Here is a 60,948-nt window from a genome sequence, read left to right on the forward strand (position 1 = left end):
ATCCAAGTTGATGCGTCAGACCTGGAGAATTCCCAGGTATGCTGTGAACAGGTCATTGCTGGTGAAAATTCATGAGATAAATTTGCATGCAACTGAGGTGGTTTTCATGCAAATCCCTTATTCATATTGTCTGTGGCCCTCTAGAACAAGAGATTCCCCATCTGTAAAATATAGGTAGGGTTTGGGGTTTTTATAGTTTAAACTGAAAAAAACACCAGAATGTGGGTACCCTGAAATTTAGTATGGATTAATGGGTGAGGATAGGGTGGAAGGATATGTCAACTATCTCTCTTCCACTCTGCTCACCTCCACCTCCCCTCCATACACACACAGGAATAATAGCCTGGTCCCCAGATTTTTCCACAAGAGAAATCACTTATAGTAACAGCTAAGAAAATGAACAACTGAATCCAAGGAAAAGCAAGAGAAGGAGATCCCATCCTGATTTCCACCCAAGGAATCAGGATAGGCTGGGTGTCCACGGGAAAGAAGATCTCTAAAGGGAGGATTTTTGCAGTTAAAAGGAAATCCTCTCTCTAGGATTCCACGGGGCAGCCGCTGGAAGAGTAAGCACATTTAAAATCATCATGGGCTCTACCCAGAGGTCTGTAATAAGGACACCTCCCTACACAGAAAACCCTGCAACTATAGTCAGATGTACACTCATCAATTTGGAGAATGGACTTTAACTTTAAGAATCAGTAAACTGTTTTAACACCCAGTCCTGGTTCTGTCTGCGTTCTTACAGCCTCTCACCCCATGAGAGGCACTTAGGGCTGGATTTTAAGACGTACGCGTGGGCGTTCATTTGTGCGCGCAACCACACGCATGTTATAAAATCCGGGGTCGGCGTGCGCAAGGAGGTGCACACTAGTGCACCTTGCGCGCACCGAGCCCTAGGGGAGCCCCGATGGCTTTCCCCGTTCCCTCCGAGGACGCTCCAAAATCGGAGCGGCCTCGGAGGGAACTTTCCTTCCGCCCCCCCCCCCCCCCCCCCCACCTTCCCTTACCTAAGCCGCCCCCCAGCCCTACCTAAACCCCCCCAACTATTGTTTTACAAGTTGCGGCTGCTTCCAGGCAGGCGTAGATTGCGTGCACTGGCCAAGTGCCGGCCCGCGATCCCCCAGCCTAGTGCCCCTATGGAGGCCTCTGGCTATGCCCCCATCCCGGACCACCCCTGCCCCGCCCCCTTTTTTCAAGCCCTGGGACATACGCGCGTCCCGGGGCTTTGCACGTGTCGCCGGGCTTATGCAAAATAGGCTTGGCGCGCACAACCCCCCTATGCGCGTAAATGCAGCTGGATTTACGCGCTTAGGGCTTTTAAAATCTGCCCCATAAAGTACAGCACGCGCACCGGTGACCTTCTTTCACTGTCTGGGCCATAAGCAAGAGCTTCCCCCCATAAAAAGGATTCCCCCCAGGGATTAAGAGTCAGTGTGGGAGTGAATGGTTTGCCGGCGCAGCCCCAGAAGATATAAAAAAGATTGCACGCCCTTGGGACTTAAAACACCCCACTAAGGGTTACAGTAGAATCGAACAAATGGATGAACCTGGAAAATTTTCAGATTTTCACTGAATTTATTAGAAATTTTCTAGAGGAAAGGCAGCATAGGAAGATACCATAGAGACATTGTAGGGGCCTTCGTTTTCAGTTTTTATTTTATTTTTCCTGGGAATTTCAGTGTTGGAAAAATGACCTGGTTATAACACACAGGAGGAAAGTAATTTTTCCACTGATTTTTCTTTTGTTATTGAATTGAAATTCCCAGGAAAAATAAAATAATAAACACTGAGGGGCCAATGCAATAAAGTGCGCCCAGCCTAGCGCACAGGTCTATATGCGGTTGAACGAGCGTTTTGAACGCACTAGACTAGCACTTGATGCAATAAAGAGATTAACCCATCCAAAACCCACGCCGGCACAAATGCATGGCTCACAGCACCCATCACATGTAAATTCCATGTAGATGAGGCTATTAACTATTACCCCCTGGTGCAGAAAATTGCTGGATGCCCAACGCACACTTTTTAACACGGCAAATTTAACTCCAGCCCTGGAGGTGGCGTTAAATCAATCTGTGAGTCATAGGCTCATGAGAAATTAATTCCTCCTACTTAGTATCATTGTAACACTTAAATTTATTGCTTGCAGTGTTGAAAAATAAATGCATATTGGCTTGATTTAAAAAAAAAAAAAAAAAAAATTCTGGACGCATAATTTAGACACCTATAGCAAGAGGCGCTTAGCTATGGGCGTCTTCAGCAACTTTGGCAAAATTGAACAGAAGAAGCGGGATAAAAATAGATGTTCGTATTGAGCACCTGTTGCAATGGTGGGTGCCTTCTTTGGGCGCCCAGAGGATATGGCTGTGTGCTTGTTAGGAAAATATGGTGCTCAATACAAACGCCCATTTTCAAGCTGCATCTAATTGCATCTGCCCCTGAGTATCTCTGAGGGAGTGTTGTGTTTGGCTGGCCGTGGGTTTGTCCCATGACCGGCTACTTTTACCTGCAGCCCTGGACCAAGAGGGGCTTCCTAGGGCATCAACCAGCAGGCCCAATGCAGCACCCGAGGGATGTCGCTCAGCTGAGTGTTCCCCAGGCGCGCACGCGGCTGAGCTGGATTTAAAGGGCCCGCAGTGGGAAATGTTCTGTCGTGCCTCCAGATGACATCATAGGCCTGCCACTATTTAAGGCCTGCTCTGCCCCCTCTTCAGACACCTCGGCATTAGGTCGAAATCCTTTGAATAGCTGGTTGCCATGCTGTTCTTGGTTCCTGCTCCTGCTTACGTTCCTGTGTCCTGTCTTCGATTCCTGATTCCTGTTCCTGTGTTTTCGGTGGTCTTGTGTCCTCATTTGGTGATTCCTTGTTCGTCTTCTCTCCTTGCTGTCCTGCTTTGCCTTCCTCCCTCTGGACTGACTCCTCGGCTTTGGACCTCGGCTTGGACTCCAGTTTTGTCTTCGTTTGGATTCCTGGCTGACCTCGGACTTCCTTTTAACTTTGTTGGATGACTGCCCGCCCTGACCTCGACTTGTCTTCGTCTCTGCTGTCTTCTGCCTGTCTCGACCTCTGCCCGAACTGACTTGTCTTCTTCTCACTGGTCTTCTACTTCTGCGACAGATCCTTCAGCACCCAGAAGCCCCAGCACCCAAGGGCTCAACCTGAGGGGAATGTGGGCTGGTACTGGTGAAGCTACTCTTGGGCCTCTGCTCCAGCTAGCTCCTCCTACCGATGGCTCCTCCTACCGATGGCTCCTCCCTGCAGGTAGTGCCAACCGCAGCTCGGTCCAAGGGTCCACACTTACAACAGAGAGTGATGTAGGGATTGTAGAGCTGAGCAGTTGGTGTGGACGGGCAGACTAGGTAGGCTTTATGGTCTTTTTTGCCATCATGTTTTTATGTATATATTTTTTATTTATTTCAATATTTATAATTCACACTAATAACAAAATTTGTTCACAAGATGATGGGCATAAAACATTTATTATATCAAAAAAAAGTAGGACTCATTCAAAGGAATATCATACTTAAGTTGGATATGTGTCATATAATAGTGCTAGTAATGTGCTATATTATGATAGTAGCATTTCTTTCACTCAGAGTACAATCATCCACCTTAGAAAATGTGTCCAACAGACCACTTACTTTATCTTTTGAAAAATCTTTGAACTTAATGTCTCAAAACTTCTTATAAAATTCACCTTAAACCTTTAAAAACAAAATCTGAATCTCAATTCACTGACCTGGTTATTCCAACACTGATAAAATCAAAGAGATTTTCAAAGGGCTGTAGTATCAAGATGAAAAGTCCATTCCAATTGCTAAGATAAAGTTTCTTTAGGAAAAATGCCACAGTATATTTAATGAAAATCCAGATGTCAATGTTTTGGCAAACACCAATGTGGCCTGCTTTAGAAGAGTGTTATTAATCCTAGCTTCTTGCATACTTATTCACCACTTTTTGGGAGTCAATTAGCCTTCCACATAGCAAGATTATTTTGCCCACCAATTAATACCCTGCAAATGAAAAACAAGCAGCTCTGAGAATTTATCAAACTCTCTCACCTTAAACCTGCTCTGCCTCTAACTCCATCCCCATTGACAATTTCTTGCTTTATGTTTACAGTTAGTGTCATTTTTTCTTATATACATTCGTCACATAAATTAGAATGCAATTATTCATTCCCAAACCTACCAATAAAATGCTTGATGCAAGAAAACCAAACATTGCGGTGAAGGAGAAAGTGACAAAAACAGCATTACTAATAGAATTGTCAGCACTAATTGATTATTCCGCATGGCGAGAGAAGATCATCAAGTACCAAGAGATGCAATCAGAGACCAAGAAAACATGGCCTAAAGATAAAGAAACAGTCCTAATTGTTTGAGCACCACTCACCAGATGAAAGAACGTTCAAGCTCAGCTCGATATGTTGCCTGTATGTATTATGCATACAAGCTCCAGAAAGAAGCTCTTTCACGCAGTGCTCAAGGGTTAAGAAGAACATTAGCAGTCAATGTGAAAGACTGAGACCGTACCTACCACACTGTATCCTGGCTAAAGCGTGAGGTTCATTCTCGTCATTACATGTGTAATACATACCCAATATAAATGCTGTACCTCCGGTTCTGTAAATATATACTCTGTATCCACAGCACCCCCCCCCCCCCCAACACACAAATACACACTCTCTCTCTCACATACACACACACACACACACACACACACACACACATTTCCCTCTAACCATGGGGACAGAGCAGGATATTTTCTCCTGCATCTCACCATCCAAAAACATTTTGATGTTACCAAAAATACTGACTTCCTCAACTACAGACACATTGTGAAAGACAAAATCCTGCAAAAAAACCCACAAAAAAACCCACCCAGAATATGTGCAGCAAATCTGTTATCCATGTACCAAACTTCGGTATATAAAAGCTTACAAATAAAATAAAAAAAAAATAAAATAGCAACATTAACTCATAGGATTCCAAGAGCAACAACCCTACCTATGAAAAGGCAGTACTAAATATTACACCCATAGACAGTGAAAGGGTATTAGGTCCCCCAGGCGAACCTTCAGTCTTACCGCACCCCCTCCCCTGGCCTCGACCCCAGCTTCCTCCCTCCCAGCTCACCCCACACGTAATTAAAAATTATACATTTATAATGGATTTTACATGAAAAAGGACAAGTAAAAATATCACTTACAACAATATGCATCTAACCCCCCGCCCCTCCGGAGTGTATTCGTAGTGACCCTCCCGCTGCGGTGGCAGAGGCAGCGTTGGAACAGCAATGGGGTTTCAGGTGGTATCAGAGGAGTCACAAACTGTAATTGCCCAGAGGGGGGAAGGATAGAAAAGGAATTCTCCTTCTTAACCGGGTCTCCCAATATTAGGAACAGGGGTCCGAAACCCACCCAGCAAGTCTCCCAGGAGAAGAGAGAGAAAGCAGAACCCAAAAAGAAAAAAACCTGAATGTAAGCAGATAAAAATTTTACAGATTCTGAGCTATGACTCAGATGTATTATCACAAGTTTAAACAGTGAGAAACAAGTAATGAAAACATTATAAATGTGCTGTAAGTTTTCCACTGTTATCACAACCTGGTTTTCTTTCCATTCCTAAAACAATCAGATGAGTATGGTTTAACTATTAACTGCTATACTTTCTATATCAAGAAATTTAGTAATTAATGATACTATGAAGAAAGTGAATCTTTGTGTCCCAATTCTAATTGCAGTAGTAGATAACAAGTGTTTTGTATAGTTTCCTTTCTGTGTTGTTTGACTCTGTATGTCTAGTTAGCCCTTTTTTTTCTTTCTCTATCTTTTTCCAGTGAACTCTGCAGTCCCTGTGAATTTTGAGGCTTTTGTACTGTGTGTTCTTCACTTATATCTCTGGCACAATTACTTATGACAGTTGCTGCAGTGATTCTGTTCTCTCTTTCTTTGTGGTGTTAAAAAAAAAAATTTCAGTCTAGCTAGACTTTGTGGCAAGGGTACACTTACCTGACTTTACTTAGGCTGGATCTTCATACCCGCTGAGGTAGATCTTCAAAACATATGCACGCGCGTACTTTTGTTCGCGCCATCGGCGCGAACAGAAGAACACCAGATTTTATAAGATACGCGCGTATCTTATAAAATCCAGGGTCAGCGCGTGCAAGGCTGCGCAAAATCGGCAGCCTGCGCGCGCCGAGCCACGTAGCCTGCCTCCGTTCCCTCCGAGGCCGCTCCGAAATCGGAGAGGCCTCGGAGGGAACTTTCCTTCCGCGTCCCCCCACCTTCCCCTCCCTTCCCCTCCCTTTCCCTATCTACCCCACCCCCCAGCCCTACCTAAATCCCCCCCCCTACCTTTGTTGGGCAAGTTACGCCTGCTTCAAGCACCTCCCCGGCATCCCCCGGCACAGGCCGCAGTGCCAGGGGACTTGGGACCGTCCTCCCGGCCCGCCCCCGAACAATCGCCACACCCCCGGACCCACCCCGGCCCGCCCCTGCCTCCGGACACGCCCCTTGGGCACGCCCCCTCCCTCCCCTTTTACGAAGCCCTGGGACTTACGCGCACCGGCGGCCTATGCAAAATAGGCACGCCAGCGCGCGAGTGCCCTGCGCGCGTAAATCCTCCTGGATTTACGCGCGCAGAGGTTTTAAAATCTACCCCTCTGTCTCTGATAGGGGACGTGGCTTGCTGCAACGCTGCTCATGGGCGTGGCTTGAGTGCCAGAGGGTCCCTGATGTCGCTCCCAGACTGTGATCCTTGTGCTGCATTGGGTACATTATGTCTGGAGCAGTCAGAAACCTATCTGTATTCTTTAAATAACAAAATAACATGTTCCTCCACTACACTAACCGTGTTTATCTTCCGGAGTGTACTAAGAGTGCTCCCTCAGTGTTTATTCAACACAACTAACAGGAATTGAGCTAGCTGATTGTGGAAAACAAACAATAATTAAATATCCTTATTCTAGCTAGCACAGAGGAATTAAATTCAGATGCTCGCTTGTGTAGGGTGAGGATTATTTTCACACTTTCTTTTACTCACCTCTCACACTATTACCACAGTACACTGAGTAAAAGTTCAGGTGCTTATGAATATGTAGTCACAATGAGTGGCATTTATATAAATAATCTGAGAAGGTGCCACCAAGTATTTTCATATTGGGGATGTTATAAGTATTAAAGCACTATTATCTGTACTTCTGTGTACTCGGCCTGTATTCTCACCCTGGTGCAGAGTGATGACTCACAGTGTCAGACTGTTTCCACCTAAGATAAAAAACAAAATAGTTCCTCTCACTTTAGCATCAGTTCTGCTGTTTGTCACCCCTTTCCTTTCTTTTAACTTTCTCACAGGTCGATCCAGTAAAGTGTGCTCCGTCGGAGCGCACTGTCACCCTGCTCTGGGCGCGTGTTTTCCCTTACCCCTTATTCAGTAAGGGGAGGAAAACACGCGGCCCACCCGCGGCACCTAATAGCGCCCTCAACATGCAAATGCATGTTGATGGCCCTATTAGGTATTCCCGAGCGATCCAGTAAGTAAAATGTGCAGCCAAGCCGCACATTTTACTCTAAGAAATTAGCGCCGCCCAAAGGTCGGCGCTAATTTCTTCCGGCGCCAGGGAAGTGCACAGAAAAGCAGTAAAAACTGCTTTTCTGTGCACCCTCCGACTTAATATCATAGCGATATTAAGTCGGAGGTCCCCAAAAGTAAAAAAAAAAAAAAAAAAAATTTTTTGAATTCGGCCCGCGGCTGTCGGGCCGAAAACCGGACGCTCAATTTTGCCGGCGTCCGGTTTCCGAGCCCGTGGCTGTCAGCGGGCTCGAGAACCGACGCCGGCAAAATTGAGCGTCGGCTGTCAAACCCGCTGACAGCCGCCGCTCCAGGCCAAAAGGAGGCGCTAGGGACGCGCTAGTGTCCCTAGCGCCTCCTTTTCCTCGTTTGCACCGCGTCAGCTCATTTGCATACTGGATCGCTCGCACCGGCCAAGGGCCGGTGCGTGCGCCGGGAGAGCGGGCGTTCGTCCGCTCTCCCACGGACTTTACTGGATCGAGCTGTCAGTGGGTTCGGTTATAAGTTTTGCTATAAGCAACTTACAGTTTCATATATCCAGTCTGTCTCTCACTGCAGCACCCCACTACAGTAAACTAGACTTTCTCCTGGGCCTTAAAGAGGGGGGTAGTTACGACTATGGCTGCTAATCAGCTGCCTCACCACCAGAGATCCCCCATGAGCATGCTCTCCTGGCTGGCCCAGTCCGCCCTCCTTGTCTACTCTATGTTCTGGACTTCCTTTATAACCCTGCCTAGCATATCCCTCGGGGCTTCGGCATCGAGCTTGTTTGGGCTCCCAGCTCTAGCCTCCTTCCTGCCTTGCCTTCGGGCTTCTGCCTTGCTATATTGCCTTCGGGCATCCTGCCTCTATATTGCCGTCCCTGCCTTGCTGTCTTTGGACATTGTCTCTTGCCTCTTTGATTTGCTGCCTTCGGGCTTTTTGTGTTTTATGTTCAGTGTTAGTATTGTCCTGGTTTGTCTGTCTAGTCGGATTTTAAAACATACGCATGCGGCGTACATTTGTGCGCGCTACCCGGCGCGCACAAATGTACGCCCGATTTTATAAAATGCGCATGCAGCTGCACGCATGTTATAAAATCAGGGGTCGGCGCGCACAAAGGGTTGCACACTAGTGCACCTTGCGAGTGCCGAGCCCTCGGGGAGACCAGCTGCTTTCCCCGTTCCCTCCAAGGCCACTCCGATTTTTTCACCCCCCCCCACCTTCCCCTCCCTTCCCCTACCTGTCCCGCCCCCCAGCCCGAAAAAAACAAAACCCCGTACCTTTATCTCACAAGTTACGCCTGCCAGAGGCAGGCGTAACTTGAGTGCGCTGGCTGGGTGCCGGTGCGCGATCCCCCTGTGCTGGAGTCCTCGGCCACGGCTCCCCGACCGCCATGCCCCCGGACTGCCCCACAATGCCCCTGGACTGCTCTGCCATGCCCCCCGAACCATCTACCCCACACCTGTGCTGCCCCGTCCCGCCCCTTCTTTCAAGCCCCAGGACTTACACGCGTCCCGGGGCTTTACGTGCGCCGCCGGGCCTTTTGAAAATAGGCCCGGCGTGCGTAACCCCTGTACGTGTGTAAATCCTCCTGGATTTATGCATGTAGGTCTTTGAAAATCTGCCCCTATATGTATCAGTCCACTAATCCCTTCTCATAATTTCCCTCCAACACTGGTTCACAAAATGGTGTCACCAGCTCATTTGCATAGACACAGATACTTTTTTCAGGTTTCCAGTGACAAAAAGGAGTTTGATTTTTTTTTCTCTTTCACTTAAAAAATGTGTTTGGGAATCCACATTTTTCTCTTCCAAATAATTAGGGAAAGGATTTTGAAAAGATTCACAGCATTTTCTAGTATTTCAGATTCCCTCTTTACTGTAAAACCTACTTCCTGTAACACCATAATATATTTTAAAATTCCCACTCAGACTTTCATTAAAATGAAATATGTAGAGGGCCCTCTTTTTCAATTTCTGCTCTCCTCTTTTTCCATAGCATAGAATCTGAAACCTCATAGAACCCCTCCAAAAACACAGGATGTAATTAGTTAGGCATTTCTGACCTGGCCAATATGGATCTTCAGGTCCACCTTTGGCACTCTGGGGTATTTTTGACACATTCTGAGACCCCGGACTACCTTTTGCTGCCAGGAGAAGCACCTCCAACTTGGCCACAATGCTTATTTTATCACAATTTTAACTTTAAAAAGAGCTCTGGGACCTCCCAAAATAGATTTTGGCAGAATTCAATCAAGGCTATAAATCCAAGGTGGGAGCTCAGGCAGTCTTTCTCCACCTAGAATCTGCTTTTAAAAGTTCTTCTGACCTCTGTAAAACCAGGAAGTACCTCCTCCAGGTCACTTCTGGGTTGATGACTCATGTCAATTCTCCTGCAGGCAGGAGCTCTTACAGCTGCCTGCACATCTTCCTCATGCAGCAACAAACCCAGTGAGAGAACTGGGAAAATAAACATTCCACATCCCAGCAATGTTTTCTCAGAGCCTAGTTTTCAGGTCAGTAAAAAAAAAAAATCTTTACCCCCCTTATTTCTATATTTTAACCTCTGGTTTCATGCATATTAAATTTACATGTACTGCTGAATGCTAACCCTGCTAAAAGGCAAAAAAGATGCTTGGAACCCAAACGGTATTAGGCCTATTGTAACACATGTTGGGTGTGGGCTTGGCACCCACAAAGCCATGAGTAAACAGAATTACAATTACAGTATAGTAGATCTCCCATACCAAAACAACACTAACTGTCTGCACTCAAAATAGTAAGAAATCTACCTATGAAAAGGCAATGCTGTAAATATTATACCAGGCCAGGGCCAAATTTAGGAATAGGTATTGTAGGCCCCGCGCTTTTACTTCATCTTCAGATGGTACACAGGGGGTGAGTAGGGAGGGCGAAGGGAATTTTAGCAGGAAGGATTTCCCCCATTCCTCTCCAACCTCCTGCAGGGAAGAGAGGTAGGATAACACCCCTCCTCCCACTGCCTATGGGCATGTCATCTTAATCCATCCCTACATCAGACTTTAACACCAATACACCTCCTATTAGGAAAACAGAAGAAGCCAGGCTACCACAGAAACTACATGCTAGCAAAATTCCTTACCTCAGACACACATGCAGAACACAGACAAACCCTCACCAAATACAGAATAAAGAGACCTTAAAGTAAAAATACAAATCTGCAGACAAAAACTGAACTAGAATCTAAAACAAGCTAGACTCTGTATGCAGTGCAACAATGAAAAAACAGAAACATTGCTATTCCTTAAAATATAAAACAAAAAAATCAAGAAAAATAAATCAATAAAAGTAAAATCAATATTTTGAAAAAGAACATTTTAAAATAGCTGACAGGCTTTCCCTCACATATACATACATATACACACACATATACACACAATCTAAATTTCAGAATAATTTCAACTACAACCTTGAGCTACTTTAAAATATTGTTAAATAGAACCAGATATAAAAGAGTCTAATTATACTTCTCAAAAATCCAGGTCGTTACTCCTTTTCTAAAATCACAGAACATAAAGAAAGACATGGTTTAATGGAACAAAATCAGCATGGCTTTACCCAAGGCAATTCTTGCCTCACAAATCTGCTTCACTTTTTTGAAGGAGTTAATAAACATGTGGATAAAGGTGAACCGGTAGATGTAGTGTACTTGGATTTTCCTCATGAGAGGCTTCTAGGAAAAGTAAAAAGTCATGGTATAGGTGGTGATGTCCTTTCATAGATTACAAACTGGCTAAAAGACAAGAAACAGAGAGTAGGATTAAATGGACAATTTTCTCAGTGGAAGGGAGTGGGCAGTGAAGTGCCTCAGGGATCTGTATTGGGACACTTACTTTTCAATATATTCATAAATGATCTGGAAAGAAATACGACGAGTGAGGTAATCAAATTTGCAGATGATACAAAATTGTTCAGAGTAGTTAAATCATAAGCAGATTGTGATAAATTGCAGGAAGACCTTGTGAGACTGGAAAATTGGGCATCGAAATGCCAGATGAAATATAATGTGGATAAGTGCAAGGTGATGCATATAGGGAAAAATACCTCTGTATCTCTCCATGGTGAGACCCCCACCTTGAATACTGTGTACAATTCTGGTCGTCGCATCTCAAAAAAGATATAATTGTGATGGAGAAGGTACAGAGAAGGGCGACCAAAATGATAAGGGGAATGGAACAGCTCCCCTATGAGGAAAGATTAAAGAGGTTAGGACTTTTCAGCTTGGAGAAGAGACGGTTGAGGGGGGATATGATAGAGGTGTTTAAAATCATGAGAGGTCTAGAATGGGTAGATGTGAATTGGTTATTTAGTTTTTCAGATAATAGAAAGACTAGGGGGCACTCCATGAAGTTAGCATGTGGCACATTTAAAACTAATTGGAGAAAGTTCTTCTTCACTCAACGCACAATTAAACTCTGGAATTTGTTGCCAGAGGACGTGGTTAGTTCAGTTAGTATAACTGTGTTTAAAAAAGGTTTGGATAAGTTCTTGGAGGAGAAGTCCATTACCTGCTATTAATTAAGTTGACTTAGAAAATAGCTACTGCTTTTACTAGCAACGGTAACATGAAATAAACTTAGTGTTTGGGTACTTGCCAGGTTCTTATGGCCTGGATTGGCCACTGTTGGAAACAGGATGCTGGGCTTGATGGACCCTTGGTCTGACCCAGTATGGCATGTTCTTATGTTCTTAACTAGAACACAGGAGCTGAAGAACCAAGATGAGGACCAATGGAACAGGAACTTAGGAACTTGAGAATGAAGACAAGGAACACTGAGGCAACTTGCACTACGGAGTGTAGGGAGATCTGTTGCTGAGGCGAGGACTGAAGGGAAGCAAGGTCCTTTTATAGGCCAGAGCCTGTAAAGTCATCAGTAGGCACCACAGGGGGATTTCCAGCCACTGGCGCTTTAAATCTGGAGCCATCAGGCACGCGTGTGCCTAGGGGAGGCCTGGAAGAGTGTCGGCGGTGTCCTGCTGCGCGTCGCATTGAGAATATTGGGGCTCAGTGGAACATGGTGGCTTGCCTTATGGTTGCTTAGGGATTCCTTGGCACATCAGGGGCCGGTGGCAGCAGCTTGGGCCTGGTGGTAAATTCGGCAGTTCGCGGGGGTGCACACGGACTTCCAAACCAAACAGTTATAAAGAGCAGGAGAAAGTAAAGACCCATAAGGCATCCCACAAATCAAGAAAATATGGGTTGCACCCATATTCACCCAGTTGTACAAATTGCTTTCTATTATATAAAAAAGAGATGAAAACCATTTTAAAACTTAGTCCCAGATCTCCATAGATTCCAACTACTGAATCAGAATAACATGATTTACAGTATCAAAAGCAGTAAGAGAACTATACCTACCGTAAATAGCTATCAAACCAATGTCTAAAATCATCTGAAAAAGACCACCAAAATTGTCTCAGTACTATGATACATTCTGAAGCCAGACTGACATCTGTATAAATAGCCAGTCATCTAAAAAATCTTAGAGCCGAAGACAAACTAACTACCCTAAATATGGTACATTTGAAATAGGATGGTAATTTGTGACCTCCGAGGCTGCTAAAGACTTTTTTTTTTAACTACTGCCACTTTCAATAAATTAGCAAACTGACATTCCTTCAATGAGATATTTAAAAAATAAGAACATATGAATTGCCGTACTGGGTGAGATCAAGGGCCCATCGAGCCCAGTATTTTGTTTCCAACAGTGGCCAATCCAAGTCACAAGTATCTGGCAAGTATGCAAACATTAAATAAATCTCAAGCTACTATTACTTATTAATAGCAGTTCATGGATTTTTCCTCTAGGAACTTATCCAAACCTTTTTTAAACCCAGTTACACCAACTGCTGTAACCCCATCCTCTGGCAATGAATTCCAGAGCTTAATTATGCACTGAGTGAAAAATAATTTTCTTTGATTTGTTTTAAATGAATTACTTGCTAACTTCATGGAGTCCTTCTATTATCTGAGAGAGTAAATAACTGATTTACATTAACTTTTTCAAGACCTTTCATGATGTTGTAGATCTCTGTCATATCCCCCCTCAGTCGCCTTTTCAAAGTGAACAACCCTAACTTTCCTCATAGGGGAGCTGTTCCATGCTCCTTATCATTTTGGTCGCCTTTCTCTGCACTTTATCCAGTGCAACTATATCTTTTTTGAGATGTGGCGACCAGAATTGCACACAGTATTCAAGATGCAGTCTCACCAAGGAGCGATACAAAGGCATTAATGCATCAATCATTTTATTTGCCATTCCCTTCTTAATAATTCCTAACATTCTGTTTACTTTTTTGATCACCACAGCTCACTGAGCTGACAATTTCAATGTATTATCCACTATGACACCTAGATCTCTTTCCTGGGTAGTAACTCTAAGATAGAACCTAACATTGTGTAACTACAGCAAGGGTTATTTTTCCCTATATGCATTACTTTGCACTTGTCCATGTTAAATTTCATCTGCCATTTGGATGCCCAATCTTCCAGTCTTGCAAGGTCCTCCTGCAATTTATCAGAATCCGCTTGAGATTTAACTACTCTGCATAATTTTGTGTCATCTGTAAATTTGATCACCTCACTCATTGTACCCCTTTTCAGATCATTTATAAATATGTTAAAAAAGCATTGGTGCAAGTACAGATCCCTGAGGCACTCCACTGTTTACCTTTTTCCACTGTGAAAACAGACCTACTCTCTGTTTCCTGTCTTTTAATTAGCTGGCAATCCAAAAAAGGACATTGCTTCCTAGCCAATGAATTTTTAGTTTTCTTAGAAGTCTCTCATGCGGGACTTTGTTGAATGCCTTCTGAAAATCCAAATACAACACATCTACCGGTTCACCTTTGTCCACATGTTTATTCACCCCTTCAAAAAAATATAGAAGATTTGTGAGGCAAGACTTCCCTTGGGTAAATCCATGCTGGCTGAGTCCCATTAATCCACGTCTATGTAAATGTTTTGTGATTTTATTCTTTATAACAGTTTCCATGAGTTTTCCTTGCACTGAAGTCAAGCTCACTGGTCTATAGTATCTCGGATCACCCCTGGAGCCCTTTTTAAATATCAGAGTTACATTGGCAATCTTCCAGTCTTCAGGTACAACAGATTATTTTAATGATAGGTTACAAATTAATTGAAATGGGTCTGAAATTTCATTTTTTAGTTCTTTCAGAACCCTGGGGTATATGCCATCCACTCCAGGTCATTTACTACTCTTCAGTTTGTCAATCTGGCCCACCACCTCTTCCAGGTTCACCATTATTTGGTTCAGTTTATCTGAATCATCACTCTTGAAAACCTTCTCCGGAATGGGTATCTCCCCAACATCCTCTTCAGTAAACACTGAAGCAAAGAAATTGTTTAATCTTTCCACAATTGCCTTATCTTCCCTATGTGCCCCTTTAACAACTCAATCATCTAACAGTCCAACCAATTCACTCCCAGGTTTCTTGCTTCGGATATATTATAAAAAGTTTTTATTGTGAGTTTTTGCCTCCACGGCCAATTTCGTTTCAAATTCTCTTTTAGCCTGTCTTATCAAAGTCTTACATTTAACTTGCCAGTGCTTATGCTTAATCCTGTTTTCTTTTGATGGATCCTTCTTCCAGTTTTTGAATTAAGATCTTTTCGCTAAAACAGCCTCTTTTACCTCACTTTTTAGCCATGCTGGCAATCGTTTGACCTTCCTTTCACCTTTCTTAATGCAAGGAATACATATGAAATGTGTTTCTAGTGTTGTGAATAAGCTGTTTAGTGGACCCTTGGGCCGGCCTGTGGGAGACTGGAGAGAGATGGACTATAGTCTCTGCTTGAGGGCAGGCCGGAAGGCAGATACCAGGCAGGCGATGGACGGTGAGCTTCACCCAGGAAGCTGGTACTCCCCCGGGAGGAGCCCGTAGGAGCCCAGCCGCTTGGGACTTAGGGGATTCACCCTGGAAGCCGGTGCTTCCCCGGGAGGAGCCCGTAGGAGCCCGGCCACTGGGACTTAGGAGATCACGGAGGCTGGAGCTGAAGCAGACGGGCAGGGATCCGGAATCAGGCAGGAACTGAAGCAGGACAGGTACTGGATCCAAGCTGGAACTGAAGCAGGACAGGTTACTGGATCCGAAGCAGGACAGGAACTGGATCCAAGCTGGAACTGAAGCAGGACAGGTTACTGGAACCAAGCAGGAACTGAAGCAAGACAGGTACTGGATCCAAACAGGAGAGAAGACAGGACTTGGACACAGAAGCGTAAGCGTAGCAATTCTTAGGCAGGAACGGAGTGCTAACTAGAGATGTGCAGACAAAAAGTTTATGTTCATAAGTCCATAAGTCGAAAAGGGGGTCAATTTCGGTCAATATGGACATATGGAGAATTCCATAAGTTGAGTCTATGTCCATACGTGCACCGGTTCCCTAAATAAAAATTTAAACTCCTCACCCTCCTTAATCCCCCCCAAGACTTACCAAAATTCCCTGGTGGTCCAGCGGGGAGTCAGGAAGCCATTCCTCTATTCCTTTGCGAGGAGCACGTGACGTCCGCGTCACGTCAGAGTGACGCGGCCGTCACGTGGTCCACCGCGGTTCCGCTCCCGGACCCCTCGTTGGACACAAACGGGTCAGGAGGCCCCCCCAAGCTGGCCAAAAGTTCCGTTTGTGTCCAACACCGGGTCCGGGAGCGGAACCGCGGTGGACCACGTGACGGCCGCGTCACTCTGACGTGACGCGGACGTCACGTGCTCCTCACAAAGGAATCCAACGAGGGGTCCGGGAGCGGAACCGCGGTGGACCACGTGACGGCCGCGTCACGTGGTCCACCGCGGTTCCGCTCCCGGACCCGGTGTTGGACACAAACGGAACTTTTGGCCAGCTTGGGGGGGTCAGGAGTCCCCCCCCAAGCTGGCCAAAAGTTCCGTTTGTGTCCAACGAGGGGTCCGGGAGCGGAACCGCGGTGGACCCCGTGACGGCCGCGTCACTCCGACGTGACGCGGACGTCACGTGCTCCTCGCAAAGGAATAGAGGAATGGCTTCCTGACTCCCCGCTGGACCACCAGGGAGTTTTGGTAAGTCTTGTGGGGGATTAAGGAGGGTGAGGGGTTTAAATTTTTATTTAGGATCAACGATCGCGATTTCCAACGTATTCAACATAGCTATGTTGAATAAGTTGGAAATCCGATCGTTTTCGCCTCATCACTTTTTTAAGTTAAAAAAAAAAAAAAAGTAGCGTTTTACATATAAGTTCAAAACGAATGCACACCCCTAGTGCTAACGCAATAGCACGCTCCGGGGCTCGGAGCAACTGGGAACCGCAAGGAACCCCGTTGCAAGGCAAAGTTCTGGGCTCCGCGGCGGCCTTACATAGGCCGCTGCGTCTGACGTCAGGGGTAAGGCGGAGCCTTCAGTGGTGGGAAAAGGCCTTCATAAGCGCGGCTCCTGCGTGCGCGCACGCCTAAGGAGATGGAACGGGACCAAGGAGACAGAACGGGACCAAGGAGGTGAGGGCCGGGTCGCGACCGTCACGACCGGGACCATAACATCTAGGATGGTATTTTTTAATAATGTCCATGCCTGTTGCATACTTTTTACCTAGTCAACCCATTCTCCAAAATCCTCCTTAATGATTCTCACAAATCAGGAAGAACCTGGGTCAGAAGCACAGGGGATTGGATGAGAAGATAATATCAAGAACCAGTTTTGTGTCTACATGATGAAAAGAGGGCCATTCAGCTGAGACGGATTGTGGGAGCCTCTCAAACCCTTCTAAATGTATTGATTCACTAAAGACTTTTGAAGAAACCTGCACTGAATTCAGTTGTTGTGGATTTGGGTTGAGATATACTTCGTATTTTTCACAATTTCAAAACAAAATTTCAGATTCTTCAAATATTCTCCAAATCTGTTAAAAAAAGATTTCCCCAGCAGATCTATGAAAAATTTGAAAAAGCTTTTAATTTAAGACAAATTAAATTTGAGTTTAACTTTGATTTGTTCACACATCCCTACTTAGTCACCTTTTTACAAGTTAGACTTCCATGATATTAGTTACGCCTAAAGAGAGACACAGTTTGGCATGAGTCTCTCCACCCACAGCTCACATACACATTGATTTACTCATCTATTATACTATATTATTATTATTAATAATTATTATTAATAATATTATTAATAATAATATTAATAATAAGAAGAAAAAAGACTGTTACGGAAGGTGATGGTGTCATTTGACAAAATGGTATTTGTATAGCAGTCTATACAATTTCATCCATAATTCACAAAATAATATATGAAAAACAAACAAACTGGCTCAGTGCATTCATAAAACCCCACTCACCAAATAGAAATTTACGATCAGCTAACAAAGGCCTACTAAAAATCCCACCAATCTGTCACAAACTTACCACAATTCGGAAGAGAGCTATATCCCTAGGAAGCCCCAAGCTCTGGAACGCTTTTTCAACGAAACTAAGAACACAACAGAATCTAAAAACATTCAAAAAACAGCTAGAAAACATGGATGTTTACAAAAGCTTACCAAATCCCCCAATAACACTAGACTAATGACTTTACAAAAAGAGACCAGCCTAATACCTGAAAGACTCATTGAGAGAGTATACACTCATATGTTAAAAAGCCATGTGAACAATTGCAAGTCTGTAGGAATATAGAAATATACGACTACAGAAATTGATCCTTTGTAAACCATTGTGATGACGAAACTGAATGACGTTATATAAAACTCAATAAATAAATAAATAAATACATGCCTTCTAATTGCTGAGCCCCTGCCTTCGGGTCTGTGCTGCTTGCCCTAGCCCTTAACTCCTTCTTGCTTGACATCCCTCCCTACTGAGGTAAAGTATTTTGTTGGCATGTAGTTTCTATCTAAAGATCTGTAGCAGTCTGATTTGTTTTGTTTACCCTAATAGAGGTGTATTGGTGTTCTAGGGCCTGGTGTAATATGTGCAGTGTTGCATTTTCATAGATAAGGTTCTTAGAGTTGTTTTGGTATGGGAGGTTTACTATATTGTAATGGTAATTCTGTTTATTCATGGCTTTTCTGAGGGCCAAGCCCACACCCAACACGCATGGAAAAAAGTCTAATTCCATAGGAAGTTCCAAGTGTCTTTTTTTGTAGAGTTTTTTGGTTGGCACCACAGCAGTGCATGTGAATATAATATGCATGTTGTAAGTGATATTTTTGCCTCAGAAGACTGTACTTTGAGTGGGTTTTTTTTTCATGTAAAATCTGTTATAAATGCATAACTTAATTGTGTATGTCTGTAGAGGAAGTGGGAGTATGGAGGGACGGCGTGTGTGCAAGGCTGTAAGGTTTGCTTAGGGTACCCAACACCCTTCCCTTGACCATGGGTTCTGTGGTGGGTGGGATGGGTGTCAGTTTTAAAAAAAATATAGATTGCTGGAGGGAACTGGACATTTTTTGATGGGCCCGGGACAGAGACTGAATGGATCAGGGCAGACAGGGGTGGGGGGTCAGCACGGTAATGGTTCGCACGGGGCAGCAAAAATGCTAGCACTGCTGTTGGCTGTGGCTTTCTGGGATCTTCAGTCCTGTTTCTTTTCCTGCTGCCTTGTTTCATGGCTTAGTAGCTCAGGGCGTAAAAAGTGTTGCTCTGTGCAAGGAGAGTTAAAGCCTACATCCTGGAGGCTTGTAATGTGCTCACAGACTCCGTTCAGCTCTGCTGGAGAGATTCTAATGTAAGAGTAACCTGCAAGCAGCAAATACATCAGAAGGTTCCCAAATGGGGAGTCTAGGAAGAGGTAACTGAGGAGAAGTTTATGAACTGTCAACTTCCTAATTAACTGGCGCAATCCTCTGGGAGTTTCTATGGGTAACCCACTGGGCTATGGGTGTTACTGTTCTCTGCATTACCTTGTCATTTGATTCTAGTGTATTACCTACTGCCCTCATGGGAAGAGCCAACAGTCCACCTACACTACTGAAAACCAAACACTACCCCGACTAAATTCAGCTCCTGTATCAAATGACAGGCTTCTAGTGCCAGGGAAGTCACCATATCCCAGAGAGTACTGGAAGATCTTCAGAGCAATCATTAGTTTACATAATTCACTTGGCAGTTAAACAAATCATTAAGATCCCCTTGCATGTTCTAAGTTTTATTATACATCACAGGAGCTATTCAGTGTTTCAAAGCATCTCCTACTTAGTCATACCAACGTTTACAAATTTAAGAAGTGTAAATGCTACTGTGCTGATGGTCATTAGAGCCCCAGGCAGGTGTCACATCAATACATGAAAAGCACAAATCCAGCATGGGCAGCTGTGTTCATCAGAACCCTGTGCAAGTGTCACACTGATACACAAAGGTACGAAGACTGAAGCACAGTTAGGGCAAAACAGCTTGCAAGTCATTGGGCAGGCAAAAATGATAAAATGTGCGTCTTGTCTAGCTTATTGCACCAGCAATTTCTGGAAGGGAAAAAAAATTACACAGAAATATTATGCAAGCAAAAATAGGTTAAAAAAAAGAGCATAACTTTGCTCTTAGGGCCTAATTATTTAAGGCTTTTCTCCTATTCTGAGTCCTATTAGTCTCTAATGGCTAAAATAATGTGGTCCCTGTATTAGTACACTTGCATACTTAGAAATAACAGTCAATAAACAAGCTGTAGGTGAGGCCTTTTTAAGTGGACTAACTCTGTCCTGACCTGATAAAGGGAGCAGAACTCTTGAAATCTGGACACAAGTTTATTAAGTTAATCCAATATGTTGGCCTTCATTTTGACACCCTTAATGGCAAAACATATGAACTGGACAGATGTCCCCCCTCACAGCTTCTTGGCCTCTGTTTGCTTACACGAAGAGAAGTCCTGTTGGCTGAAATGTCTGCAGTGCACAGGACAAGATAATAAGTCTGAGAGCGCCTCATTCCCCTCTCCCCTGTAATTCCACATGCTAGCGTAATGTGGAGTGGGTTGTGCCAATATGTTGCTGCTTGGGGGGGAGGGGAGTAGGATGCCCCAGCAAATGGTGCAGTAGGTGCTACTGGGAAACAGAGGAACTTGCCAGATGGGACCGCTACAGCCTCATGGAGGATCAGGGTGGGGGAGTCCCTCTTGCAGAGTGGGGAAGATGAGGCAGCAGAGGCTTATCCAGACCTGCTAGCTGGCCTATGGCGGTACATTAGACCACCTCCTGGGAAGCTGCATGGGTGAACTAGATAGCCCCAACTGAAGCAGATGGCCCAGCTGACTCCAAGGCCGGCACAAGAAAGTTAGGCCTAGCTGGGCAGGGGGAATGATGTATCTTAACATTAGGTTGCCTTAGGTATGACTCAGGCTCTTGTAGGGTAAACATTGTAATAAAGCTGAAGCTCGGGTGTCAGTTCAATAATATGTTTGTATTGTCTTTCTGGGGCTTGGGTGGAGGGGATGCAGAGCATCCAGAATGTCAGTGTTATGTGTCTGGTTTTTTTTCTCCCAGACGTTGCAGGTGCAGGAAGCTGAGGATCAGTACAGGATGATACTGCTGAGTCTAGCTGCTGTATGTTGGACTTTATCTTTTCTTAAGATGTTGAAGGGATGCCTTCATTGCCATGCAGTGTTTTTTTTTATTGTGCTTTTAATGATCTATTTTGTGACGAAACACAGTGGCAATCTGTAGCTTAGTTAGCGGGCAGGATATGTCACGAGCCTGAAGGCAATTGAATTGTACAAAGGGTAAATAGCAGCAGCAGATAAATCATTCCCCTATCTAGAATTATAGAGCTTTAAGCAAGTTAAGAGTTGTCTTTTATGGGACTGGGGTTGGATTTAGAATAGAAATTGTATTGACGTCTACAATTTAGATTAAGCACTAGAGAGCTCTCAGCATTGATTGCTTCTGTTTCCCACTGGAGAAACCTTGTAATATGAGAGACAGGACGAGTCCAGTAATGGCAGCTAAGCTGCAGCCTACCCTGGGGCAAGTCAATACCGCCAGGACATCTTCATCTGCTCCTACTTTTCTTAATTCCCCCCCACCCACCCCTCCTGCAAGCTGGGATTTATAGTGCTGCATCACCTGGGATCCTGTTACAAAAATGCACATATGACACTAAGTTTAGAACATGTGCAGTAAGCATGCTAGATATTTCCTGCATGCTTTAGAGAATGTGAGATGCATAGTATATATGCATGTGACACATAGGCATTTTTCTAAGGGGTGATTCAGAAGCACAACCTATTGAAAACAGGCCCGCTTTCACGAAACCATTTGGTCTTCTTCTAGATGAGATACTCATTGTGTCTTGTAAGAGATACCAAACAGATGCAACGGAGCTTATTATTTAATTTAGCATCCCTTAGCCACTGCCTTGTCACATTGCTTTGCACGTTCAGATCACATAACACTATCTCCCCAAGGTCTCTCTTCCAGTCCATGCACATAAGTCTTTCTCTCTCCACCACATATAACTCCTTTGGATTGCAATATTCCAAATACATGACTCTATACTTCTTGGCATTGAATCTCAATTGCCAAACCTTTGACCACTTCTCCAGTTTTTCTAAGTCACGTCTCATTCTTTCCTGAGAGGAATGGAAAGAAGAGAGAGAGAGAGAGAGGGGAAGTGGGTTTGGGTGAGAAAAACAAGAAGTGCCATCTTGGCCATATAAAATTTAAGGTGGTGGCAGGACATCCGGGTGGCAGTCAGACAAGCAAGATGACATTTGGGACTGGATTTATGAGGAAACTTCTGGTGTAGAGAGATAGATCTGGGAGTCATCAACATAAAAGTGGTACCAAAAGCTGTGTGAAGAGATCAGAGCACTTAAGACGAAGCATAGAGAGAAAAGAAATGGGGGCCTAGGACAGAACCTTGAGACATAGCAGCCAATAGCAGAATAGTGGTGGAGGAAGAACCACCAGAAAACTAGGAAAAAGCAGAATCCCAAAATCCAATATAGTACACAATGTCAAGGAGCAGGCAGTGATAAGTGCTTTCAAAAGCAGCAGATAGGACAAGAAAGGTGAGGATCAAGTAAAAGTCTTTGGCCTTGGCCACAAGGAGGTCACTGGAGACTTTGGTAAGAGCAGTTTCTGTTGCGATCCCCCCTGTTGCTGCGCTACAGGAGGTATCTTACCTTCCTCCAGAGGCCGCTTTGAAGCCAGGGCCTCGCCTGTGTTCCATCCGGGACTTGCTCCAGGGCCTGAGAGGCCTAGCTGTTCCTGTGGCTTCGTGCCTGTGTTTGGACTTCCTGCTTCCAGCCACGCCCGTTTCTCTAGGGGCTGGCCCGCAGCTCTCTTCCCCAGTTATAGGGCCAGCAAGGGGCGGTCCTGTCTAACTCCTCCCAGGGAGTTGCCTACAACCTCCAGTATATAAGGACTTGCTTGTTAGTTCCTGTTTGCCTTCGGATTGGGTTACACAGTTGTCTGTGGCCTCTCCCGGTCCTCTGTGGTCTGCCGTGTCTAGATGGTACCTTGTCTCGATGTCTGTTTCTGACCGTGCCTAGATGTCTGTTCCTGTTTCTGCCAGCCGTAGGGCTTCGGATGTCAGTATCCCAGCATCGGAGTTCCTGTTCGCCTGGAGTTTCCCTGCACCCTCCTTTCCTCAGCGTGGTCCGCGACCAGCCTTCCTGGGCTGTGTAGGGCGCGTCTGGGACGGGGTGGTCCATGACCAGTCTAGCTGTGCTGGCTGAGTAGGGCGCCCTGTTGGACAGTGCCATGTTTCCGTCCTGCCTTGTCTACGATGTCTTGCTTCAGCCCTTGCCCTGATGTCTTCGTGTCTCTGCCTTGACCTACGTCCTCGTCTGGTTCCTGAGCCTTCTGTCCTGTTGGGCCCTGGAGTGGCCAACAGGAGGGATTCGTCCCACGGGCTCTTGAGCTTCTGCCAGCCGAAGGGGCTTCGGATGTTAGTATCCCAGCATCGGAGTTCCTGCTCGCCTGGATCTTTCCTATGTCTCGCTTCAGCCCTTGCCCTGATGTCTCCAACGTCTTGCTTTAGCCTGTCTTGGATGTCTGCTTCAGCCCCCGTCTGATGTCTTCTGTAAAGGACTCTGTCTGCCCTCGCCTCTGTCCGGCCTGCTGCCCATTGCCGTTCCCAGCGGCAGGTCCGAAAGGGCCGGGAACAGTCGGAGGACCGTTCATTAGTCAACTTCCCCATGTTGGCTACCATGGGCATGCAGGTCCGGCTGAGGGTCGGACTCCCTGCTTCTGTTCTTGCCTGCCTGGCTCACCATGCCTGCTCAGCTCACCTCCCACGGTGTGGCCTTGGGCTCCTCCTTGAGTCCTGCCGTGGCCCAAGGGCTCACCACCCGCTTACGACGACCGCGCCCGCGCGCGCTTGTAACAGTTTCTGTGGAAGGTAGAGAACAAAAGCCAGACTGCAGCAGATTCAGAATGGCTTGAGATGAAAGAAAGTCAAAATAGCAGAGATGAATGGCACGGTCAAGCAGTTTGGATGCAAAAGGGAGGAGGGAGAAGGGATGAGAGTTAGTAGTGCAAGTGAAGATTTTTTGAGAAGCAGCGGGCATAAGGCATATTTGAAGGAAAACAGGACAATCATAGTGGCAAGCAGGCAACTGAAGATGTGAAAGATGGAAAGGATGAATGCAGGGAAGATAGAACTGAGGGGCCAGATGGGAATGGGGGTCAAAGGAACAAACAGTGAGTTTGCAGGAGGAAGGACGATGGGTATTTGCCTCCTCCATGATTTAAATAAAGAAAGAAAGCATGGCAGGGGACAAAGAAAGGGAAGGTGAATGAAGTGGGAGTGGAGGCAGTGCCCTTGAGGAGAAGGTGAAATTTAAACTTACCGGTTAATTTTCTTTCCTTGAATCCTGACAGACTAGTCCAGACATGTGGGACTACACTCGCTCACTGCTAGGTGGCAGCAGAGAACTTCTTCCTTCTTTTTCTGCCATCAGCCTATATATTTTGGGATAGGAAGTCAATATTCTATTGCTTTAGTTTCCTTTTCCTCTACTACTATACTTTGTTCCTCCTTTATTTATTACATTTATCTATGAGAGTTAATATCATAAGAATAGAGAAAAAGAAAATAAGCTGATATACTTATCCAGATCACAAACAGGTTCTTCTGTTCTTCCTTCTCTGGTATCACCCTTGCTTCTTTAACTATGAAGAAAGGGTAGACATGTTATATATATATACAGTGATTTAATAAAATCTACACAGATTAAATGGCAATAAACCTCATGCAAAAAATGTTTTACTGTATGAAGGAAACTGTAAAATACAGTATTAAATTCTTAATTATTAAAATATCGGGAATCGGTATCAGAGTTGATTAGTGCTGTAATCTCCTGGGCTCTTGCCCACAAAGGGCTACAACCCGTCTCATATACGCACTTGTTGTTACTTCATTTACTTCATCCCGTTTGGTATATTTTTTTGTTTTTTACTTTATTAGTGAAATCAATTCTAAATATTACCCTTTTAAAAAATACCCTTAAGAGAACTCTATATTTCAATGCGACTTATTTCATTTTTTCTTTTTTGACTAATATCTCTGACGTCGCCCTCTGCGTTGCTTCTTATTATTGACTGCCCGACATTGGCAATGTTTCGGCGTGCAGTTCACGCCTGCTTCAGGGGACTTGTCATTACTCCTAAAAATACAAAGCACTTTAGTTACCTAACCTCATCAATATCTTAGAATAAATTTGAATTTGTAACATATATATACAGTGTACACACACACACACATATATAATATATATGTTATATTTTTTATTTTTGTTTTTTAGATTTACCATTGAGCAAGTCAGTGGTAAGAGAGAGAAACCTTTTTCCATTATTCCAGAATTCAAGTCTTTTCCCTTTCTATTTTCCACAGCAAGAAAAAAAGGGGGAAAATATTAAAGAAATGGAATTCTCCTCTAGGCAGGTTCTGGACTTGTCTGTCAGCACTCAAGGAAAGGAAATTAACTGGTAAGTTTAAATTTCAGTTTCCTCTTCAGTTTGCAGACCAGTCCAGACAAATGGGACATGCCCAAGCAGTCCCTATCTAGTGTGGGACAAGACTTCAATGGTCCCTAAAACTTTGCTACCAAAGGTTGCCTCCTCTTTTGTTTGCAGATCCAGCCTATAATACTTTACATATGAAAGTAAGGAGGACCATGTAGCCACTCTGCAAATATCCTCTGGAGAAACTAGCTTGTACTCTACCCAAGATGCAGCCTAGAACCTCGTTGAATGGGCTCTTTGGACAGCACTTATCTGCCTTCCCCAGTGTAAGCTAATGTAATTGCTTCTTTGATTCATCTTGCAATGGATGCTTTGGACAACACCTTGCCCTTTCGTTGGTCTCTGACCAGGACAAACGTTCTGTCTGACTTCCTAAAATCATTTGTAGTCTTAAGATATTGTTGTAATAGAGCTCTCCTGACATCTAGTAGTTGCAGGTTTTCTTCATTCCAACACACTCTGATCTCCTGGATGCTGGAAGAAATATTCATGGTTCATATGGAACTCTGACACTACCTTAGGCAGAAAGGCAGGGACAGTGTGGATTATGACACTATACTCATAGAATATCAGGTAGGGATCCCTACATGATGGTGCCTGAAGCTCCGAAACCCTTCAGGCTGAGCAAATTGCTACCCAAAACATAAAAAGCATTCATAGCAATTTTGTAACAAAACTACAAAGACAACAATAAAAGTAGCCAAGTCAAAACACTAACGCCTGCATACATTAAAATCTGCAAGCACCAGCTTCTGATAACTGAGAATGGTAGTCTGGGGAAGAAGGAAGGAAAAGTGGTGTGGAAGTTAATTTCCAAGCTTCAATGCCTGTCCATACAAATAGGTCTTTAATTGTTTCAGAAATGACCGAGTACAAATGGTGGAATGCAGGGTTTTGGGCAACAAGTTCCAAAGGGTAGGGCCAGCCACTGAAAAGACTCACTCACAGGTGTCCATGAGGATACCTCAAGAAGGCTGCATTGTGTTGATCTCAATGTACGAGAGGGGGTGTATTATACACAAGATCGCACTAATCCCAGGTGCAGAACTGTTATTTAGTCATTTGTGTATCAACATGGCTGTTTTATATTTGATTCTCCATTGGACAGGAAGCCAGTGGAGAGACACAGGGATAGGGGTTATATGTTCTTTTATGCTCATGCAGGTAAGTATGTGTGCTGCCGTATTCTGCGCGCTCTGCAGTGCTTGAACCCCAAGATTAATAGCATTGCAATAATTCAAGGTGGTAAGGGCCAAATGCCTGTACTATCGTCCAGAAATCTTCCATGTATAGTAATGGCCTCAGCCAGCGCACCATGCACAGCTTAAAGAAAATTCCTTTATCATGGACTTTACTTGTATCTGCAAGGATAAATCTGATTCAAGCCAAACACAGACTTTTTTGATCTGCAGAGAGATCTATATATTACAACCATCAAAGTTAAAACAAGATGCAGCATTCTGTGGTAGGAATTGACTAAGTATAATTACTTCAGTTTTATCTATATTGAAGACACATTTATTATAGCAGAGGCATTGTTTAATTGCAGATGATCAGATGGATACAAGAGCCATTGTTTAATTGCAGACAGTTAGATGGATACCAGAGCCAGGGTGTCCAACACAGATAGCGGTTCTGGTTAAAAAAACCTGGATGCCATCCACATAAATTCTATAATCTACAGAAGCTTATAGTTCTGACAGAAGCTTACAGATTGGTGCTAAATAGATGTTAAATAATACTGCTGACAGGCACACCAGCAGTCAACAGGTGCCAGGATGAAACAACGATATTAATCCTGACTTGCTCTGAATGATCAAACAGCTAGGAAGTAAACCATTTAAGTACCACTTTGGATAATTCAATGTCCTTCAACCTAACTATCAGGATATTGTGATTAACAGTGTTGAATGTGCTGATATATCTAGGAAGACTATCACATATTAAAACTATTAAAACCTTGTTTGAACATATCAAGAGTTGACAGCATAAGGGTCTCCGCTCTGAAAACTTTCCAAACCCAAATTGATATTGGTCAAGGACTGCAAGGTCATCCAAGTAGTATAGTTGTTTTAGACCCACATCCTTCCCTCATGGTTTTCCCTCATGGTTTCCCCTCAGTTACATTGTAAACCGGTACGATAAGACCTAGTCTTGAGCATCGGTATAGTAAAAGAAATTAAATAAATAAATAAATAAATAAATAAATAAATAAATAAATCCTTGATGATCTGTGCCAAAAAAGGGCAGAGAATAAATGGAATGAAAATTCACCAGGTCTGAAGGGACAAAGATTTTTTTTTGGATTGGTCAAACTAAGGCATGCTTTTCCCTTGGAGAGGGAAATGTTCACGATTTTGATAAGTGAGTCACTGATGTCATTATGCAATACTTTGAGTACAGCTGTGGCGTACGGTTTTAGTGGACAAGAAGAGGTATTCATTTTGGAGATGACCTGGATAATTTCATCCTTAGTCACCAAAATTCATCCACTTAGGCTTGGTATTTGCATCTCCAGAGAATGGTATACACATCTTATTTAACTTCTTAGTAAAAAAAAAAAAAAGTCTATCAATAATCATGAGTTAAAAACACAAATTAATAAATACAACTTTACTTTAGTTTAGCCATCTAACCAACATGAAAACATTAACCATCCATATGACTTCCCCAACAGTAAGGCCATATGATATTGACCTAATAAATAGCTGTGCAGTAACTTAGGGCCTCATTTTCCAAGCACTTTACCGCGTGCGATAAATTCGCAAATCGCGTTAACAGCTGTTAACGCGATTTAGTCATTTGGTATTCAGGGGGCGGAGCATATGTAAAGCGGGAACCTGTGTATCGTGTGCGGCGAAACAGCCGCAGTGTTAGCGCGGCTAATAACTACAACTCCAACCTCGCGTTATAGGCCTGAAAAGGATTACCGCCATCCACAATAGTCCCAGACAGCATGTTTCAGGCTCCTGGGGGGGGGGAGGGAGAGAGAGAGAGAGAGAGAGAGAGAGAGAGAGAGAGAGAGAGAGAGAGAGAGAGAGAGAGAGAGAGAGAGAGAGAGAGAGAGAGAGAGAGAACCTTACTATAGTGCCTATGCCCTACATAGGTATTTTAACCCCTATGGGAGGGCCACCTACTAACTCGGGGTGGGGATTGGGTATGAGCGTCGGGGGTTGGGGGCCACTTTCGCATTCCACATGAGACCTACGGACTGAACAGTGGTCTCTAGTGCAGATTTGCTGGCCGTCGGAGTGAGGACGCTCACTCCAAGCGGAGATTTGGCCAACATTCTCTCCACCTAGCATGTTGTTGCCCAGGTAGAGTGTCCATCAAGCTAGGTAGAGAGAACGTTGCCCAAACCACTTCTTGGAGTGAGCGTCCTCACTCCGACAGCCAGCAAATCTGCACTAGAGACCACTGTTCTGTCCGTAGGTCTCATGTGGAATGCGAAAGTGGCCCCCAACCCCCGACGCTCATACCTAATCCCCACCCCGAGTTAGTAGGTGGCCCTCCCATAGGGGTTAAAATACCTATGTAGGGCATAGGCACTATAGTAAGGTTCTCTCTCTCTCTCTCTCTCTCTCTCTCTCTCTCTCTCTCTCTCTCTCTCTCTCTCTCTCTCTCTCTCTCTCTCTCTCTCTCTCTCCCCGAAAGAATCATCGTGTGGTGCTAATGTTTTCGCGAATGGCAAAAACATCGCCGCACACTATGTTTCCCCACTGCACGAAAGAAGCCTCATTTGCATTGGTAACGCCCCCTAATGCGATATTGGAAAATAAGGCCCTTAGTTGAATGCTTGATCGAACAGTGAGGTTCAAAAGGAATGGCATTCTATAAACTGGAACCAGTATAAACCAATGCAGTTTTGTGAGGTATTTCTAACTTTATTTAGGAAGGTGGAGGGACACGAAGTAAGGCTTATTGTGAGGAATGCAAAGTTCTAGATGGCTTGTGAAAAATCTGGAAATCTTGAAGATAGAACAGTCTAAGCTGGTTTAAACACTTCTAGACAAACTGATGAATCTTAAATCTTTTAGAATGCATGTTATATGGTCTCTGGGGTGAGCACCTGGAAAATCCTACATGCAGTACTTTGCAAAAGTTGAATGTGGTGTAACAGTCTTAGGAGTAAACCATGATATAAAAAATTGTAGTAGTCTAATCTTCTAGTTTTCCATTGATAAGCAGGCTGAATTAGCCATTATATGTGGGCAATGTCATCTGGCACTGAACGGACTTGTCTCTCCAAGCTGTAGAGCTTTTAAATCTGCTGAGCATGGTCAGGAGTTCCCACATAGTTGTTATCTTGTGAGCCTCCCCAATCATTTTTTGTTTGAGCTAATTCATAGATGCATACTTCGACTTTCCTCTTAATTTTTCTTCAAAGTCAAAGCTTTTTGTCAAAACCTGTTTTTTGCCTTGCCTCGCTGCTTCACAGGAAATAGATCAGAAGAAAAAAAATCTTCAATGGTGAGTGGTTTTAAGAACTGCCCGTATGGCAAGATAATGTCCATCATCGATAGCCATGGCTTGTGTTATCGAAGCCTCAGACCGGATCATGATCAGGAAAACTGCAAAGCCTGTGCTCACAGTGCACCAGGGCCTTGCTCATGGAAGAAGTGCATAAATCTCTCTGGGGTCACAGTAGATTTACATTCCAAAGTGCAGCGTCCACCCACCCCAGGTCAAAGGACACAACAGACAATTAGCCAAATTGTGGGCTTTGTGAGGAGTTGCTTTACCTCTCTGTCTAAGAGGCAGATGGAATGTCCAGCCTCTCTTTTCAACTCTCGCTTTGGTAATTACACAAGCTGGAGTCCCAAGCTCCCATATAGGTGTACACTCATTATCAGAACTCAAAATTAGGGATTCTTCACCCACACACAAAATTGCAGAGGAGTCTACTAGATCGGAGACTATGGATCATGCCACTCCTCTGAAGCCTCAAGTTGGAGAGATCCCCAATTCAACTTCTTCATCACTAGAGTCCTGGACCCTAGTGAGCCCATATCATTGGTCTCAATCAAGGAAGCTACAGGAATACTGTCAGATCCTCTTCCAGATCCCCTCCCTTCTGGAAGATCTCAACTATTCAAAATTTGTTAAGAAATTATGAGCAGCACTAGGTGTTCATAGCCCTAAGGATAAAAACCCATTTATTGGGGGGAAAGCAGAGAGGCTCTGAGGAAGAATGGTGAGTGAAGCTGACTGCCAAACTTACATCTAGAGCTGTAACAATGGACTGAGTTTGGTAGAATGCTTCCTTCCTCCCTCCCTCTCCCCATGTCAGGTGACGTCATATACCTGCGCCTGCCTATATAACCAAGGGCATGGAGGCGCTTACCCGGGGAGAAGCAGAGAGGCTCTGAGGAGTAGTGAGTGAAGCCAATTGCTAAAGTTACACATAGAGTGGCAGCAATGGATTGAATTTGGCAGTGTGCTCCCTTTCTCCCCCCCCCCCCCCCGTGATGGGTGATGTCATCTACCCACACCTGCCTATATAACCAAGGGCCATGTGTTGTGCAGCCACCAATGCACTGCCGATACTGCATGCCAAAGGGGCACGCCCCTAGGCATTGATGGGGAAGAAGAGAAATTCCAAGCTCTGGCCATCTTCACCAGCTCTTGTTGCAGCAACTTGTGGCCTCATGGATGAACATGTTCATCAACGGGGTGAGCTGCCTATTAGAGGCTTTGAGAGTTCCTTATCTGGGATCTCACTGAGTCCTGGCGCTAACCAATTGCCATCCCAACCTGCCTCTCTATAACCTGGGGAAAACCCGATAGTGTCTAACAATCTCAATGAGGCAGTGTTGATTTCCATACATTCTGGACAAGTCACTGGATTATTCCATGTAGAAAGACATATGGAACTATCTTCCCCAAATGTGGAGGAATCCATGGGTAATCCAGTGGAGTCCTCTTTACTCTCCATTATTTCTCCTATTAATAGAACAATGGATCAGACAGAAAAGCCTACTGAGGTCATCCTATGGGATGTATGGAGGCTGGTTGCAAAGCTTGACAAAAATCTAGCTCTTTCTGTTTCTCAAACACATACATTTTCAACAGAGGTGAGAATAAAGATGGAAGAACTTGATAATAGGATTCATATTCTGGAAGAAGCTGACAGCTGTTAAGACAGCCACTTCTCAATTTTCAAGTTACCAGTACCTCTTTTATGAAAGGTAATCTTACTATTGATAATCATCTTGAAAATTTAGAAAATACTCAGATCTTATAATTTGGGTTTTTTTTTTAAATTTTCCTGTTTCAAGATTGTTGTTTGCAAAGGAATTATTCTAAAAGTATACATGTGATGTGTTATCTTCTACCGAGGATAAACTCCCAATATTGTCGAAGATATATTATTTGTCCCAAAGGAAAATTTATTCTACCAGGGAAGGCGAGTTAGTTATCCTAGAGTCCTGGGGTATTTACTTTCTTAGAAGCTTCAATTGATAATATTTCTGTTAGATCCACCTAGCTAGTCATAAGAATATAAGAAATTGCCATACTGGGTCAAGCCCAGCATCCTGTTTCCAACAATGGCCAATCCAGGCTACAAGTACCTGGCAAGTACCCAAAAACTAAGAATATCTCATGCTACTGATGCTAGTAATAGCAGTGGCTATTTTCTAAGTCAACTTGATTAATAGCAGGTAATGGACTTCTCCTCCAATAACTTATCCAAACCATTTTTAAACCCAGCTACACTTTTTCTTTGGAGCTGGATAAAGATCTGATTCTATATAAGCATTTTCAGTGTAAATATTTTTCTTTCTGTGGACAAAAGATTAATTTTCTTTCAAATATTGTGGAGAGAGAGAGAGAGAGAGAGAGAGAGAGAGAGAGAGACTATTCATGATGCCCTCACACTAGATAGCTATTTATATCTCTATGGGAGGCCCACCTAGTAACTCGAGGTGAGGTTTAGATATTAGTGTAAGCGTTAGGGGCCACTTTGACATTCAAAGTGAGACGTACGAACGGAACAATGCTCTCTTGTGAAGATTTGATGACCTTCTGAGTGAGAAAACTCACCCAAAGATGAGATTTGTGCAATGTTCTCTCAACCTAGCTTGATGGACTCTCTACCTGCGTAACATCAAGCCAGGTTGAGAGAACATTGCACAAATCTCATCTTTGAGTGAGTTTCCTCACTTCGAAGGTCATCAAATCTTCACAAGAGAGCACTGTTTTGTTAATTGTTTCTACGTCTCACTTTCAATATCAAAGTGGCCCCTAACCCCTACACTAATACCTAAACCTCACCTCGAGTTACTAGGTGGGATAGAGATATAAATAGCTATCTAGTGTGAGGGCATCATGGCTAGGCTGTCCCTGTCCCCCTTCAGAAGCTAAAACTATACCTTATCTTTGATAAGGTGGAACCAAGATGCCACTCTACACTGCTCCGCTGCTTCCTCAAGATTTCTCCTTCATATTTTTTTCTCTTTGTATTATGGCTCACAAAAGGAAGGGGAAAATTAGGGTTTTCTCATGGATCAGAGATTCATCGACGAGTTTTCTCTCCCTACCTCAGAATTGAGGGCTCCTTGCCCTGCTGGTGAAGCAGAGAGAGGAGCTCCTCTTTGGCGTCTCCCTCAAGTACTGCTGATGGAGTTGGGACGCTGAGAAGTGTCTCCCTGGTGCTACCGCAGTCAGATGGAGTTGTCTGCAGTTTGCCTGATCAGGTGCCAACTTCCTCTCCTACCCAAAGCTTGGTGTCTCCACATTGGGAGGTGTGGTCCGTGGAGCTGCCTTCCCGGTAACATTGGAGGGGAGTGCTTGTGCTGCAGGCGTTGGAGAGAGTGCTGTTCGGCTTCCCCTGGAGATTTTGAAACCAGCAGTGGTCACTTTAGAGTCCCTTTGGGACCTTATAGCAGGTATGACCTCTTCCTTTAATGAACAAACGCGACAACTGGAAAGTGTTTCACATAAACTCGATTTAGTTGCACAGGATCACCAGCAAATCCTTCAAGAACATTTTTCTACTATTCAGGAACTGGAGAATGATGTTAAAAATGTACAGGTCTCTAATGCAGCAATCGTTTGTGAATGTTTGTCTTCTTTGAGAAGGCTGGAATTTTTGGAAAATTTCCAGAAACATCTGAACTTGCGTTTATTAAATTTTCCCAAGGTACTAGGTGATCCATTTTTGGTTACCCTTAAAAGATATATGGCGGAAGTCTTAAAGATCTCTTCAGATCAAATTCCTGCTGTAAGGAAGATTGTGTCTTTTTCACAGAGACAGAGTTTATCTCAATCTAATAATGAAGGACATTTTTCTAATTTGACTGAATATTTAGAAAACTCTAATGCTGAAGTGTCCAATAGAATTACTCTGCTAGTGTCTTTTTTCTGGGAGCAAGATTTAAGTCTGGTTATGAGAAGTTACTTTAAGAATTTAAACGTTTCCTTTATGGATGGTATAGTTTGGGTTTATTCTGACCTTGCCTGGGTTACTCAACAACGCCGGGAAGCCTTTTTGAATATGTGTCCTGAAGTTCTCTCATTAGGCGCTAGTTTTTTCTTGCGTTATCCCTGTAAATGTATAATCAAGCTACGCGATATTAATACCTATATTTTTTTCATTCCAGAGCAGCTGCGGGAGTTTTTGAATGTTAAGAGTTACAGTTCCTGCTATTAATTAATAATATCAGTGGATCTTGTTGTATTTGGTGGGGTATCTTACGCTGCACTTGATTTATCTGGTAATATGTTACCTTTATTCTCTTCTTTTATTTTCTCCCCCCCCTCCCCCACCCCCCTCTTGATTTCATCTATGATGGATGAGAGAAAGGTTGATTGGTTTTTTGTTTTTTTTTCATTGTAATTTACTTATTGTGCAATGTATTTTCCTAATTTGTACTCTCTATTGCTGTACAAAGTATCACTTTGTTTAAGATTGTAAAATCTAATAAAGATAACATTAAAAAAAAACCAAACTGTACCTATCTTCCTCTGACCAAAATATGCTTCCTCAAACCTTCTGGGATGTGGAAGAGGTTGTCCAGCATCTGCTCTTTTCGGTATATGAATCATTTGATTCTGCTTCATGTACCTCCTCAGCTTCCATGGAGGGGTGCTGACTGGCATAGTAAAGAGCCAGTTTCATCCTTGAAGATATCCATGAAAAGTTAGCAGTCCTCCGAAACTTGGGATACAACCTCTTCAGAGAGAAGTTTCAAGAAACAGTCTCCCAGATAAAAGACCAGAATGTGGTGGTGCAGTCTCTCTCCATGGCACCAGAGCAACATGCTCTGTTGCGGCATCCATACTATCCATACAAATGCCCTTATTTTCACAAATGACCTTACCAGCCTTTTCAGCAGTACTGACTTCCATTGCTTCCAGCCCAGACCCAACAACAGATTCCGGCCAGGCCTAGACAACGTGAATGCCATCAGTGAAAAACCACTCAATAGGCCCAGTCTACACTAGGGTCTAATTTTCTAATCCCATTAAGCAATCCCCTACCTTCCCTTCTGGTAGTGGGAGGAATCCAGCATTTCTTGGAGAAATAGTGTCAAATAACCAAGGTCTCCTGAGTCCTGAAGAATATGTAGCATGGGTATCAGTTGCATTTCTCCCATTCCCATCCCTTCCACACTATTTGCCTCTCCATCCTGACATGTCTCATCTCTCTCAGATCCAACTTGAAGTACAATTCCTTCTCAAGAATCAGACAGGGGAGCTGTTCCCTCCATCACTAAACATGCAAGGTTTCTACTCCAGATACTTTCTTATCCCCAAGAAATCAAAGGGATTATGATCAGTCCTAGACTTAAAGCTTCTCAACAAACATATCCTCTGGGAGAAATTCAAATTGAACTCCCTCAGTACATTTTACCATTCATTCAACAGGGCAAATGGATGTGTGCTCTCAATGATGCATATATTTGCATCCAAATTCATCCTTCTTATTGGTGTTACCTGTGATTCCAGGTGGATCCTTCCCACTACCAGTTCAAGATCTCTCCTTTGGCCTTTCTTCCACTCCCAGAGGCTTCACAAAGTGCTTTGCAATAGTGGCAGCACATCTGCTTCATCAAGGAGTGCAAGTCTTTCCTTACCTTGATGATTGGTTGATCACAGCACAGTCATGAAAAGCAGTTCTCTACTCCCTAGATGTGAGCCTAGGATTTCTTATCAACCTCAAGAATTCAAACCTGGAGACCATGTAGCAGCTCCAATTCATAGGGGGTATGCATAGACTCAACCTTAAAGAAAGCATTCTTACCAACTACTGGAGGATTACCATAATTTTGCTAATCCAACAATAACAACTCTCCAATCCGAGAACCATGCGAGGACCCTAGACATGACGATGCGGCTCCCTGCCGCGTAGGCCGACCCGGGGCGGCTCCAGGCCGCGAAGAAGAGGCGGACAAGCAGGACCTCCAGGCCACGGGTCTCGGCGGTGGCACAGGTCGCAGCAAGATGGCGCCGGCGGCTCTGTTTCACTTGTCTGGAAGGTGACAGCACAAGCAGTGCCTAGGGGTGGCAAAATCCTATATCCGTCACTGGGGTTCACAGATAATAGTTGTACATCCATTTATTTCATGCATTGAATAATAAGACCCAGAAAGAAGGGGAGGAGCAATTATTGGGGGATCTCGAGCCGAAACAGGCCAACTTTTCGGGATCCTCAATCAAACATTTCAATCTCAGAGCCTAGCAATTTGGGATTTTTTTTTTCAATCCAATTATTATTTAGACCCAGAATTGCAATTCACATTTTGGGCAAAAAGACTTTCTGGAGATAATCAGTTTTACCATTAACATTTTGTGCTCAGCTGAACTTATTCTGCCGAACGTCACTCCTTTAAGCCCAGATCCCGCGTGCTCCTGTCATAATGAGTAGTTTGTCAGTAATTATAATGTGGACTGTATGGCTTGTTTTGATCTGTAATAGATTGCATCATTTTTGTTGATGATCTGTAACTTTTGTGTTCAGTGTTCTGTGCCTGGATTGGACTCTTTGGTAGAGCAGAATAAACAGAAAAAAAATTAATGAAAATTAAAAATTAAAATCCCCTCTAACAGGAAAAGTCAACTAAATAGAGCCTTTTCCACTTAAAAGAATATGAAAATAAAACATATGATATGCCTCCCTTTCTACCACCCTTTGAAGCAGCTAGGAAAGTGGTGTCTTGCTGAAAGAAGCAGGCATGGGATAGTAGGTCACCTCTTAGTTACTTCTTTACATGATAGGCCAGCATTAGCAAGAATTTACATACATCCTCCAAAAATGAATCACAAAATCCCAAAAGCGACAAAATAATAAGACCTGAAGCTGAAGAGGTGCCAGTCAATATTCAGGCATAAAAACATAAGAGCATAAGAAGTTTCCAGACTGAGGGTCCATCAAGCCCAGCATCCCGTTTCCAACAGTGACCAATCCAGGTTACAAGTACCTGGCAATTACCCAAACATTAAATAGATCCCATGCCACTAATGCCAGTAATATCAGTGGTTATTCCCTAAGTCAGTTTGATTAATAGCAGTTAATGGACTTCTCCTCCAGGAATGTATCCAAACCTTTTTTAAACCCAGCAACACTAACTGTCCTAACCACATCCTCTGGTAACAAATTCCAGAGTTTAATTGTGCATTGAGTGAAAAAGAATTTTCTCCAATTTGTTTTAAATGTGCTACTTGCTAACTTCATGAAGTGCCCCCTAGTCCTTCTATTATCCAAAACTGTTATCTATTATCCAAAAAAGTAAATAACTGATTCACATTCTCATTATATAGATTAGGAGGACAGTAGGAAGGAGAAGTGGATGAGACTCGAGCATCAAGACAAGAGGATACCAGGAGTCCAGGAGGACCTGAGCGACATCATATCAGCAGCAGCAGCAGCAGTAACATCCTGCATGGATCATCACTGCCATTACCTGCCTGTTCACATGTGCGCTGTTAAGATCCAGAGTCTGAGCTCTAAGGATGGCTCCTGTTTCTGCAAAGATTGACCTGCTTTAAAGTGCTGCTGATGCCGATTCCGCAGTGTTACCAGCTGATGAAAATGTGTTTTCTTTTTTTTTTCCCACTAGCAGTCAGATTTTACTGACAACCCTCACTTTTTATGGGGACAAAGCTTTTCCATTGCCATTTTGTGCAGAGCTGGACTGACTGCGCTGAGCGTCAGCCTTTCATGTCCCCTGATTCCCGAGTACTGCAGCCTCGCAGAGCTGGAGTCCAGGGCTCTGGAGATAAGGGCCTCATCACTCAGGCCATTTTTAACGACATGAAATGATTTATATTGTCGTGCCATTCTTTATTCATTTTTTAATTGACTGTTAGTAAATTTATTGTCAGTTGGCAAATGTGAGACCCTCTCACACAGGAAGTGAACTACGTGACATGGGTTCTTGGAGAGAGGGGGAAAAGATCTGAAACCATGAGAAGAAAGCATTTTCTCTCTTTTCCTGGAATTATTGGTGCTCCTTCTTCCACTTGTTGGCTTGCAGCCTCATTAATGAATCTGCTGCCCCTGCCAGTTGGATTTCCTCTGCCATCAGGAGCTCGTTGTCACGGTGACGGAGAAGCGGGAGAGGGGCCTGGTTTGTTCCATTGTCTTTTTATTCATCTCTGTCCCTAACTAGCAAGGCCATTCCTTAGCTGCACAGCGGACTCTGAAGTGACAACAGTTGCATCTGAGTAGGATGATTGTCAGGTTTATGATGTGAGTGTCCTCTATACTCACCGACAGCTTTGGAGAGAGGCATGAATCCGGTCATGGTAATGAGAGCTGGGGTCTGGACTTTTTACATTCTTGCTGCCCAGGCTGGGCAGCCCATCTGTGACGGTGTTTGCTGCTGCAATGTGTCTGTCACCTCATCAGATCACTGCGTTATTACACTGTATTATTTCTACTAAAATAAAATAAAAAAAATTGTCAGTCAGATGACAGTAATTTCTTGCATGGCAGGTAATTAGTGAACAGCAGCCTGACCTGGAACATCTCTCTCTGCTATTCAGTTGTCCTTTCCTGGCCCTTAAAACTATATATAGCTCTTTTGCTCTTAGCTGGTACGAGGTGTGCTTATCAGTTGTTCTTGACTGTTAGAGGGGAAAGAAATTTAAAGACCCTACTGGTGGAGCTATTACAATACTAGTTATTGTATTTGTTTATAGCTGGACTCTGCCATGAGTTTTTTTGGAGAAAAGCAGAATAGAACTGGAAGAGCAAATACATAGAAACGAATAATACTTTGCTTCTTCAAAAAGCAGTCCGCACTTTCTTGTGGTTCCCTAGATGTAGCTTTACTTTCAAAGATGAAAGCAGAAGGTCACTGACTTCAAACAAAACCACAGTTCCGATGCACGCCAACAAAAAGACAGGCAAAAATCTTCACCACCAATCGCTTCTCACAGATGTTTCAAGAGTGACCAGGTTCAGACCAATCTCAACCCTGGAAGGCTGCTCACCCACTCAAGCAAACAGGTACACAGTATGGTTAAGCACAAGTGTGGCCCTCTTTCCCTGAGCGTCAAGGATTGGGTATTCAGCTTCTCCGAAATCCCTCAGCAAGTTAAAGAAATACTCCTGGACTCTTTCTTAGAAGATGTATACATTTATTACTAGTGTAATGGCTGGCCAAGCTCCAATAGCTGCTGTACAGATAAGAGAAGATAGACTAGATACAAAGGCAGTTCTTAGGCTGATTTCCAGAAATAGTAGTAGTAGCAGCAGCAGCAGTAAGGTCCTAGCTTCATTACAGATCTGCTTCTGTTGCAAAAAGCTGGTTATCTTATTACATAAGTTCACAGCTATAGCAGTTTATGTTTGTAGAACATATAATCTAAGTTTAGAACATTCTAACGGATTAAGATGAATATGTACGGCGACCAGAGAAATGTGCAAGTCATGATACAATTTTGCTGAAGGCTTTTCACCACTCAGCATAATTTACCCTGCCAGTTCCAATCCTGTGTTTTGTATTTTTTTTTTCGTTATAATTTTCACTAATTCTCCGACTTCTGCAGAAGGATTCCTACACAGAGATCTTCTATTGGCACTCATCAGTTCCTACCTCTTTCTAATCCAAGATGTCAAAACAATAAACCGGTTCCCTGGATGTCCGTGCAACATTCATGGTTCCGTTCCTTGATCCCAAAATAAATATAATTGCAGGATCATTAGGGTTCCTAGAATCAGCAGAGATGAAACAACAACCCAAGAATTATGCCTCCAATAACTGGCTCAACTTGCAGACTGTCAGGCAAGGCACTGGAGCAAAAGAAAGTAAAGAATGTAAGAAATGCTCTTTACTGGCCCAGTTGTGTCCACCAGGGAACTCCTGGAAATTCTACTTACTCTTTTCCCTTCTAGAGGCGAACTCTGACAGGGAGCTCCTTACTCGTTCCAGACATTGGAGCAAACTCATCATCTCTCTAGGGTTCCTCATACACCAAAAATGCACACATACACCAGGGTGCATGGGACTAGGATGACACCATCTCTGATTCAGAGAATGGATTCAGTATAAATTTAGTAAGAGACTATGAAGGCCTTGCATGTATTTACCTCTGCAGCGGGTTTGGTAAAACCAACAACTCCACTATCAAAGCTCCTGCTACTCAAGGCTGAGCAACTACATAGGACCATGGAGAGACAAAGGGATCATGTTGAATGGAAAAAATTACACAAGGTGTCAGTGCTGCATTTCACTAACACCAGTTAGGGCCACTTGTTTTTGACATTCATAGATTTATTTACTTGTGTTTTTTTGTACTGCCTTTTCACATACAGTCCAGGGTACTGATACACAGAAATTAGGGAAAAAGTGCAGGAGTGCTTCTACGGCCAAGTCCAAAAGCAAAGCATGTTCATGCAACATTGAATGATGAAGAAGTCTGTTCACCCTGTAAAAATGTTGCTAGCAGTAATTTTGCTATGGGTTTGACAGCTGCTTGGTTTTGATTGTAAATATTACTATCCTTAGGGGCGGATTTTCAGAGCCCTGCTCGCCTAAATCCGCCTAAATCCGGGCGGATTTAGGCGAGCAGGGCCCTGTGCGCCAGTGCGCCTATGTTCAATAGGCCTACCGGCGCGCGCAGACCCCGGGACTCGCGTAAGTCCCGGGGTTTGGCGAGGGAGGGCGTGTCGGGGCGGGCCCGGTCGGCGCGGCGTTTTGGGGGTGTGTCAGCAGCGTTTTGGGGGCGGGCCCGGGGGCGTGGTTACGGCCCGGGGCGGTCCGGGGGCGTGGCCGCGCCCTCCGTACCCGCCCCCAGGTCGCGTCCCGCTGGTGCGCGGGGATTTACGTCTCCCTCCGGGAGGCGTAAATCCCCCGACAAAGGTAAGGGGGGGGGTTTAGACAGGGCCGGGGAGTGGGTTAGGTAGGGGAAGGGAGGGGAAGGTGAGGGGAGGGCAAAAGAAAGTTCCCTCTGAGGCCGCTCCGATTTCGGAGCGGCCTCGGAGGGAACGGGGGTAGGCTGCGCGGCTCGGCGCGCGCCGGCTATACAGAATCGATAGCCTTGCGCGCGCCGATCCAGGATTTTAGCGGATACGCGCGGCGACGCGGGTATCTACTAAAATCCCGCGTACTTTTGCTTGCGTCTGATGCGCCAGCAAAAGTACGCCAATTCGCGCGGTTTGAAAATCTACTCCTTAGTGTAAAGCTTGGGGGTAACCTGCATGGAGCAGCAGTTACTACCATAAGAAACTTGCTGTAAAGACTAGCTAGACCATTTGGTCTTTTCCTGCCATCATTACAATGTTACTATGACTCTGGGCAGGTTTACAAAAACATTAAAATTTCACAATTACATAATGAAATATCCATAACAACATAATACACAAAGGGGTAGATTTTCAAATACCGCAAATAGGCGTACTTTTGCTGGCGCATCAGGCACCAGCAAAAGTACGCGGGATTTTAGTAGATACGCGCGTAGCCGCGCGTATCCACTAAAATCCTGGATCGGCGCGCGCAAGGCTATCGATTTCGTATAGCCGGCGCGCGCCGAGCCGCGCAGCCTACCCCCGTTCCCTCCGAGGCCGCTCCGAAATCGGAGCGGCCTCGGAGGGAATCCTCTAACGCCCTCCCCTCACCTTCCCCTCCCTTCCTCTACCTAACCCACCCGCCCGGCCCTGTCTAAACCCCCCCCTTACCTTTGTCGGGGGATTTACGCCTCCCGGAGGCGTAAATCCCCGCGCGCCAGCGGGCCTCTTGCGCGCCGGGACGCGACCTGGGGATGGGTACGGAGGGCGCGGCCACGCCCCCGGACCGCCCCGGGCCGTAACCACGCCCCCGGGCCCGCCCCCGGAACGCTCCGGACACGCCCCGAAAACGCCGCGCAGTTCGGGCCCGCCCCCGACACGCCCCCCTCAGAAAACCCCGGGACTTACGCGAGTCCCAAGGCTCTGCGCGCACCAGTAGGCCTATGTAAAATAGGCTCACCGGCCAACAGGGCCCTGCTCGCCTAAATCCGCCCGGATTTGGGCGGATTTAGGCGAGCAGGGCTCTTAAAATCCGCCCCAAAGAGCACAAAACATAAAATTAAATTTAAAAAAACATGACCTAAAATCAAATCCATCTCAGTCAGATAACCGTAGCTAATAGCTAAAAAAATAAAAAAGAATAATTGGAAATAATTATTAGTTTATCGGCATCGGTTTTCCTAAACGCCGCACAGCCAGGGGGTTCAGGAAACAGACGCTTGTCATTGTTTTTTTTTTTTTGCATCTGGGTGAATGCTAATAGCCTCAATCACGTGCATTTGCTTGTGATTAGCGCTGTTAGACTCACTCCGCGTTGGACGCGTGTTGAATAGGTGCTAATCCCCTTATTGCATTAGAGGATTCATTAGCGCCTAGTCGACCTGCGTTGTACTTCTGGCTTTACAGTGCACTCGGCTGAGCATGCTGTATTGCTTCGGCCCCTAAGTTAGCCGTGGATAAGAGGATATAGCACTCTTAATGCCCCTGCTCTGGCGAGGTTACAGCCAGAGAGGTAAAGTGACGTAAGGTGAATATTGGAAAGGGAAATCAAAGGTTTCCTGGCTTCATACATCTGTGCTCTAACCAGCATTGAGTTCTATTTTACCTTTTGCGTCTCCATCATCTCTCTGCTTATCTCTCACTTTTACGAAAGAAGTGACAGAAGTGCTGTTCACATTTGAGTGATGTTTCTCCTTTTTTTTTTTTAATGCTTTCCAACACACAGAATGTCTGTCTGTCCTTAGGCACAACAGCTCTCCAAAAAAGGGATGGAAATTAATCAAACCTGGCACGCAGGAAGGCAATGTGAATATTTCAGACAAGTTTGAAAACCAGAAACATTGGGTCAGTATTTTCACAGAACCAAGTCTCAAAAAAAAATCCCCATTGGTTTCTGTGGGAAACTGGCAGAGCTGCAGAATGTTGACCGCCACTTCTTCCTTTCCACTCTTCCTGCATTTTCTCCCAGAACACCACAGTCAGAGACAGGGAAAATAACAGAAGCAGCTGGCGAAGGAGCACTTTCAATGCAACCTTCCCCATACTTCCAAAGTCCCATATATACACACACTACATGCTCAGATATTTATCTATTTATTATTTATTTATTTATTTATTTATTTAACACTTTTCTATATCGACCTTCATGAAAAATTCACATCAAATCGGTTTACATATAACAAGGGGGATAACATTGATCAACCATTTAACAAGAAGCGAAAGTTACATATAACAAGGAGGTAGAAATTGGTGTGGCTAAGGTAGCCAGAGGTAAAGGACAGTATATCTGAATAAATTAAACAGATGCATAAATATAACGTTTAAGCTAGGCGGGGCACCTAGTCAGGAAGGTGGAGTCTTGTCTGGTCGGGTATTGATGGTTTTGAGAGTTAAGGGAAGGCTTGGAGGAAAAGCCAGGTCTTAAGTTTTTTCCGAAAGGTTAGAGGGCAGGGTTCTAGCCTGAGGTCAGTGGGCATGTTATTCCAAATGGCCGGGCCCGCTGTAGAGAATGCTCGTTCTTTGGTGGTTGATAGACATGTGGATTTCGTAGGGGGGACTTGCAGGGTGCCTTTATACGCTTCTCTGATGGGTCTTGAGGAAGAGTATGATTTGAGTGGGATCTGGAGGTCTAGTTGTTGCTGATTGTGAATAGTTTTGTGGATTAAGGTGAGGGCCTTGTGTAAAATTCTGTATTTTATTGGCAGCCAATGAAGGTCCCGGAGAATGGGGGTGATGTGTGTTCTGCTTCATATTTTCTGCTTGGTTGGTGATGTGTGTTCCCCAGTTGGTGTTGGTTAGGATTCTAGCCGCTGCATTTTGGAGCATCTGTAATGGTTTGATGGAAGAGATGGGGAGCCCAAGGAGGAGAGCGTTGCAGTAATCAGTTTTGGAGAAGAGCGTGGCTTGAAGGACAGTTCTAAAATCCTGGAAGTGGAGGAGTGGTTTGAGCCTTTTCATAACTTGTAGTTTATAAGAAATGCCATCCTGGGTCACACCAATGCCTGTTGAGCTCAGCATCCTGTCTCCGACAGTGGCCAGTCCAGGTAGCACGTGTCTGGCAGATCTCATAAAGTCGATCTATTTCCTGTTACTCAGTCCAGGAATAGCAATAGCTTTCCCTGGCTAATAATGTTTTATGGACTTTTCCTCCAGGAATTGTCCAAACCTCTTTTAAACCTGGTAAGCTAGTTGTCTTGACAACATCTTCTGTAAATAGGTTCTGCACTATGCCCCCTCCATGGCACATACACCCCCATAATGCCCCCTACATCCAACACTTCCTGCATATACCTCACATGTAACCTAATATACTCAAACCCCATCACATATTTTTCATTTTAATTTCCATTTATACATCACCTTCCTCCAAAAAAGAGACCCAAAGTGGCTTACAACATAGCAATCAAATACAGTAGCATTCATCAAATATATCAACATAATCATCAAACAGGAATATCAAAACAATAATATATACAAATATATAACAACATATACATCAAAAAGCAAAGCATCAAAAACAATAGCATAAATATCAGTTACAATAATAAACATCCCACCACACACACACACACACTCCCTCACACTCCCCTACAGCCCCCTACACACAATCCCATCACACACACATATAACCCACAGCTCCATCACACATACAAACATACTCTACGCTGCCCTCATCTTCCGCCATGCCACACACCCTGTTCTCACACACCCAAACTATCCCACAAACACCCACAAATCTCACATCAAACCCACCCACTCACCCTTATGCCCACACACACCTACTCCCCCACTCACCTGCCACCTAGCCCTCCTCTCACACATTTCTATACCTCAGCACACACAACTGCAAAACCGCACAATCCACACACCCATACATATACACATTCCCTTTACCCTCCCATGCACAGACACACACATTTACACTGGTACATATCTCCACCCACCTGTCCCCCTATTCCCCCTGCCACATATCATCCATACATTCTTACCCATTCACACACAAACCCACAATGCACACACTCCTATGCTCACCCATCTCACATGCACACTTTTTATACTCCCACACAAACAAATAACCCAAACACTTCTACTACAAATTTATGTTAGAAAGCATTCTCAAAGTCATGCCTTTGCATGCTTTCCCTATTTGCCGAATTTTCTTAAAGAAAAATTTATGTGACAGGGTCTGACATGATTATCAAGTGATGGGAATATTTCATGAGCCTAAAGCACTCGTTTGAGCTTTCTTAGAGAAAAATGTATATGACTGGGTGTGAAATGATTCTAAATGGATAGGAGTACCTGATGAATGGAAAACACTCCATGGAACAGCTTTGCAGACTGTTCAGAACTCAGCCGCGCACATCCTTACTGGTTCTGGTTTACGAGATCGCATTACTCCTTCTTTGCTCTCTCTAGTGTAGGATTAAATACATGGTGGCCATGCTTATATCCATGACCATGAGTAATATTGTATCCCCTTGGATCTGTGCCATATGTATTTATAATCCCCCCTTCTCCCCCCCCACCCCGGGGCATTAAGGTCTGCACAACCTTTTCCCATAGTTAGCCCACTGCTCTCAGGGGCAGGAACCCATTGCCTGGAATTCCCTTCCAAAGCCACTGCACTCAATGGCATGCACACAGACTTTTGTGAAGCAGCTTAAACCTTCTTATTCAAACAAGCTTTTGAAGTTATTAGTTAGAAGAATCCAGTTTAGTTATCTATATTGCTGGCCCTCTATGTCAGGAAACTAGAATAGGCATTATATGTTGCTTAATGGGTTTCAGTTATACAATGATGGTCATCAAAGTAGCTGCCTTGTCTAGTCGTATGTTTTCTCTTTTATGGTTGTGATTATATGAATGCTAATCTGTTCCCTGCCTTGATCTGAAGATAAGTGCGAGTAATAAATGTATGATTATACCCTGTGAGAATGCTTTGCTTATTTATTGTAGTTTTGAAAATTATTTAAGTGAGTTCTTTTTGATCTGCACTTTTGTTTTCCTATTAGGTGACAGGCTAAAATCAAATTATTTTGATTCTTTCATTGTATTTTAAGTACATAACCATAACACCAAAATACTAATGTGACTGAGGGATTGATTTTTTTCTTTCATAGGCATGAGTTAATCGGTTGGTATAAACACTGTATATTAGAAGGGCACATTTATAGCTATCCTTTTCTGCAGGATTTCTGTGTGCATTATCTGATGATGGGAGTGAGGGACTGGGTGATTTTCTCATCAGCTGTCGCTGTACACAAACATCCCTCAGCTTGTGTTGGATAGAGAGGGGTCAGGTGCTCGAGGCTGAAACCAGACAGAGAAAACAAAAAGCACTAAGGTTATTTTTCAAAGCTTTTCAAGCTCTATTAAAGCACCCCTCAAAATAGTCAGTCTCTCCCTGCTTTTTGCCTTTGCCCGTTTTGGTTGGTTGAGGCAGGTAGGACTTGATAAGTATAATTTTGTGACTATGATATTGCTGGGAATTGCTAATAACAGGGAACCACCTTATGTAGGATTGTTTAAAGGCCTGGGCAGCATCACTTCAATTACTATGGCTAATAACAAAGCACCTGCTTTGTTCAGCACAGGAAGAGGCCTGAGAATTCTCTAGACATACTATCTTGCTGTAACCATGATACCCAATAGCATGCAGGCAAAGGGGGTGGTAGGTTCTTACCCTGAAGAACTTACAGGAAGGGCGTGATGAGCAAGCTAGATAAAGTGCCAATGGATGGGTGCCGGTACTGAGGGAGTCACATGGAAAGTTTCCTGTAAATTCCTTCTCCAGGGACGAGAACATGAATTTCTCTCATTGTTTGGAGACATTCTGAAAATAAATATTTGGATCAGAGGAAAAAAACATTTCCCCTAGGTTTAAGAGGTTTGGTATTGCTTGCATGACATATTAATTAAATACCTGACATGGCTTGTTGGAAGGATGCTGCCATTTCCAAATTTCAGTCACAGTCCTGTTGCCAAGAACCTGGAGAAAGTCCCTACCAGCCTTAGTTATAGCTGCCTGAGTGGTGTCACTGCAGAATCACTCCCTCACCAATACCATTTTACACTCGACTTTGGTTATCTAGAAAACTGGATCTGGTTGGGAGCCTCAAAATGAGCCTGGGAACCACTGCTGTAGGGGTTATTACATTACAGAAATAAAGGAGCCTCATGGTCATGAGCTAGAAGGTTGGAAACCCAGCTCAGGAGATTTTGGTAGTGCCACAGGGAGCACATTCAGGGACTTTGATCGTGGGACTTAAAACGGAGAGTGTACAGTTCCATCTATTTTGTATTGTGCGAACTTGATTCAGAAATATGTAAATATGCACCTCTGTAACTTCAGATGATTTTCCAAGCAATCCTCATCTTTTTACATTCTGGGATGAATGCAATTTTTGGTAAATCCGTCAATGCCTGGAGCAATACCTCAGGCTCTTTGCAGCCTCTCTTCCCTCCTCCCAGGTCTGTGACGCTGCGCGCTGTCACCTCAGCGAGCAGCCGCCTATAGTCTTGCATTGCATGACACAAAGCAACAAGATTCAGGTAAACTATCAGTAACAGAATCAGACAGCGAATCTGAATATGGCACTTCTCTGAACAAAACATTGGATTGAACTATTGCAAATGCATTCTAATCGCTCCCCTTCCTCTTCCTCTTTTCTCATCTCCCCTTCTTTTCTGTCATCTCCTCTTTCCTTTGGTTTGTCAGTACAGAAGTAACAGAATTCTCTTCGGTTGTACATATGCAGTACAAAAAAGACCAAAGAGGGTGAAAAAATATCAAAAGATAATAAACGCCCCAAATATTTGTAGGCTAGCTGATCATAAATTACATGAAAAGACGTGGCATTATTATAATAAACGTAATTTGTATCATATGCAGTACAAGCCAGACAAATGCTAGAGGTGCTGGTGGTTTTGATGCCCTGTTACATGCTGCTCTGCACACAGTACCTTTCAGACCAGTCACTCATGGCTCATATGCCACGGAAAAACCTGTCCCATGCCAGGCACTAGTTTCTGAGGCTGGGCTGAATAAGGAGAGAAAAATGTGAGGTCTGTCCTGGACTAAAGAGAAGCGAATCCTGCACGGAAAATCTTTATCCACTTTCTGAAGGAACTGGCTTTGTCTGGCCTCTGGTTGCTGCTTCATATTTCCTGTATCAGTACAGAGCTCGGTAGATCGGTGCTACTTACCCCTTGATTTCCTGTTCGCTCCTAGACTGCCCGACCCCGATGCCAGCACTAGCCCTGCACACACCGCCTGCTCTTTTGTAGTATTTTTGCCTTGCAAGGATAGAAGAGGATCTTACTTCAGTTCATTCAGTTTCGAAATCGAGTTTAGGATTACCAAACAATTGTGACTGTTTCGGCGTGGTGACGAGTTGTGAAGAAAATTACTGGGCATCTCTGCTGGCCCTTGAGTTTTTAGTTGTCATCTCTCAGGCATGTATAATCTATACATCAAAGAGAAGCCAGGCAAAAGGCTCTCTGAAAACAGAAATTAAAAATGGTATCAGTCACGCTGGGTTCCCGGTGACTGGAATATGACAGCTGCAGGTACTGCTTTCCAATTAATAACGTGTTTAATCTTGTTGACAGACAAGTCATGGGGCCTTGTGGAGGTAATTATAGCTGTTTCGTGCTTTTAAAAATTGATTGAAATTTCATGATTCTTTGATTGTTGCACATCGACTCCCTCTCCATTGTGTATGTGTTTTTCTTAGATTTGTTTTCCTGGTTTCATTTTTAATGTATTCGCTTTTAGTGAACTCTTGCTGATGAAAATTGCCGGACTGACAGCACTGAAATCTTACATTTATTCTGCCTGCCCCCCCCCCCGACAATAACAGCACAAGCAGCAGTAACAATGCAAATGACCCCTCTCTCACACACTGCCCCACCATGGGCTGCAGAAGCCACACACACATGCCTTGCTGTTTTGTGATACAGACACCAGTGTGTAATCTGCCAACTCATGACAAGTGAAATAACTTTGGTTGAGATAAAGTTACACAATTAAGTGGATCTCTTAAAATCTTCTGTCCTGCTGGTACATAGAGATTTCCAGTATTGGGCATAGTATATAGCCTAAGAAGAGCTCCAAGATATAAGGGCCAGGGCCACTAAACATTTTGTTAGGGATGTAAATAAAGGAAAGAGGAAAAAGAGGCAGCTATGGGTTTCTAAAGTAGCTGAAAATGTTAGGGAAAAAAGATTAGCATTCATAAACTACAACAGATCACAGAAAGTGGAAGACTGGTAACAGTATCTAGAAAAGCTAAGAGAAGCTGGAAATGTAGTCAAGATTGCAAAAATTCAAATGGAAGAAAAAATAACAAATAGGGTAAATCGGAGGGACAAGACATTTTTTTTAGATATTTTAGTGATAGAAGGAGATTTCAAAAGTAGCATTCTGAGCCTCAGCAGTGAAAGGGAGGAATATGTAAAAGAGAAGGCCAAGGGGGGATATAATAGTATTTAAGATCATAAGAGGTCTTGAACGAGATGTGAATCAGTTATTTACACTTTTGGATAATAGAAGGACTAAGGGGCACTCCATGAAGTTAGCAAGTAGCACATTTAAGACTAATCGGAGAAAATTCTTTTTCACTCAATGCACAATTAAGCTCTGGAATTTGTTGTCAGAGGATGTGGCTAATGCAGTTAGGGGCGGATTTTCAGAGCCCCGCTCGCGTAAATCCGCCCAAAACCGGGCGGATTTACGCGAGCAGGGCCCTGCGCGCCGGGAAGCCTATTTTACATAGGCCTCCCGGCGCGCGCAGAGCCCCGGGACTCACGTAAGTCCCGGGGTTCTCGGAGGGGGGCGTGTCGGGGGCGTGTCGGGGGCGGGCCCGGTCGTCGCAGCGTTTCGGGGGCGTGTCGGCAGCGTTTTTGGGGCGGGTACGGGGGCGTGGCTACGGCCCGGGGCGGTCCGGGGGCGTGGCCGCGCCCTCCGTACCCGCCCCCAGGTTGCGGCCCGGCGCGCAGGAGTCCCGCTCGCGCGCGGGGATTTACGCCTCCCTCTGGGAGGCGTAAATCCCCCGACAAAGGTAGGATGGGGGTTTAGACAGGGCCGGGCGGGTGGGTTAGGTAGGGGAAGGGAGGGGAAGGTGAGGGGAGGGCAAAGGAAAGTTCCCTTCTAGGCCGCTCCGATTTCGGAGTGGCCTAGGAGGGAACGGGGGTAGGCTGCGCGGCTCGGCGCGCACAGGCTATACGAAATCGATAGCCTTGCGCGCACCGATCCAGGATTTTAGCCGATACGCGCGACTACGCGCGTATCTACTAAAATCCAGCGTACTTTTGTTTGCGCCTGGAGCGCAAACAAAAGTAGGCTATTCGCGCTCGTCTGAAAATCTACCCCTTAGTGTAGCTGGGTTCAAAAAAGGTTTGGATAAGTTCTTGGAAGAGAAGTCCATTAACTGCTATTAATCAAGTTTACTTAGGGAATAGCCACTGCTATTAATTGCATCAGTAGCATGGGGTCTTCTTGGTGTTTGGGTGATTACCAGGTTCTTGTGGCCTGATTTGGCCTCTGTTGGAAACAGGATGCTGGGCTTGATGGACCCTTGGTCTGACCCAGCATGGCAATTTCTTATGAACTAGGAATTTTTAGGAGAGGAATAGAGATAATAAAATAGAGAATATCATAATGTCTCTGTATCGCTCCATGGTGTGACCCCACCTTGAGTATTGTTTGCAGTTTTGGTCACTGCATCTCTAAAATTATAGCCGAATTAGGAAAGGTACAGAGAAGGGTGACCAAAATGATAAAGGGGATGGATCGAGTCCCCTATGAGGAAAGGTTATAGAGGACAGGGTTCTTCAGCTTGGAGAAGAGATGGATGAGGGGAAGATATGATAGAGATCTCTAAAATAATGAGTGGAATCGAACGGGGGAACGCAAATTGATTGTTTATTCTTTCAAAAAGTACAAAGACTAGGGGACATTCAATGAAGTTATTATGCATTTAAGACAACTAAGAGAAAATATATTTTTACTCAATTCATAATTAAACTCTGGAGTTTGTTGCCGGAGGGTGTAGTGAAAGCTATTAGTGTAGCTGGATTTAAAAAATGTTTGGACAAGTTCCTGGAAGAAAAGTCCATAAACCATTATTAAGGTGGACTTAGGGAAATCCACTGCTTGTCCCTGGGATAAGCAACATGGAATCTATAAACCTTTTTGAGACCCTCTGACCTGGATGGACCACTGTTGGATACAGGATACTGGGCTTGATGGAACTTTGGTCTGATCCAGTATGGTAAATCTTACATGGTCTAAGTTTTATTGCAGTCATATCTAGCTCATTGAATTAGAACAATTTCCACATGTTGTCCTTTTGACTATACATCACAAAGAGGCTGATTCAGTAACTTTTCAAACTTAGCATGCTTGTTAACATGCATGGTGTTCACTAATGTCATAGTATGCTGATGAGCTCTGCGGTAAGATTTCTGTGGTAACTGGAAATCAGATTCATCTAAAGAGCTACCTTGGTCCAAACTGCAAGTCTTATCATCATCCCTCTGACATTTTCATCAAGCCCATCTCAATTTAATTTTCTTTCTTGAACTCGCGCATGTGGATCCATTTGTTCCTGATATAAAAAGTACTCCAAGACAAATCACTGGTTACATACTTGACAACTCTTCTAATATTTGCCTCATTTCTGTCCTCTCCCATAACTAAGGAAGCTTCTAGCTAACAATGTTACTGTAATAGCAGTAAACCTAGTGACATATAGATGATGACAAAAAAGACCCATTGGTCCATCCATTCTGTGCAGTTATTTCTATCCTCACCACTAAGGAAATATCCCAGTTGCCAGCTGTAGAGTGTGACCACTTGTAAGATGTCGCTCCATATATAGGACAGTTGCTTTCATCTTCCTCCTTGTACTCCACCATCTTAGATAGATGAGCCTACAAGATCTACCATATGAATACAGAAAGAGCTTCTGATTTTAGTTTTTAACCGATAAACTGTGATAAAACATCCCCAATGCAAAAAACGAGTGTTTTTTTAGATAAACACCAGATAAACACCCCCTAGTACTCTCTAACCCCTCGTTTGCCTACCCTGGATCCTCTGCTTGTTTTTTGTGCCTTTTCCATTCGAATGACTCTTCAGTTGTACAAATGTATGTATTTGAATCAACCAGAACAGATACCCAACAATAGTACCTGTGCCACAAAAACAATGATAAACACCCATTTTTGGTACCCCCAAGGAATCCATAATTAGCTGGAAAAAAACATCTAAATTTACAATTTATAAGCACCTAAAAGCAGAAGCCCTAAATACAGATTTTGAAGAGAGATTAATTTAGAAGTGACTAGTGTTATTCTTCAGTCAGCTCATACAACTGCTTGCATATGGGACCCATGTCCTTCTGGCTTAATTAATGCTAGTATGGAAGAAAGTACTATAAATGCTATCCTAAGTAAAAGAATTGTGCCTCTTTTTTAAACTCAGTTTTGACAAAAATATCAACCCCCATCACAAACCTCCCATTCTTGTTTACCTTAATTGAAAAAGCAGTAGCTATCAAAACGTAAGTCCTCTTTGGCAGACAAAATGGGGTAGATTTTTAAAAACTGCGCGTTCACGTACTTTTGTTGGCGCACCAGTCGCAAACAAAAGTACGCTGGATTTTAGTAGATACGCACGTAGCCGCGCGTATCTGCTAAAATCCAGGATCGGCGCGCGCAAGGCTGCCGATTTTGGGCAGCCGGCGCGCTCCGAGCCGCGCAGCCTGCCTCCGTTCCCTCCAAGGCCACTCCGAAATCGGAGCGGCCTCGGAGGGAACTCTCTTTCGCCCTCCCCTCACCTTCCCCTCCCTTCCTCTACTTAACTCACCCCCCCCGGCCCTATCTAAACCCCCCCCACCTTTGTCCACGGATTTACGCCTCCCGGAGGGAGACGTAAATCCACGCGCGCCAGCGGGCTGCTGGCACGCCGATTCGCGACCCGGGGGCGGTTCCGGAGGGCATGGCCACGCCCCCGGGCCCGCCCCCGAAACGCCGCGTCCCGCCCCCAAAACGCTGCGTCGATCGGCCCTGCCCCCGACACGCCCCCCGACAAAAATCCCCGGGACTTACGCGAGTCCCGGGGCTCTGCGCGCGCCGGCGCGCCTATGGAAAATAGGCGCGCCGGCGCGCAAGGCCCTGCTCGCGTAAATCCGGGGGGATTTACACGAGCAGGGCTTTTTAAAATCCGCCCCAATGTGTTATGGAGTCTCAATTTAGTGCACCCTTGGGCCGACCTGCAGGAGACTGGGAAAAGATGTTCATTGTCTCTAGTATGTGGCAGGCAGGGAGGCAGATGTTCAGGCAGGACGTAGAGGTGCTCTTCACCCTGGAAGCTGGTGCTCCCCCCGGAGGAGCCCGTAGGAGCCTAGCCGCTGGGACTTAGGTGGCTTCACCCTTGGAAGCCGAAGCCCCCCCGGGAGGAGCCCGTAGGGGCCCGGCCGCTGGGACTTAGGCGGGTAGATGACCAGGACAGGGAACTGGAACCAGACTAGAGCAGTAGACAGGAACTGTGGCAAGACTCGGGTACTGGAACCAGGCAGGAACTGTAGCAGGCAGGCAGGAACCAGGCAGGTACAGTAGCAGGCAAGCGGGAAAAGGAACCAAGCAGATACTGTAGCAGGCAAGCAGGAACAGGAAACAAGCAGGTACTGTAGCAGGCAAGCAGGAACGGAGCGAGCACCGAGGCAGCTCACTCCGGGGTACGAAGCAACAGGGAACCAGGAGGTAAACCTGTTGCAAGGCAAAGACTGAGTATCCGCGGCCGGCTTATCAAGGCCGCAGCGTCTGACGTCAGGAACTGGGCAGAGTCACCTCTGGCGGGAAACGGCCTAGAAAAGCGCCCAAGTGGCGCGCGTGCCTAGAAGCAGGGCATCCCTGGGAGGCTTCCCGGCGGCGCGGCCCCCGCTGGGATGCCACCAAACAAGCCACAAACCCGGCTTCCAGAAGCGGGAACAGGTCCAGGAGCACGGAGGTAAGGGGCTGGTCACGGCGCTTGCGGCCAGAACCGTAACAAAATGTCCTGGGTCCTTATTTGTCCGGATGTAGATGTTACTCTTGTACCGAATCAGTATTGGCAGTGCTGATGAATGATTTCCAGCTAGAACTGAAAAAAGGAGTGATTCTGTTTCAGATCTTTTTGACGTAAGCACAGTGTTTGACTCAGTGCATCTTGGATTTTTATTAGAATGCCTTCCCCTAAGGGGGTAATGGGATCAGCCCTTACCTGGTTTGGCTCCTTTGTGTTAGAGAGAAATCAGTTTATTCTCTGCTACATCCTTTATGTTGTGGAGTCGCTCAGGGCACAGTGTTATCGCTAATGTTATCCAATATATATGGACATCCTCTGGTAAACCTTATTAAAGAATTTGGAGTTCATCATTGCTTTTTTGCTGATGATGATATTCAGCATTATAATCCCCCTCGCTCCAAAGCACTCTGAAGCTTTAGGGATACTAAACCATTGTTTTTCGGCTATCACAGTTTGGATGAATAACAATGAACTTAAATTAAACCCTCAGAAAACAGACATCCTAAGGGTCTGGAATGAACATTGAGCCCTTCAGTAAATGTGGATGGAATTGCTATTGCAGCTAAAGATCAGGAGTGCAGTTTGAGTGTAAAAATTGATTCACATTTGACCCTAGAGAGTCAGATTTCTACAGGAGCTAGAAATTATTTTTATTATTTACAGCAGTTATAACAAATGTATCCATTATTCGAGCAAAAGGATACTGCATCAGTGATGCAAGCCACAGTAATGCTCAGGTGGGATTATTGCAATGTGTTCAAAGGGTTATGGCTTCAGCTGGTACAAAATTCAGCAGCATGTCTATTGGTTACTGACTGAAAGACAGGAAACAGAGGGTAGAAATAAATAATTAATTGTCCAAATGAAGATACATTTGATGAGCCTGTCCCGGGCCCATCAAATAAAGCCCAGCTCCGTCCTGCAATCAATATTTTAAAAAACTGATACCCCCTTCCCCCCGGAACCCATGGATAGGCTCTCACAGGCACACAAACATACACAAATACACAAGATCTCACACAGACACACACACACACAGGCTCTCACACACACAGACAGGATCAGACACAGACACACACACACATATAGCATCTCACATAGACACACACACGCACGCACACATATAGGCTCTCACACAGACACACACACACATAGCATCTCACAAAGACACACACACATGCATACAAACAGACTCAGATACACACAAGCTCTCACTCACTCATACACATACAAGCTCATACACATACACATATGGTCTTCTGCTGTTTCCGGGCTTTGGTGGGATAAGCTCCATCATGGTCCACTAATCTTCTTGCTTGGGCAGAAGAGAGAGGAAGCTGTGCGCAGGTGGGCACGCGTGCACATAAACAGAAGACGGGCCTCTCCTTCTTCAGCTGCCAGCGGGTTAGGCTCCACCAGCATCCCCGCAGCCTCTCCTGCTACTGCTGGCCCTCCCCAACTGTGATGCCCCGTGCAAATGCACAGTATGCACACCCGGTCCCGCCGGGCCTGTCCAAATAAAGTTGACACATTCTAGACCAGGGTTGAGCAGCAGAGCTGCAGCCCCTGTTCCATCCATGCAGATTGTTGGGTCCTCTACACATCTGCTTATATCTCTTATAGAGATATATCCTGGATTCCTGGTCTGGCCCTTGAACCAGTTGCAATTAATGACACTACCAGCTAGTATCAGACACACAAACGCTCAGTCACAAACAGATTTTTAGAATGCAGAAACTTTATAGGCACATACCCACTGACAACCACAAAGACACATACTCTTTCTCAGACACAAAGACACACCCACACACTGAGAGAATGTGTGTGGGTGTGGGTGTGTGTGTGTGCGCCTGTGCTAGAGAGAAGGATACCCACACTCGCACTCTCTCTCACAGATAAAGTAAGTATGGGTGTGTGTCTCCCTCTCATTCTCTCTAACACAGATACACAAACACTCTCTCTGACATTCTACTGTTGTACTGCTGCTTGTGTGCTCACACAGTGAGTGAGTGCCCCCCAGTTCAGCACTGCTGCATCATGGTGAAAAGTTCTTGTTTGCTGCTAACCCTTCCCCATTCTGCATCAGACCTCCCTTTCCCAATTCCTTCTCTAGGAGACTTGCTGGTTCCACAGCTAGCTGATTCTCTCAGAGCTCAATACAGTCACCTCAGTCAGAAACCTACCTTACAGTGCACAAGCACTTCCTCCTGGCTTACTCCCTTCCTTCCCTCCTGTGCCTGTAACTTGCCTCCACTTCTCCTCCACCCTTCCACCACTTTAGTGCATTCCCAATGACTGCAGGCTACACAATCTGCTGCTTTTATGGTTCTCCCGTCTCTACTCTGCCTACCGACTCCAGGGGAAGAGGGACCAGAAGTAACTTATACTGTTCCCTAGGCTTATAAAAAGAGAAAATTAGATTCCAGATGGAATCGTGCTTTCTCTTGTGGATCCAATGCAGCCAGGGCTGGTGCAAGGGTATTAGGTGTCATAGGCGAACCTTACAGCCTTGCACACACTCCTGGTCCTACCCTTCCCACAAATAATTTTAAAATATGCACTTATAGTAACTGATTTTACATGAAAAAGAATATTCAGTGTTTTAAGGTAGAAATATCACTTATAACATGTATATCATTTACATGCACTGCTGTAGTACCACACAGAAAACTGCAAAAAAAGACACCTGCACCCATGTTTTTGGGACTATTGTAAAGCATGTCAGCCCTCAGATAGATTTAAGTAAAATGAATTACAATATAGTAAACCTCCTGTACGAAAATAGCACTAACTGCCAGCACTCAAACAGTAACATCTCTACCTATGAAAAGGCAACACTGCAAATATTACACCAGGCCCTAAAACACCAATACACCTGATATTAGGAAAACAGAACAAGCCAAACTTAAGATCCCTAAATAGAAACTACATGCTAGCAGATTACCTCACCTCAGTCACACATGCAGAACACAGACAGGCTCTCACCAAATATAGAATAAAGAAACAATAAAGTATAACTGGAAACATGCAGACAAAAACTGAATTGGAAACTGTAACAAGACAGACTCTAAATGCAGTGCAACAATGGAAAAACATAAACATCATCAATCCTCATAAAACATTAAGCATTAGTCAAGAAATATAAAACATCATTCATAATATTAAAACCATACTAATACAAAGAATAAATATGTTAAGCAGGCAACAGCCAATGAATATCCAGTAATTAAAATAACTCATGTTTTTTCTAATATTTCCCAAACACCAAATATTTCAAACAGCAGACACATGAAATATCACCCCAAAATTTAAAATAATAGGATTAAAAATCTCCAGCTTTCCATACCTGGGATCTTTTGATTTCCAGTCACCCACAGATTGTTGTGGTTTTGGGGAGGTGGTCTCACAATCTTTATTCTCTCCCTCCCCACACATGCTTTCACATTCACAGGCTCTCTTGCTCTCACACACCCATGTAGTCTCTCTCGTTCTCACACAAACACAGACTCACAGATACATGCAGGCTCTCTCGGTCTCTCATACTTACACAGTCTCTCATGCATATGCAGGCTTGCTCTCGTACATACACAGACTCTCACACATATGCAGGTTCTTTTGCTCTCTTAGACACACGCAGATTCTGACATACGCCTGCAGGCTCGCTTGCTCTCATGCACACATGCATACTCTCTAGCTGTCTCGTACACACACAGGCTCTCATACACACACATGCAGGTGATCTCTCTCTCTCTCTCTTACTTTGACCTTTCTATGTCACAGGGGCTACTGGTGCCATTGGTCGGCCCCTGTCACACGGTAGGATCAATGGACGGCCGGCACCATCTTATGCTCCTACCATGTGATGGGGGCTGACCAATGGCATTGATAGCCCCTGTGACATAGTAAGGGCAAAGGCTATTGGCCCCATTTTGATTACTGGCAGCCGACGGCCCGAGTGCAGAAGATCGCTCCCGGACCCCTGCTGGAACACCAGGGACTTTTGGCAAATCTTGGGGGACCCTCCCGACCCCCCTAAGACTTGCCAAAAGTCCCTGGTGGTCCAGCAGGGGTCCGGGAGCGATCTCCTGCACTCGGGCTGTCGGCTACCAGTAATCAAAATGGCGCCATCAGCCTTTGCCCTTACTATGTCACAGGGGCTATCGGCGCCATTTTGAATACCGGCAGCCGATGGCATGAGTGCAGTAGATGGTTCCCGGACCCCCGCTGGACCACAAGGGAGTTTTGGTAAGTCTTGGGGGTGGGTGGTCAGGAGGGTGGGGTTTTTTTTTATGTTTAACAATTTTTATTGCTTTTTCCAATAACACCAATAACAGTACAACTTGTGGGACACAGTGTTTCTTCAGCATCCCACAGCAAGCACGCAGTTGGGGTTTTGTTTAAATTTGCTCCTTTAGACTGCCGAATAATTCGGTGAAGATTTGTTGTACTCGTGGGAATCGCAATACGTTTCGCTTCCCCACAAATACAACAAATATGGCCCTATATGTTGCAGATTGCCAATACATTGCAAACGAATGCACACCCCTACTGTAGAAGGACACTGCAAGACTAGAAGTCGGAGCATCTGTAGGGCAATTGAAATTTAATGTGGAAAAGTCAAAAGTGATGCACTTAAGGAAAAATAATCCCAACTACAGGAACACAATGCTGAGTTTCGTATTAGGCGTCACCACCCACCCTTGTAGAGAATGTCTTGAAATCCTCAGCACAGTGTGCAGCAGGCGTTGAAAAAGCAAATTAAATTTTAGGAATGAGCCAAAAAGGAACGGAGAATAAAACAGAAAAAGGTTGCTATTCAGCGCCATGTAGCCAGATAAGTAAGGCCTTCTTTGGCTAAGTGGCGCTGTTGAATATCTGGCTGTGTTTAGCGTCTGCCACTTATCTGGATAAGTACTTATCCGGCTAAGTGGTAGGCGGGAAATGGGCATTTTAGGGAGCAGCTACTTATCCAGTGAACTTAGTAACGATATTTAAACGTACCTGGTTAGGGTAACAGGATAAATTAGACCAGCTCAATAGCAGGTCTAAAGTTTGCCAGATAAGACTTATCCAGCTAACGATTTATTTGAAGATATACAGGGATGACTATCTTGCTAAATATCCCTTATAAGTTAGACCTTTTGTTTATATCAAGAGCCGGTGCTAGCTTTTTTGCTGCCCTGTGTGAATAATTACTGTGTTGCCCCCCACCCCCTTCCCAGCTCATTCATTCTCTGACCCAGGCTCACCAAAAAAACCCAGCTCCCTTCAGTAATACAAACTTTAAAAACTGACATCTTCTGCCCCCCCCTGAACCCATGGCTGATGCAAGATTATTAGGTGCCTTGCATAACTCACCTGCTCCAATCCACACACACAGTTAAGAGTTATGCATTCATATTTTACATGAAAAATATCAAAATACAGTATTCTGAGGTAAAAATATCACTTACATTATATTTGCATGCACTGCTATGCTGCCAACCAGAAATCCCTGCAAAAAAGACATTTGGAACCCATATGATATTAGGCCTATTATGATATATGTTGGGTGTGGGCTTGACCCTCTGAAAGCCCGAATACACTAATATACTTTCTATTAGGAAAATACCTTACCTCAGTCACACATGCAGAACATAAACAGACCCTCACCAAATACAGAATAGAGCAAGCATAAAGTAGAAATTGAAAAGCGCAGACAAAAATTGAACTAGAAACCACAAGAAGCCAGACACTCTATGCAGTGCAACAATGAAAAAACAGAACATCACCATTCCTCAAACATCAAACAATAAAATCAAGAAACAAAATAAATATATAATCATAATACTAAAAACATACTAATAATATTATTTCAAAAAAAGCTAATGAATAAAAGATCAAATAATTAAAAACTCATATACAAGCTTTTTAAATGTTCCAAACCACCAATAAAATATTTCAAAACAGCAGACATATCAAATAACAGCAGACACTTAGTCTCATGCAGGCCTGTTGCCATTCATTGCTTCCCAGAGATTGGGCCATGGGTCTGTCCTTGACTGGGCAAAAAGTCCACAAGTGGGGTTATTATAGTAGTGTTGGTGGTCGGCAGGTGAGAGGGAGAGATTTATCTTTTTTGTAAATGACCAAGTGGTGGCTGACTGGAAGGGAGAGGGAAAAAGAGGGAGGAATTTTTTTTTTTGAATGATTTTTCTTTTCGGTTATCAACAGGTGACTGGCTGGGATGGGGAAGGATGTATATATATATTTTTTCATTTTTTAGGACAATAAGGTTGGCTGAGGGAGAGAGAGGGCTTTTAAAAAAAAATAAGAGCAACTTTTTAAAAAATTTTCTTAATGTCTAGTTACCTTTTAAAATGACACAGACTAGCTCTGGAATTCATTGTCAGAGGATGCGATTAAGGAAGTTAATGCAGCTGGGTTTAAAAAAAGGTTTGGATAAGTTACTGATGGAGAAGTACATAGACTGCTATTAATCAACAGGGATTAGCCACTGCTTGTTGCCGGCATTAGTAGCAAGGGATTTGTTTAATGTACAGGTACTTGCCAGATACTTGTGACTTGGATTGGCCACTGTTGAAAACAGGATATTGGGCTTGATGGACCCTTGGTCTGACCCAGTATGGCATATCTTATGTTTTTATGTTCTAACACCTGAAAAATAAAACTAAAAAGGGTTTTAAAAATTCACGCTTTTCATAGCTGGGAATTTTGATTTCCAATCTCCCTGCGATTGTCATGGATTAGTGGGAGTGGGTGCACAAACTTTATCCTCTCTTTCATATATGCACACACATACACACAAGCTCATACACACATATGCTTCCTCTCAGACAAACTTGCAGGCATCTCCAGCTCTTCTTTGGTTGGGATTTACCAGC

General features: G+C 44.4%; 1 long non-coding RNA gene across 1 annotated transcript; it reads right to left on the reverse strand.

Moving 5' to 3' along the window:
- Positions 1-43,922: 43,922 nt before the first annotated feature.
- On the reverse strand, positions 43,923-48,525 carry LOC115091290. The gene is made up of 3 exons (XR_003856664.1): positions 48,199-48,525; positions 47,331-47,510; positions 43,923-46,302 (listed from the first exon to the last, which is right to left on the reverse strand). It is a non-coding gene; the product is annotated as an uncharacterized LOC115091290 (long non-coding RNA).
- Positions 48,526-60,948: the final 12,423 nt, after the last annotated feature.

The sequence above is a fragment of the Rhinatrema bivittatum genome, chromosome 4 (genome assembly GCF_901001135.1).
Source record: "Rhinatrema bivittatum chromosome 4, aRhiBiv1.1, whole genome shotgun sequence".
In the NCBI taxonomy this organism is placed as follows: Eukaryota; Metazoa; Chordata; class Amphibia; order Gymnophiona; family Rhinatrematidae; genus Rhinatrema; species Rhinatrema bivittatum.